General features: G+C 38.2%; 6 protein-coding genes across 12 annotated transcripts; 2 read left to right on the forward strand and 4 right to left on the reverse strand.

Annotated features, from left to right (window-relative positions):
* Nucleotides 1–17,624: 17,624 nt before the first annotated feature.
* On the reverse strand, nt 17,625–23,011 carry LOC116028690 (protein N-terminal asparagine amidohydrolase). Of its 5 annotated transcripts, XR_004100194.1 has the most exons (10): nt 22,850–23,011; nt 21,845–22,030; nt 21,275–21,339; nt 21,086–21,185; nt 20,938–20,976; nt 20,652–20,837; nt 20,399–20,577; nt 20,071–20,190; nt 19,453–19,743; nt 17,982–18,088 (listed from the first exon to the last, which is right to left on the reverse strand). XR_004100194.1 is itself a non-coding variant. In XM_031270480.1 (9 exons), exons 1-9 carry the CDS (start codon nt 22,907–22,909, stop codon nt 17,944–17,946), a joined length of 1,005 nt encoding a protein of 334 aa, XP_031126340.1. In that variant the 5' UTR covers nt 22,910–23,011; the 3' UTR covers nt 17,625–17,943. The 5 variants fall into 5 exon arrangements, 4 of the variants coding, with proteins under 4 accessions (XP_031126340.1, XP_031126339.1, XP_031126342.1 ...); XM_031270480.1 differs by lacking the exon at nt 19,453–19,743 and having other exon boundaries at nt 17,625–18,088; nt 21,920–22,030; XM_031270479.1 differs by lacking the exon at nt 19,453–19,743 and having other exon boundaries at nt 17,625–18,088.
* A 2,045-nt stretch (nt 23,012–25,056) lies between these two features.
* LOC116029591 lies at nt 25,057–27,261 on the reverse strand. The gene is made up of 4 exons (XM_031271641.1): nt 27,000–27,261; nt 26,793–26,954; nt 25,429–26,132; nt 25,057–25,338 (listed from the first exon to the last, which is right to left on the reverse strand). Exons 1-4 carry the CDS (start codon nt 27,259–27,261, stop codon nt 25,057–25,059), a joined length of 1,410 nt encoding a protein of 469 aa, XP_031127501.1.
* Nucleotides 27,262–30,127: 2,866 nt separating this feature from the next.
* Nucleotides 30,128–30,676, reverse strand: LOC116029592. The gene has a single exon (XM_031271642.1). The coding sequence runs from the start codon at nt 30,674–30,676 to the stop codon at nt 30,128–30,130; it is 549 nt and encodes a 182-aa protein (XP_031127502.1).
* Nucleotides 30,677–33,322: 2,646 nt separating this feature from the next.
* Nucleotides 33,323–34,003, forward strand: LOC116029593. The gene has a single exon (XM_031271643.1). The coding sequence runs from the start codon at nt 33,323–33,325 to the stop codon at nt 34,001–34,003; it is 681 nt and encodes a 226-aa protein (XP_031127503.1).
* A 1,012-nt stretch (nt 34,004–35,015) lies between these two features.
* Nucleotides 35,016–35,840, forward strand: LOC116029594 (uncharacterized mitochondrial protein AtMg00310-like). Its single transcript, XM_031271644.1, has one exon. The coding sequence runs from the start codon at nt 35,016–35,018 to the stop codon at nt 35,838–35,840; it is 825 nt and encodes a 274-aa protein (XP_031127504.1).
* Nucleotides 35,841–37,591: 1,751 nt separating this feature from the next.
* Nucleotides 37,592–40,328, reverse strand: LOC116030726. Of its 3 annotated transcripts, none has more exons than XM_031273043.1 (3): nt 40,136–40,328; nt 38,550–39,985; nt 37,592–37,866 (listed from the first exon to the last, which is right to left on the reverse strand). In XM_031273043.1, exon 2 carries the CDS (start codon nt 39,833–39,835, stop codon nt 38,573–38,575), a length of 1,263 nt encoding a protein of 420 aa, XP_031128903.1. In that variant the 5' UTR covers nt 39,836–39,985; nt 40,136–40,328; the 3' UTR covers nt 37,592–37,866; nt 38,550–38,572. The 3 variants fall into 3 exon arrangements, with proteins under 3 accessions (XP_031128903.1, XP_031128902.1, XP_031128901.1); XM_031273042.1 differs by lacking the exon at nt 37,592–37,866 and adding an exon at nt 38,194–38,472 and having other exon boundaries at nt 38,550–39,923; nt 40,136–40,327; XM_031273041.1 differs by lacking the exon at nt 37,592–37,866 and adding an exon at nt 38,194–38,472 and having other exon boundaries at nt 40,136–40,327.
* Nucleotides 40,329–60,765: the final 20,437 nt, after the last annotated feature.

The following is a 60,765-nucleotide window of genomic DNA, read 5'->3' on the forward strand; positions in this document are numbered from 1 at the left end:
AAAGGAGATCTAACGAAGGCAGAGATATGACTAATGTCTAGTGTTATAGTTGCAAGAATTTTGGTCACTTTGCCAATAATTGTACTAAAAATTCTGCAATTATTGTAAGAAAGCAGGGCATATCATCAAAGAGTGTTCCATTCGGCCTCCAAAGAAACATGAAACTGCCTACAATGTCTCGGTTGGTCCCTCTAGTGTCTCCAATGCTGGTCAGTCTACGATTACCCCTGAAATGGTCCAACAAATGATAGTTTATGCCCTATCAGCCTTTGGTCTTTCAGGTAACAATACTTCTGATTCTAAGCCTTGGTATTTTGATTCTAGTGCTTCCCATCACATGACCAATACTGCCTTGCCTTTAAAAAATGTTCAAAAGTATAGTGGAGATCTTCAGATTCATACAGTAGATGGAAATTCCTTACCTATCACAGCCGTTGGTGATATTTCAGCTTCTTTAAATAATGCTTTTGTGTCTCCTAAGCTGTCTACTAATCTTATATCTGTCAGACAATTAGTTGATAGTAACTGCACCGTTCAATTTTCAAAATCTGGCTGTTTTGTGCAGGATCAAGTGTCCGGGAAAATGATCGCGAAGGGGCCTAAAGTGGGACGTCTTTTTCCCTTGTTTTTGCCTCATCCTCCAGTGTCAAATTATGTTGCTTGTAATGCTGTCCAAAGTAATAATCAGGTGTGGCATAGACGTTTAGGACATCCTAATTCTCATGTACTTCGAATCTTGCTTAAATCTGATTTACTTGGGAATAAAAACTTTTCTTCTAATAATGATGTTGTTGATTGTGAATCCTGTAAACTTGGTAAAAGCAAAACTCTTCCTTTTCCATTGCATCAAACCCATACCACCAAACCTTTTGAACTCGTGCATACTGATGTATGGGGTATTGCACCTGTAATCTCTCATGAACATTACAAATACTTTGTTACATTTATTGATGATTTCACTCGTTTTACTTGGGTATATTTTCTTAGGACTAAGAGTGAGGTTTTCTCTGTGTTCAAGGTCTTTCTTGCTTTAATTGAAACACAGTTTTCTGCTAAAATCAGAATCTTGCGATCTGATTCGGGAGGGGAATATATGTCAAATGAGTTTCAATTATTTCTTCAAAGTCATGGGATCATTTCTCAACGTTCTTGTCCTTTCACTCCACAACAAAATGGTGTGGCTGAAAGAAAGAACCGTCATTTTCTTGATGTTGTTAGAATTCTTCTAATTGAGTCTTGTGTTCCTTCTAAATTTTGGTGTGAAGCTTTAGCTACTGTAGTTTATTTAATTAATAGATTACCATCTCCCAACTTGAACAATAATTCCCCTTATTTTTATTTATTTGGGCATGCACCAAATTATTCCAATCTGCATGTTTTTGGATGTGTTTGTTTTGTGCACCTTCCGACACATGAGAGGAATAAACTTACTGCTCAATCTGTTAAGTGTGCTTTCTTAGGTTATGCTAGAACCCAAAAAGGATTTCTTTGCTATGATCCTCATGCCCGTCGAACTCGTGTCTCTAGGAATGTCATTTTTTTTGAACACCAATTCTTTTTTAGCACCCAACAGACTTCAGAACTTCCTTCTCTATCTACATTACCGTATATCTCTGCATCACCAACACCTGTACATCGGTTTAAACCTGGTTGTGTTTATCATAGATGCACCCCTCCTGCTTCTGATCCTCCTACAGGTCTCACTATGGCTTCTTCGCATCAACCTGCGACAATTGATTCTGTTCCACCAAGTTCCAGTAATCCCACTCCTCTTCGTAGAAAGCTCTAGACCTCACAAACCAGTTGAAAGGTATGGTTTTTCAACCCCTGTGGCTATGTCTACTGTGTTATCTTCTATCTCTATCCCCACTTGTTATATGTCTACTGTGTTATCTTCTATCTCTATCCCCACTTGTTATAAAAAGGCAATGTTATCTTCTATCTCTATCCCCACTTGTTATAAAAAGGCAACGGAACATAAGTGTTGGCAACAAGCAATGGAAGAAGAACTTCAAGCACTTGAAGAAAATCATACTTGGGACATTGTTTCGTGTCCCCAAAATGTTAAGCCCATTGGTAGCAAGTGGGTTTATACTGTGAAACTCAAGTCTGATGGCTCCTTGGATAGATATAAAGCTCGATTGGTTGCTCTTGGGAATAAACAAGAATATGGTCTCGACTACGAAGAAACATTTGCACCAGTTGCTAAGATGACCACAGTGAGAACCATACTTGCTATTGCTTCCTCTCAATCTTGGGTTTTACATCAGATGGATGTAAAAAATGCCTTCTTAAATGGGGATCTTAAGGAAGAGATCTACATGAAGCTTCCACCTGGTATGCCAATGATAGCTCCACATGAGGTTTGCAAGTTAAGACGTTCCTTGTATGGTTTAAAACAGATGCCTAGGGCCTGGTTTGAGAAGTTTCGCGACACTCTTCTCACCTTTTCCTTCACACAGAGTCAATATGATTCCTCACTCTTCTTTCACAAGACAACCACTGGTATGGTTTTTCTCTTAGTATATGTTGATGATNCACTCTTCTTTCACAAGACAACCACTGGTATGGTTTTTCTCTTAGTATATGTTGATGATATTATCATCACTAGTAATGATAATGGGCTGATTACTAAGCTTCAAAATATGTTGTCCGATACATTTAAAATGAAAGATCTTGGGCATCTAACATATTTTTTAGGGCTGGAAGTTCACTATGAAGATCATGGTTTCCTCCTAAACCAACATAAATACCACTATGAAGATCATGGTTTCCTCCTAAACCAACATAAATACATTCAAGATCTCATTCGTTTCCTCCTAAACCAACATAAATACATTCAAGATCTCATTCAGATGGCTGGTTTACAGGATGCTACTGCTGTTGATACACCAATGGAGGTAAATGTGAAATACCGAAAAGATGAGGGCGAACCTTTGCCTAATCCTTTTTTGTATAGGCAACTTGTTGGTAGTCTTATCTACCTAACAATTACAAGGCCCGATATCTCCTATGCTGTTCATATCGTCAGTAAATTCATGCACTCACCTCGACATCTCCATCTTGCGGTAGTTCGTCGCATAGTTTGATATCTAATTGGGTCACCTACTCGTGGGTTGTTTTTTCCCAAACAATCAGCTCTTCATTTGACAGCATATAGTGATGCAGATTGGGCTGGCTGTCCAGATACTAGGAAATCTATCACAGGATGGTGCGTTTTTCTTGGGGATGCCTTGATTTCTTGGAAGTGTAAGAAGCAAAAGAGTGTCTTTAAATCCTCTACAAAGGCCGAGTATAGAGCTATGTCTGCTGCGTGTTCAGAAATTGTGTGGTTACTAGGTCTTCTTTCTGAACTTGGATTTCCTTCAAGTGATCTTACTCCACTTCATAGTGATAATACCAGTGCTATTCAAATTGCTGCAAATCTAGTGTATCATGAACGCACAAAGCACATTGAAGTCGACTGTCATTACATCCGGGAGGCGTTTACTCGAGGTGTTATCACTCTACCTCATCTTACTACTGATCTTCAAGTAGCTGATGTTTTTACAAAGGCTCTAACACGCCAAAGACACAAGTTTCTCAATAGAAAATTGATGTTGATAGACTTACCTTCATCAATTTGAGGGGGGATGTCAATGCAACAGCAAAATGTGTAGTATATTTCTGATTGTTGAGATTATTATAATTATTATGTGTTAGGCAGCAGTAAAATAAATAGTAGCAAAGTTAGGCAGCAGAAATGTTAGGTAGCAGAAATGTTAGGCAGCAGTAAATAGTGCAGAATTTCAGGAAACTTGTCTATTTTCTCATGTATATATAGATGTATCAGCTAGCTAATGAAGATATAACACAGATTTGTTATTTCAGAACTCAGAAACATCTGTTTTCCATCATTTTTCAGTTCTGGTCAGTAAATACTAGCCTCTAATTTTCTGTGTTAAACCTCTATTTTGTCGATGAGTCAAGGAGTTTAAATAGAATTGCAACTTCATCTCGGCAAATTCTCAATTATTATTGGTGAGGGACTAATAGACAATGCATACCAAGGTAATATTGATTGTCTTTGATAAATGATTTATTTAATCAAATGCCCTATTGTTACTGATTAAATAGATATTTAGCTCAAGAAAATATATGATAGCTCTATTGAAGTCAATCCATAAGACAACGTGCAAGGCTTCTCAATGAGTGGCATTATTCTTGCTTATTTTGAATTTCTAACACAATCATTATATTTTTGCTCAAATTGCTCATCTAATTCTTCCCAGGAAGAAGATCAACATCCCACTTTCCAGAAAACAGTTGTGAAAAAAAAAAACCTTATCTAGCTTCATTTCTTACATTGGCAAAGCCATTGCAACATCCAAAGTGCAAGATTCCAGAACTTGAAATCACTTGAAATAGGTGCTAAAATTTTTTCCTGCAAAAATACAATGGATAATAACTTATTCTGAACTAATTTTCTTTTGTCTTTCTATGACACGTGTAAGTGGTATTTAGAACGCAATTGCATGGGTGAAAGACAAAATTAGACGTACTACTCAACAACGGTGTTCTAGATTATTGTATTGGTTGTAATTGATACACTCTCATTTGTACCTATTTTACTTGTGTTTTTATGTAGGTTTTATAGTTAATTGTGTGATAAAATGTTGTGTCCAATGCTTATTTCCATGTTTTCATATTTAAAATGGTATAATGCTTGGTTTAAATGTTTTTGATGTGTTTAGAAGTGCATTAGAACCATTTGTGAACAAAAGCCAATCCAAAGGAGCCAAAGAGTTGTAATTCCCGCTACCATGGCGACATCTTGGTAATCGGACCATATCTCTTCCTATGAATATCCAAATGAGATGATTCTTGAGCCATTGGAAAGAAGACTTCAAGGGCTACAACTCTTTTGAAGACATCAAAGTGTAGATTGAAAGGGAAAATGGTCAAAAGATCAAAGAGTTGTAATTTCTGCTAAATATGGCGACACCGCGGTAATTGGACCATATCTCAGCCTAGAAATATCCAAATGAGGTGATTCTTAAACCATTGGAAATAAGACTTCAAGGGCTACAACTCTTATGAAGACATCAAAGTGTAATTCGAAAGGGAAAAGGGTAAAAATCAGGATGCAAGTCGGAACTGCGTCACAGGAATTTTCTACGCGTCGAACTCAACTTTCGACGCGTCGAAAATCCCAAAAATGAGGCAGAATGGCCTCGTTTCGGCGCTGTAAAGATTCGACGCGTCGAATGTTGGATTCGACGCGTCGAATGTCGCAGATCTGCGATTCTAAACTTCTAAAAATTGTCATTTTTGCCCTCCATTCTCCACCCACTATAAAAGCATCATTTTCTCTTCAAACCCTAAGCTTGGCTGCGGATTTTGACCAAAAAGGAGAGCAAGGAAGAAGATTTGAAGCCACAACAAGAGAGGAGAAGAGCTTGGAAGACACATTCGGGAGAATTTCTTTATCTCTTCTCTACTTTAAGCTTTGTTAAATCTTTCTTTGAATTGTTTGTTGTTGAAACTAAGATAGCCATGTTTGGCTAAGATTTCCTTTGGGATTTTTGGATTGATAAGTGTTTATGAACCTATGTGCCTAGTTCTTGAATTGCTTGAATGAAATATCTATTTGGGTTTATTACTTGTGTTGTAATTGTGGCTTAATTTCTTGATGCTTGTAGTTAAGGATCCTAATTACTTGTTTCATTGCTAAATTTGTCTATGAATTAGAGCACCCACAATTGCACTTGATTCTTGTACCTCGAGAGAGGACATGTTGATTAAGGGATTTATTGTGAATAGCTCACGAGAGTGAGTATTCCAATTGTGAATAGCCCACGAGAGTGGGTATTCCATTTATTGCTTGTTCTTGATTATATGTTGTGAATAGCTCACGAGAGTGAGTATTCCAATTACCATGTTTTGGGATTGAATTACGAGAGTAATCTTTCCCTTTTAGATTGCAATCATCCACACTTGTTGAACCCGAATGATTATTTCACTTTAGATTGGCACTAGGTGATTAAACACTTTGACACCCAAAAATCCCGCTCTTAATCTCTTGTATATAAAAGTCCGTTTGCCTTGCTTCATTTATTTTATTTTCATAATTTTAGATAAATACCCATTGTTAACGTAGGAATAGCTTCTCGTGAATTAATTAGTAACTAGTGCTTAATACCCCGCTTCCCTGTGGATCGATAACCCCGGAATACTCCGGGTATTTGCTTGTACCTAAAAAAGGCTACGACCAGTAATTATTGCAATAAGAAAGTAAATTCTATAGAAGGGTTACAACTCCATTGTATGTATTGTGGACAGACTGATAGCCTTGCTGTGAAAAGGTATACGAATGAAACAAAACTTTTTTCCTTTTTACGTTAAATTTCAAGTTTTGGGTGTTTTACAATGTTAATATGTTTGCTCATAGGTATATGTTGAATCTTGAAATATCATATGGTGTAGGAATTGTGGAGAGTACTCTGTTATGATAAGTGGTCTATACTTTTACCCCTTTACTTTGCCCATTTTGCGCATGAAATGGTCAAAAATTTGGGTAAATTAAGGCTTAATCGTGTGATTTTGTCTATAGGCACACCAGGTTACAAGAAGTAAGGAATTGAAGCATTTTGGGGCCAATTTCAGTCCAACTTGGAGCAAAAGAACCTATTCGAGAAACGTTAGGAACGCTTTGGAGTATCAGGGAAGGAGGTCGCACAGGCAATCCCACCCCTGTGGGACTACCCGTTTCTATGGACAGTTTGCTCCACGTCTGTGAGACCGCCGGTCGCCAGACATGGGCATGGACATGTTTGTGCTGTCACATGTGTTACAGATTTAAGTTCATTTTTTGTCCTTTTTTGAAGCGGTTCGAACCTAGACAATCTAAGCTTGTTTCCCTTCATTTCAAATACTTTAGCTTAGATTAGCATTACATTAGAGATTATTAATATTTCCTAAGGTTGTAATTGAAGATTTGAACATTAATTTTGGAGTTCTTCATCTACTTTCAATAGATAAGTTCATCTTTCATTTCATTGCTCTTATCTTATGTTTATGCTTTAATTTCCATCTGTGTTTTCATTTTATTCTTTCTAAATATGTGTGAGTAGTTCCATTTAGGACTTGTGTTAGGGTAGCTTAATCCATCTAAATGCTTTATTAGTAATTCTTGCGTAATGGGGAGGAAACCTAGTTATGGTTCTTAACATTTGTGAAGAAATTGTGCTTATATTTTGTTGGTGTGGTGCGCAACACTCATTAGCTTGCCCTTAGAGGAAATTCAATCACAATGAGAATTTGATTGAATTTATATCTTGTTGATGTGTAGTTCACAACACTCATTCGCTTGCCCTGGGATGAAATTCAATCACAATGAGAATTTGATTGAATTTCAAAGCTACTACTTGCATGAACTCTATTTCCTACTAGGGAAATAGGGGGATTTTAAATGCTTTGTGTTCTTGAAAGACATGGAATTGAGGCATCATGAGAGTGTGACAACCTAATTCAATCATGAGAATGACACCAATCTCTATCCATTGTAGCGGAACAATCCTTGATCTTGAGTCATGCAGTTAAAAAGAGGCGTGATTTTGATATTAGTGAAGACAAGTCAGCGAATAATAAAGGCAAGAGGGCGAAGGTTGAACGAAAAATGGGAAACATCGTCAATTGCAAATGCTGATCAAAATGAAAGTTAATTATGCGTTACCTTTTGCTATCCCAATTAACAAATAATGATGACCTTTTGTCTACTTGAAGAGAGCTAACCAGAACTCTCATGGCTCACTCTTCGTATATGAAACTATGTTTAGTAATTAAGGAGAAAATTCAAACATATATATATTTTTCTCTATTACAGTGCTAATATGAATATTAAAATGTCAAGCTTTGTTTTTGATTAAATGGGAAGGTAGATTTTTTTTGGGGGTTTTGTATCCCTACAAATTAAGTTTTTTTTTTTTTTTTTTTTTTTTTTTTTTTTATTTTAATTTTTTATGGACACATTAAGAATTTTGAAGAAATCTTGCATGAAATGCAATTCTTCGGCTGAGCGTAACTAAATGTTCTCCTATTTTTTTTTTAAACTTTTTTTTCTCTCTCTCATTTTCTCTCCAACTATCGAGCTTGTTCTAGGATTAATTAAATTAGACTTTAGAAATTAGAATTGACAACCTATCAAACTGTTATAGTTAATGTACACATTTATATAATTACAAGCAAACGTAAAATTCTAAACCACCAAGAAGTGATTGATTGAAGTGAATATAAATAAGTGCAAAAAATTCCTTTATTGTTGTAAAATTGGTGACCTAGCCACCACGTATACAAGGGACTAAAGGCCACAAAACTAAATTTGCTAGCACATATATAGCACCATTATGTTGATTTTATTTTGATTTTATACAATTATTATATTGTGAATATATGCCAATGATCCTATCAATATATTATTAATGACAACGTGCATGAAGAAATTAACTATACTAATTCAAATCAATTAATGTAATAATATTATTGAGGAATTAGAGTCCTGCTCTTTTAACATGATCATAAAATTAAAGTTTCATTTTTAAATTTGCATTTGTCCTGCGCATGCACTATGCAAATCGCGCGTGCACAACTAGTATTGGAATTATACCTCAATTTTTTGTCAGTGATGGATATATTGTAAATAGGATTCGGTGCGGATCAACCCGAAGAAAATTGGACCCATCCAACTGCGGGGCTCCAGAGCAGAGCCAAGCGATCGCGGCTGGGGCACAGCCGAGCCCAGCACTCAGTCGATGCGGTACACGTAGCGTGGGACGCGGTCCATTACGATTGTAACTTCCTGTCCCCTTTCTTGTGGGGTAGTTAGGAGTTACGGAGTATTTAGTATAAAAGCATTCCCTTTTGTCTTGTTAGGACATGACTTATCATTTTGTAATAGCTTGACACAATTCATTAATACAAGTTTTGTCTTTGTGACTAAACAAATCGTTGTCGTTTCCATTCCGTTACCTTTATATTTACCACTTATTATTTATCATTTTATTATTGGGTTATTTGATATGGACCACCCAGGTCAATACAATCCATCATTGGTGCTTTCATTGAAAGCTCGACAAACAAGTTCGAGCGTGCTACCTATAAGCTATGGCAAGGTTGAGATCCAACTCTTGCAATTCTCGTGATTCGTGCAACACCCATGTCTCCCTAAATGGAAACGACCTCAATGGGACTGCAAGTCGACAAACCCTCCTTGTGAGGTCAACGGGAGACCTAAGGCACCGAATCAACAATCGCAACGGTGGGTCAGCACCCTTTGCCCCACCTCCAACCCTTGGCTTTTAAGAGAGGAGGATGGGCGGCCCCGAGCTGAGCTGAGTCCACAGTGGAGTCCGAAGAGGTGGTTATCGACCTCAACCAACCCGATAGAGTGGTGAAGGTGGGGACCGGGCTCCCAACCGACCTTAAATCTTGGATTGTGGAGGTCACCAGAAGCTACAAGGAGATATTTGCATGGGTCCTGAGGATATGCCGAGCCTTAGTTGGGAGGCCATCACCCATAAATTGGCGATTGACCCCGCAACCAAGCCGGTCCTATAGCGCAAGAGGTACCTCTCGGCAGAAAGACGAGAGATCTTGAAAAAGGATGTCAACACCCTCCTTGAAATCAAGCACATAAGAGAGGTCATGTACCCCGCCGAGTGGCTCGCGAACGTGGTCCTTGCCCAAAAATTACCTACCTAGAGGATGTGTGTAGATCACACCAACCTCAAGCCATGCGCCTAAGTCAGTATGACATCCAGTTCAAGCTACAACCAATAATCAAGGGTTAGGCACTTGCGGACTTCATAGTCGAGTGACTCAAAGTTTTTCTGGGTGGTACACTCGACTATGAAGTCTGCAAGTGTCTAGCTCTTGATTGATGGTCGTGGCTTGAACTAGATGTCATACTGACATAGGTGCATGGACCACCTCACCAACGTGTTAGCCAACCCCAAGGCCCTTAATACTGTGTCCAGAGGTTGATTGGTGAGGACATGTACCCGGTGGGCTTGGAAATAGTGACTAAGTTTTTAGGCTGTGGTGTCCATCGGGAATATGACTTTCTATGTAGGTGAACATCTGAGCTTGGCACCTCGAAGGGCTTGACTCAAATAGTACACGGGATGTTGGGTGCCCTCATAATCACGAACCATCAAGGAACTAATCGCGACCTACGAGATGCCCAAGTACAAGTATAAAACCTCCCCTTTCTCAGGCTTAGCTAGTGGGGGTAATGACATTAGACCTGGCAATTATGGACATGACCCGTTAACACGACACGAAACTGGACACGAAAATAACGGGTTAGTGTTTAGCCTTAACGTGTCCCGAGTCGTCAACGGGTTGACTCGTTAAGGACCCGTTATGTTGCGTGTCTTAACAGGTCAACCCGCTAAACCTATTAAGAACCCGTTTAACCCGTTAATATTATCGTGTTAACCCGTTTACACGAACCTGTTTAGAACCCGCTAAGAATCATTGTCATGAATGAGATTACAAAAGATATCATGAGCGTGACTAAGATGAATTTACTACATTACGCCATGATCCTACACCAATTATTGATGTTCAACAATCTGAAATTTGAAGTTTTATTGTGTTTAATTTTATTCTAAAAACTATTATGAAGTTCTTTAATTATGATTTTTTGGATATTATGCTATCATTTTATGAATGTTATAAATTAAATTTTTTTTAGTTTGTTTGATGGATTGAATTGTAGGTTTTTTTTTTTAAATATATAACTTAACTTTAAATTTTAATTTTTTAATATATTAATAGGTTTAGCGGGTTTAAACAGGTTTCGTGTCATATTGTGTCGACACGACCCGAAACATGTTAACAAAACGTGTCTATCGTGTCAACCCGCTTAACCCGTTAACAAATCATGTTCGTGTTCGTGTTAAAAATTTGAATCCGTTAACCTTAACGTGTCGTGTTCGTGTTTAGCCTTATCGTGTTTGTGTCGTTATCGTGTCGACCCGTTATCGAACTCGTATACACGAATTGCCAGGTCTAAATGACATTAAGCAAATCTTGAGCTCCTCGAAAGCTTTTTGACATTCTGCGGACTACTCGAACCCTTTGCTATTCTTGAGGACCTCAAAGAAAGGTAATGACTTTTCGACTGACCTCAAGAGGAATCGACCAAGAGCAGCCAACCGGCTATTGAAGCACTGGACCTCGCGGAGGGACTTCGTAGGTTCCACTTCCAAAATGGCCTTGACTTTGCCAAGGTTTGGCTAAATGCCCATTTTGGAGACCATGTAACCCCAAAACTTACCCCCGTGTACCCCGAAGGTACACTTCTTAGGGTTTAAACGCAAATCAAAATGTTTCATTATGGAAAATACCTCAATCAGGTCATCCACGTAGGGGTCGACCTCGCTGCTCTTCACTATCATGTCGTCAAAGTATGCCTACATGTTACGGCCGAGGACCTAGTTAAAGACTTTGGCTACCATCCTTGTGTATGTGGCACCCGAGTTCTTGAGCCCGAAGCCATGACTCAGTAGTAGAAAACTCCTTCAAGGGCCGTGAATGCCGTTTTCTCCTCATTATCTTTGTGCATAAAGATCTGGTGGTACCCCCGGAAGGCGTCCAAGAAACTCATGAGTGCACACCCTACCGTTTCATCTACAAGCTTATCAATGTTGGGCATGGGAAAGGGGTCCATTGAGCATGCTTTGTTGAGGTTGGTGTAGTCTACACACATCCTCCATGAAGGTGGTTTTAGGGCAAGGACCACATTCGCGAGCCACTCAGGGTATATGACCTCTCTTATATGTAGGGGTGCTAGCAAAAAGAGCTTTAGACAAACTACTCGTGTTTATGTTCGGTAAGCGTTCGTTTATTAAGGTAAACAAATATTAACAAACAAAATTTAGAGCTCGGTTAATAAACGAACAGTGGTAAGCTGTTTGCTAAGAGATTGTGAACAAGCTCGTTTGTGTTCCTTTAATAATGTTCGCAAACAAACTCGGTTAGTGTTCGTTTACTAATGTTCGCAAACATATTTACAAGCTTGTGTTGCTTGTTTGGTTATTGTTCGTGAACGTAGATTATATTTTGTTCACGAACAAATTGTGATCATGAACATATGCAAGTGTTTGGTTATCAGTATTCATGAACGTGTTAGCGAATGTACATGAACATCTTCATAAACGTGATTGTTAACGAACATGTTCGTGAACATGTTTGTGAACGTGTTCGTTAACGTTAACGAACACGTTCATGAACATGTTCGCGAACGTTAACAAACACTAATGAACGCTTAACAAACGAACATGAACAAGATTTCCATAAACCTTAAGAAACGAACACGAACAACCTCCGTTCGTTTATGTTCGGTTCGTTAACCGCCCTACTTATATGCCCGATTTCGAGGAGGGTCCTGACCTTATTTTTCACGAACTCTCGACTCTCTGTCGAGAAGTACCTCTTGCGCTGCTGGACCTACTTGGCTACAGGGTCAACCGCCAATTTATGGGTGACGACCTCCCGATTGAGGCCTGGCATGTCCTTGGGGCCAATTTATGGGTGACGACCTCCCGATTGAGGCCTGGCATGTCCTCGGGACCCATGCAAGTATCTCCTTGTAGCTCCTGATGACCTCCACAATGCGAGCTCTGAGTTCAATTGGGAGCCCAGTCCCCACCTTCACCACTCTATTGGGTTAGCTGAGGTTGAGAACCACTTCACGGGCTCAGCTTGGGGCCGCCCATCATCCTCCTTCCGTAGTGTTTTCTCAGCTATAGTGTGAACTTGGAAGTCCCTTTTCCCAATCTAGCGACAAGCCTTCAAATAGCAGCTACGACTGATCTTCTGGTCTCCTCGAGCAAGACCAACTCCAGTTGGGGTAGGAAACTTGAGGCATAAATGCTCCACAGAAACTACGCACCTGAGGTCCTCCAAAGTGGGTCGGCCGAGGATAATGTTGTGACCATAGCTGATCTTCACCACCACAAACTCCACCTCTCATTTCTTGACATGGGGAGGGGTACCATCTCCACTTCGAGGTTGATTGGACCCTATGTCTCGATGGAGTCCCCCGTGAAGCCAGATAACGAGGTCTTTACTTATCCCAACGGCTTCCTTGACTGGCCTAACTGTGTGAAAGTATCATAGTACATGGCATTCGCCAAGCTACCCGTATCTACCAACACACGATGGATAATGATGTCGTTGATCTCCACCTTAATTACTAATGCATCGTAGTGGGGGAGAGGGCCGTATAGGAGTTCATCGTTACTGAACGTAATGGGCTCCCTCCTCGGCCTCTTCTCGTGTTTGGGTCGGACAACCTCACGTAGAGGCTCCGTGCCCACTTCTTTCGTTTTGCCGGTGTGTCTCCCCCTTCTGGTCCGCCGAAGATTACGTGGATTGCTTGCTTCTTCTAGGGATTGTCCAACTCCTTCTCTTCCTACTCCGTGAGCTGACCAAACTCTCTCTTGCGCGACCCGAGAAAATAATCCACGAGAGATCGATTGGAAAGAGTTTGAAGGCTAAGGAAGAAGAAAATAATCCACGAGAGGTGGATTGGAAAGAAGTTTGGAAGCCAAAGAAGAAGAAAATAATCAATGAGAGGTGGATTGGAAAGCCAAAATATCCACAATAAATGGATTGGTAAGCAGTCTGCGAGAAATCAAATTCGCGAGACATGCTACAATACTGCTACAGTAACGTGCTACAGTACTAGCAAGATAACATTTGGAAGACGAGGTTGCGAGAGGTAAGAAGAAATTTGACAAGCTAGTGATGATTATGTCATTAATGATCCAAGATTCAACCAAGGAATTATTTATACACTTTGCCATGGTGAAAGATGTCTCACATGACAAAAATGTTCAAATAAAATTCAAAGTGATCAGGAGAAAACAAAAGATGAAGAATGGGTCTTGAACATTTTATTCAAGAGTAATGGGCCCAAGAAAGTGGGTAAAATATTAAATCAATTATGAAGATTGGTTTATCATCACACAAGACACAATACGAGAATTATGAAATTGAAATATTTTATTGAAGACATCAAGTGAATTATTAGAGCAAGCTATCAAATTTTCGATTCTAACTCAAAGTGAGCTCGAATAGAATTAAGGAAATAAATTTCCTTGCAGCAAAAGTCTCAAGCTTGCATAAAATATGATTGTAGCATTTTGTAAATTGCGTGCTCGTATGAATAAGAGTTATGGGTTAGTAGCACAATAATACTAGTAATAATAATACCAATACAGAAAAGTGCAAGAGAGGAATTTAAGTGGTTCGACCAACTCAGCCTACGTCCACTGTTCTCCTTTTACTCCAAAGAGCAAATCCACTATGTATTTTCACCAATTCAAAGTCTGGACAAAAGCACTCTGCTTCTTCCCTTTTTGAAAATCCTTGGGATAGAAGATAGCAGCACCGTCTCTTATCCTTCACTGCTTGACAATCCTTGAGATAAAGGATGGCCGCACCGTCCTCCTATCCTTCATTGCCTTACCAAAGTTTCCCTTCGAAAGTTGGTGTTGTTGTTTTTGTGTTGGACTAAATAAAAGAATCAGAATGATTCTTTTATCTTTTAAGCTTAGAATTGCACACTAGAAATTCTCCTTCCCATTTGTGTATTTTACCTCTCGTGGCTATGCAATTTTCTCTTGTATGTCTCTCTCTTATCTGTTGTGCCTACATTTCTTCTTCTACGTTTTTGGGGTTTTTATATTTGAGAAGGAATATCCTCGTTGCTATTTTATCCGTTTGGCAGCAGTTCAGATCTGCCAAACATCTCCACATTAATTTTTGTCTCCATCATGTGCTTAGTGGAGTTGAAGTGCCTTCAAGAAAATATTTCTTTGTTCAGGTCTCCATGCTTTACCCATTGTAGCTCCACCGAAATGATTCTTGGTTCCACTTTAATTTGTATCCCACGTGCTAGCTTGATATGATAATCCACTTGATGTCTTCAATAAAATATTCCAACTCTATAATTCCCGTATTGTGTCTTGCCTGATGATAAACCAATTTGTCTTCATAATTGATTTCATATTCTACCCACTTTCTTGCCCATTACTCTTGAATAAAATATTCAAGACTCATTCTTCATCTTTTGCTTTCTCCTGATCACTTTGAATCTTATTTGAATTCTTTCAAATAAAATATTGTGACCTATGCCACCTTTTGGTCATGTGAGGCATCTTCCACCATGACAAAGTGTATAAATAATTCCTTGGTTGAATCTTGGATCATCAATGACATCTTCATCACTACCTTGTAGAATTTCTTTTTACCTCTCGCAACCTCTTCTTCCAAATGTTATCTTGCAGATATACTTCTCATTGAATCAATTTCATCTAAGTATATTTTCGTGATTACTGTAGCACTTGTACTATTCACATCAATGTAGCAATCCACTATAGCAGCACTGTAGCATCACGTTTTTATCTCTCACGGATTGATCTCTCGCAGATACTGTAGCAATACTGTAGCATGGTTACTGTAGCATGTCTCGCGAATTTGATGTCTCGTAGACTGCTTTCCAATCCACCTCTTGTGGATGTTTTGGCTTTCCAATCCACCCCTCGTGGATTATTTTCTTCTTTTTTGGCCTCCAAACTACTTTCCAATCTTTTCAAAAAAAAAAATTTCTTTCCAATCCACCTCTCATGGATTATTTTCTTCTTCCCTAGCCCCCAAACTTCTTTCCAATCCACCTCTCGTGGATTATTTTCTTTTCTTTTTCTTCTTCTTCATCTTCTTTTAGAGAAAACTTACTACAACTAATTCCTAACATATTAATATTCCCAACAATTTCTCTGCCAAAACCTATACTCTTTAACATTTTCAATAATTTTTCATAAAAATTTCAGCACATAATTTTGAGTTTGACAAAATTATCTATTACATAAAAGTAAATCCCTTACAACTTGTATTCCCTCTCACTAATTGCTCACTACTAGACTTTATAGCTTACTCGTCCAGGACCAACAATTACAACCATAATGGACCGCATCCCGCGCCACGCGTACCACACCGGCCGATGACCAAGCGCTTGACAGAGCGCAAGGCTCAGCCTGGGCAGCGAACACTGGGATCGGCTGTGCCTAGTCCGCAATCACTAGGCTCGGTTGTGCCCAGGTCAGCCAGCTCGGCCGAGACTGGGCTCGGCTCCAAAGCCCCACAGCTGGACGAGTTTGGTTTCATTCGGGTTAATATGCACCGAGTCCTATTTACAATATTTTCATCGGTGAGTAACAATAAGACTAGACTCAACTATCACCATCAATCGTGAGTACAAAAGGACTTAATTATTGCCCTTAATTATTTATATCATATTTTAATATATGCATTAAATTGAACAAAATTAAAGTTAAAAAAATTAAATTGAATAAAATATTATAATACAGGAACAAAGATACTTTGACGTACAAAATTTACAAATTAATATAATATATATATTTTTTCATTTTTGATCCTATGACTTTAGTACCTCCATCAATTTAGGTACACAACTTTAATTCCTGACATAAGTAGTGCTTGACTTTGATTTTTTTTTCTCACTTTTAATCCTTGACTTTGATTTTTTTTTTTCCACTTTTAGCCTTTTCGGTCATTTGAGTGAAAACTTTTAAGCGGAATCAACAAATTGTTGTACCATTAAGGGTAAAAGTGTATTTTGATAAAGCTCTAAATATATTTATAAATAAATTAGAGAAAAAATAGGAAAAAGAAATGTGATTAGCTTGTTCTGCTTCGTCTTTTAAACATAATCAACAAATTGTTGTGCCATTAAGGGTAAAAGTGTTTTTTGATAAAGCCCTAAATATAGAATTTATTACCGAAATAGTCCCTCAACTATTGCAAAATTACCAATTTGGTTCTCGACAATTTTTCTTGCCCAATTAAGTCCTCAAATTTGAAAATTTTAACTATTTTGGTCATTCGTTTATTTTACCGTTTGATATCCCTTAAATCAAGACCAAATTGGTAATTTCACTATAGTCAAGAAACCATTTCAATCAAAAATTAATTACTGAAATGGTCCATTGACTATAGCAAAATCACTAATTTAGTCCTGATTTAACGGATGTTTAACACCAAAATAAATAGAGGATCAAATTAGTTAAAATTTTCAAAATTAAGGACTTAATTTGGCAAGAAAAATTGTTGAGGGACCATTTCGGTAATAAACTCCCTAAATATATTTATAAATAAAATCAAAGAAAGAATAGGAAAAAGAAACGTTATTTGCTTGAAAGGCGAAGAAGACAAGCAAATAATGGTTTCTTTTTCCTTTTTTTTTCTCTAATTTTATTTATAAATGTATTTAGGGTTTTATCAAAAGACACTTTTACCCTTAATGACACAACAGTTTGTTGATTCCGATTAAAAGTTGTCACTCGGATGGCCGAAAGGACTTAAAGTGGAAAAAACTCAAAGTCAAGGGAAAAAAAATCAAAATCGAGTACTACTTATGTCAGGAATGAAAGTTGTGTACCTAAATTGACAGAGACACTAAAGTCATAGGACCAAAACCGGAAAAAACTCATAATATAATAAGTTAGATGATATGTCAACCTAAGATTATGCAAAACTATAGCGTCAACACCATGTACTAAATTAAACAACATTAAGGCAAAACAACTAAATTAAATACAATCTTACAGAGCAGAAATCTCACAGGTACTTTAATTTGATCTACAAAATTCAAAAAGCCAAGAGCAATCGTTATATGTTTTATTTCGGGTGATTTATAAGCTTTAGATGTCCAAGTGGCTTATACAGAATATATGACATTTTTATTTGTGGTCAAATACATCCCCTGGAAAAGCAACTGCAATTGTATAATATGAGCAAGTAAGCTAACCTGGGTGTGAAACCTGATAATTAGGTAATACATTTGTCTGCAACGGCATGAAATGAAATGAAAGCTTATTTGGCATACACAAATGTAGAGCCTCTGGGCCTCACAGGGTGCCTGACCCAACTCCCATCAACAGTCCTCTCAAATATTCGGGGCTGTTTGGAGGGAAATGTTTCTCTCCAGTCTGGGTGTTCCAATACATACTCCCATTGCCTGAGAGAGAGGATCAATTTAAAGCTCAGTCCTCAGTAAATTAAATGTTAAATGCTAACAGCAATGGTGAGTACAAAAGGACTAGACTCGACTATCACCAGAAAGAATAGCATTAACCATGATAGCAGTCCCTACAGTATTTAGTGGTCAGTAGATAAGAACAAGGTAAACAAATTTTCACTTTGAAAGTGAACCATAGTGAAAAACAAGATACCTATCCTACAATACTTTGTAGGCCTAACACCGATGTGCGGCCAATCGTTATATCGTGGACCAGGGTCGACAGTGCACTGTGAACCCTGGTCCAATACGCAGAATTTGACTTTATAAGGTGCAGAATTCATGTTCATAATACACACACATAAATACGATATAATGAACATGAATTCTGTGCATTATGAACATGAATGCTATGTATTATGTGTAAGTGTTTATGTGCTCTCAGCTATATAATTCTGTGCATTATGAACATGAATTCTGTACTTTATGAAATCAAATTCTGTATATTGAATCAGGGTCCATAGTGCTGTGGATCCCGATCCATGATATAAATTGTCATGTAGGGCACTTTGGGCCAACCCACATTTTGAGATTGACAAACCAGCCCAGCCCACTTAATTTATTAAAAATCTTTAAATTAATAATTTGTAAAAAAAATGTTTATAAATTATAATTTATACTTCAAAATTTTTAATTAAAATTATTACATAATTTATAATTGTTAAACTACATATTATTTGTACATTTATTTATAGTTTACTTACATAGGATCAACTTCCCTTGTATGAAAGTAAAAAGAATAGGCCTAGGTTGGCCCAGCCCAACAAATATGATTATTGCTAACCATTACTCCGTATAAAGGTCAGAGTCACTTAAAGATAATGACTCAATCAAGGATACTCAACAAATATGTAATCCCTTGATTTTAGCTCCCCAAAGTGTTGTAAGCCCATTCTTTGTGTTCTCACATTAGAGTCTCACAAGGATGCAATCATCAGAATCCTAAGGCACAAGCACTAGTTTGTTATACAAGGTTCATGGATTAAAGATTGTTGGCTATATAGAAATCGATTGGGTTGGATGCTCCTAGAATATTAGGTCAACATTAAGATATTGTGTTCTTTTTTGTGATAGCATGATTTCTTTCAAAAAAGGAGGATGTGGTTGCAAAATCAAGTGTAAATGTTGAGTATTGGCACTTGGAATGTGTGGTTGTGTGAACTAATATGGTTGAAGCATCTTCTTACCAAGTTAAAGCTTTGTAAGCTAGGATCTAAAACACTCATTGGTGACCTCAAGTGGTGTTAAATATTGCATCCAACCTGGTCTTTCATGAGACTACAAAACACATCAAAGTTGACTACCTTTTTTTCTGGATGACGAGGGAAACCCCGCCTTGTGATCCTAGCCGGCAAAGGACCCCAAGGAAGTAAACTAGCCTAGGTCACCCATAGCTAACCGGCTCAAACCAAGGGGGCAAGAATTCAAACTCGTGACCTTGTGGTTACAAGTGTGGATCTCTTGCCATCTTGGCTGGGATTACCCCCAATTTGACTGCATTTTTGTTGAAGAGAAGGTTGCTTCAAGAGAAACTCTTACATCATTTGTTGGCTCAAATGACCAGATGGCAGATATTCACCAAATTCTTGAAGGGCCTAGGATAATGATAAGTTTGTAACTGTCAGGGTGCTCATGATATATAATTATATATGCTCCAATTACAGAGGGACTGTTGACATGCTAAGGATGCGACAGCTACCATCTAACTATCAGCTTAATATTGTTCCCACCTAGCTAGATTGGGTAGCCTATAAGACTTTCATCTGTGTATATATATAAGTGCATTGTAGTCATATGTTGAGATATACCAATATGCACCTTTTTCCTTCCTTTTCTACAAGACTACAAATAAAATGATCTTGGGTGAATGGACCTGAAAACAGGTAATGCAGCAGTACTTGGCAAAATATAGACATGTTTACCTTCTTTGGTTATCCACAAAGTCAGGAGCCTCAGCAAAAGGTGAAGTGGAACACATACGAAGGATTTCTGGATCAGATAGGTTTTGATACGATAGAGCAATATGTACTTGAAGATTGGTCCTAATCAATGAAAAAATTAAAACATATACTGAGGAAAATAGCTAGCTGAGTAATGTTTCAGTAAAAGACGTCAAACTAAAGAGTAAAACAGAAATAGCAAGAGAAGTGAGCATCAACATCTATATGACTTTCTTCAGAAATAAGGGAATAACTAGGTTTAATTTCCTTATATTATTTGAAAAATCATAAGTTCAAGGTTGGAATTTACCAAGCACAAGGAGCAATTATGAATTTGTCAGACTGAGTGTCATATGTCTCCAGCAGTCTACCCCGCCAACTGGGATCCTCAAAAGAAGCAGTCACTCGGATTCTCCTAACGAGTTCATCAGGACATCTAGTAGTTCCATCAAAGCTTGCTGGAAAAATTGATCCAGTGGCAGTTTCCACCTAGCAAAAACAAATGAGCCATATTGAAGGAGTAAAACTAGCAGAGATCCACCATATCTACATGTCCAAATTACCAGGAAACCATTGAAGATTGGGTATGCATTTCCTTCTGAATCTTGTCTAGTGTTATGACCAAGAACATGTAGAGTTTGAATATTGAACTTGTTGATGCTCTTTCCCAGAATTTCAACTATCTTGGAACACAGGGGAAAGGAATATCCCTCTATTTTTTCATGACTTTTTGTAACACCATTTTCGTGCTGCACAAAAAGCCCAACAGATTCAACTTTACTATGTTGCCTCTAAGTGGGTAACTACATCTTGTAAAAATTAAAGACAACAGGAAAACTTGGCCCTGACTTGATGTGAGACATCATTGAAACCACCAATTAAATGCACCTGAACATCATATCCTTGCAAAGTTAGAATTTAGAAATTTATGAGAATGTTTCAAGAGCTTATTAAAAATAAAGCTTAATACAGCAACAAATTGAAGGGAGAAAAATACATCCAAAATGGTGTCACTGTTTTGATCAAGAACAGAAGATAACATCTGGGTTAGGCCAACTTCAACAATACTTGGAGAATCCATATGGGCAACAGAGATCCTGCAGCCAATACAGAAATATAGCATAGTTAGGGATGTACTTCAGACAGTTTCATGAAACCACAACCTATAGAGAATTTGGATCCTTACATTCCACTTTGTGGGTTTCGTATGATAAGACCTACACAGGTTGTTGCCTCATCAGTACCAACCAACTTTCATATTACAACAAGAAAGTATTAAACTGTCAGTGAGGAAAAAGAAAATGAACAGAAGTCTGACAAGGAATTCCAGAACTACATGAGTGAACATCAAATGCAAAATGGAAGAAAACACCTTGTAGCCTTTCATGAATATATGAGTTATAGAATTGAAAACAATCAAGTCCCCAGATCAGAGAATTAATATAAAGGTAAAATTTCTATAGCAAATGAAATAATATTAAAACGAAAATCAAATCACTCCACTGCAAGTTTACTTTTGACATATAAATAACATAAAACTTAGGCAATGTAAAAAGCTTTGGAGTAATATTTAGTGGATGCAACTAGGAAAAGGATGGTGAAAAGCAATACTAAACAATAAGAAGAAGCATACTAATATTTTGAACAATATAATTGATGGCATATTTTTTAATGATATCAACAAGCAGGATCAATAGTCGCTTAATCGCTCTGGTGAAAGTAGAGTTACTGAACAAAGAGAGAACTATTAACTTACATCAACAAGTGAAGGATCCACAGTTGCATATTCTCTTTGGAAAATATAGACCCATTTAATTTGTCTTGTTCTTACCAAATGAGAGTCATTGGAAAGAGAAAATTTCCTCTCCTGGATGGCACTAAATGAAGATGATGCAGATACCAAAGCAGGATGCTCCATTAAGGCCATCAATATATCTTTTCCCTGTTTAGAGAAAAAAAGGGGAAGGAAATATCTCTATAATTTAGTAGATTGTTAGAGCGGTAAATCTAAGAGTTCAAGTGAAGGTCCGACAAGTTAACTTTCCATTTGCCTTAACATTTTGTAAACCATAAATTAACTTTATACTTTCTTATTTACTTAATCCAAATTCATATTATCATAAAACAGTTTTCTTTAGTAGGCATCTCCGCTTTAATAGAGTCAAAACACTCCAGTAGAGCATCAGCCTTAAAAGATCACGCAACCATATTGATTTATTCAAACTAAACATCTTCATTTACAGCTTTTGTAGTTAGAGTTGCATCTATGTTTGGTCTCTTTACTAGTCTCCCAAGGGTTACGCTTCTACCGCCCACAAAGTCCAAGAAATATTTCTACCAATCCATTCTGAAGTAGGGAAGATAGTGAGGTACTGGGGCTAATGCAACACAAATAACAACAGAACCAGACGAAATACATTATTCAAAAGCAGGAGAGGTTTTTGTCAGAGCCAAAATGCGAACTCGTTGCAAATATATGGAAAAAATAAAATCAATTTTCGAGAAAATTGTACGTGCAAATTGCAAAACATATAAATATCACGAATATAAATTCAAAAGCACTCACAACTTCATTCACATTTCCTCAAGAACAATTCAGGTCAGAAAATTATACTTCGAGAATACACCATGCAGTGATTCATATCAGCACTCAAGCGATTGTATCGTTTACAGTTAAAGGATCCGATCTTTACTTAGAGATTCTGCCCGCATATTAACAATATCTTTTGAGAAGGTAAATATTAACTAAGTCTTAAAGTACCTGAGACGAAGATGAATCATCGGAACCAGTAGAGAATTGAACCCCGCCGACGTATATCATGCTGATGAGGATTGAGCGGAAGAAGTTTTGGGGAGGACGAGGAGTTTGTGAGAGATTCTTCCCAAACAGCTCTATTGGTCACAGTTTTCTCGGAGAGTCAGAGTTGACTGTAAACCTCGAGGTACATAATCTGATTTCAGAAACTCCATGGGAGTATTATGCAATTATTGGTATTAGATGGTAGGTCAGTGCAATTCCCTAGACAGAAAATCAAGTAATCAACACTTGAAACAAGAGTTAATTCTAGCAATGGTCCCCCGACTATGTTGATTTTCTAAAATTAGCCATCGTCTTTCAATTTGGACGAAATAAGGCCTAGACTATCAGATTTCTTCCACCAATGGTCCTTCCGTTAACATGGATGTTAGATAGACTTTAGTGTAGGGATAAAATGGTCATTTCCGCTCCTGGCTTTCTTCTTCCTTTATGCTGGTCGAGTATAAACCCTTCCTTTACGCACGCAGAACTCCATCTCCAACCAAACACAAAGCTCCATTGTTTATTCTTCCTTTTTGTCTCGTCTACCTTATTTTTCTCCAAAATAGACCAAAATATAGGGTGTTTCCTCTATTATTGAAATGTCTACAAGGTATACAACTAAAAGCTCATCTGATTGACGCTACAAATTTCTTGGACCAATGAGAATCCAGGTAGAAGGTATTGGGAGTGCTGATTCGATCATGTGAGTCTTAATTTTGTTGTTAGGATTTTTTTTCATAGTTGGACGAATCATAAATGTTTTTTTTTCTCAATTTTGTGATTTTTTGTGTAGGGAGGGCAAATGGGTAGTTTTGTTAAATGGTATGATCCCCCGATGTGTGCAAGATCAAGAAGAATTATTCCGGAACTATTAAGAAGGATAAATCGAGATGAAGAAGAAATAACAAGGCTTAAAATGAGGCTACATGCTATGGTTTATGAGCAAAGAAGCAATGGTAGACAGTGTAAGTGTACTAGGATAGTGACTGCATTGATTGTGATATGCATTTTATTGTTGGTAGTTATAGCAGTCAATGCACTTAGGAAAAATAAGGTTTTTGTGTTGGGCAATAGTAGTGGTTTTGTGTAATGAAAGCAGAATGTTAGTGTTGTTGAAAATAAACAAAGTGGTTATGTGTAATTTCCAGTAGCATTTCAATACATTTGCAGTAGCATTTCATAACCAAAATACATTACATTTGCAATACCATTAAACAATTGCAGTAGCATTTCATAACCAATAGCATTTCAGTACATTTGTAGTACCATTTCATAACAAAAAAAAAAACATTATGCTTGCAATGTCATCAAAATAGACCTAATACACCAATCTGTTGCATTGTTCTAATATTTAGCAGTTTGCAAAACAGAGCTAATACACAAATCTGCTGCCTTGTTCTAATATCCAGTAGTATTCAAAATAGACCTAATACACCAATCAACCAAGTTATAATATCCAAAAGTACAGCACATCCTATCCAAAAAACTTTGAACTAAACACTGAGTTAATCCAAATTGATTGGATCTTTGTCATTCCCAAAGAATATCGACATGAATCCCCCTGATCTTGTACCATACCTCTTGATAGGTAGTTTCTTCCTGCTTGGTTTATTTGGTGGCTTGGCTTGTTTCCCTCTAGTTGGTCCTTGAATTCCTCTAGCAATTTCTACACTTGGTGGCTTGACTTGTTGAGCAGGTCCTTGAACTGATCCTAGCCTAATTCTTGGACTGCAATTCTATTTGTGCTACTTAATGAAATTCCTACAAAACTTCCATTGGATTAGTTCTTGATAATTGAATTGGAGTAATAGTGCATGAACAACAAATTACCTCCTTCAATGTCCTCACTCTGAACTAATACTTGATGCCAATGAGCATCTAATATCTCATATGGAATCTCCCATTGGTTATCTTCCATCTCAGGTTGAGTAATTACATCAGGTTGGACTTCCTGTTGGACTTGGGCTTCTTGTTGGACTTGGGCTTCCTGCTGGACTGAAACTGCAATTGTTGGCTCTCCTCTTCTTTTGTGTTGTTTAGACATAAAGGTTAATTAATAAGCTCCAAATCCTAAATTCTTAATTAATAAACATAAGGAGAAAGTTTGTAACCTGATTTGGAGGTCTAACAATTGGATATTGTGGACACCTCCTACTTTTATGGTATACTTATTTGCATTTAGTGTAATGTAAAGTCACATGCTTCCTTGGCAAGTAAACAGATTGTCTACTAGACTCACCAGCTTTACTTGTCTCCCCTCCAGATCTCTTTCTCGGCTTTCTAGGTCTTCCAGGTTTAGCATTATACACTGGTAGAAAAGGAGGTTCCTTGTTTGTGGCAGGCCACTCCTCAAAACCTGCCATAGGCTTGATATAACCCTCATATGTTTTCAAATATGTGGAAATGTAGTAGGCAGGATCCACATAATGCCAAACTGACCCATTTCCATGCTTCATCCATATTGCACAAACTACATGGCTACAAGGGATTCCAGTTAGGTCCTATTTCCTACAACAACAAGACTTGCTTCCTAAATCTACACTGTACTGCCCAGAAACTGTCCCTATTATTTCAAAGAGCGTGGGACCACATTGATAGCCAATCAACCCTCCTGTTTGCTTCTCAATTTCATCTATCTTTTTCACAATTGTTGGACAAATGACCCCATTCCATTTTTTTGCCTTATTCTTGTTTTCAAATAACTTGATAGCTAATTTTTTCCTGATAAACTCCAAGCAATTAATGACAGGATTTTCCCTTGCTGCCATGATCATTGAATTGAAAGATTCTGAAATGTTGTTTACCAGGATGTCACAATGAGGTGTTCCAGTGAAGTGAGATCTAGACCACTTTGATGGGTGCTTATTAGCAAGCCAAGCAAATGCACCTTCATCAACATTTCTTAACTCTTGTAATGCTGCCTTAAAACTGTTCATTGTACATGCCCTAGCTGCCTTCCACAAGCTGTCTTTGACTGGATTTGATGTGAAACCAACAACCCTCATATTGGAGAGTAAGTGTCTAACACAAAATCTAGGTCTAACACCAGGCATCACACTGTCAAAGGCTGGTATGGGACCCTTTTGCTTATCTGACATCACTGTCAAGTCATTTTCTAAGATAGCATCAATCTCCAAATCTTTCTTTAGCAACTGTAGAAACCAAGTCCAAGAGTTTTTGTTCTCACCTTCTACAATTGCATAAGCAATTGGGAATATACTTTCATTTGCATCAATCCCAACTACTGTCAACAATTGCCCAATTGTTTTAGTCTTTAAGTGACAACCATCTAGTCCTATGATTTTTCTACAATACTTAAACCCTTCTCTAGTAGCTTCCCAGCAGATATACATCCTCATAAACCTCTTTTTTCATCCTCAAGCATGTCACTCAACTTCACAACATATGTAGTTTTAGGATTTGATCTTTCTATCTCCTTGCAATAGCTCCAAATCCTGTTGAAATAGTCCTCAGCCTCACACTTGATTTCACATTTAGCCTTTGTTAAAGCCCTCTAGGCTTGCTTCTTACTTATGGTGTAATTGTCATCAGTGCACACTTTAGATAAAAATCGGTTTGTTTTCCAATCCAAATGGTATTTAATATATTGTTTCCATCTTTTTGCAACAATGGTGGAATTCACCATTGATTTTTTTTTTGGTCCTAACACATCCATCATGCTTGTCCTTTAAAACAGTTATCCTCCAACACTTTTCATCTGTGGCAAATCTAAGGGTCATTGGCCATGGGCAGCTCTCATGGTTGCATTTAACCACACATCTCACTTTGTTATTTTTTACATATTTCATTTCCTTCCCTTCTTTGATTGCATAATTGGTAACAACTTCCCTAAACTCTCCCTTATCCCTAAAGGTCAATCCCAATGAAAATTTAGGACACTTACCTTCTATCACTTTCAAAAACTTTGGCAGTTTCTTTCCTTTTGTCTCACCATCACTGCCTACAATGCTTCCTTCATCAGAGTAGCTAATTTCATCACATGCTACTGCAGCCAAGCTAGCTTTTTCTTGGTGTTGGACCTCTACATCATGTAATCCTCTATACTCTACATTCACATCTATGTTATTATCAAACTACTTATCATCATTACCTAATGCATCTGAAATTAATTCCTCTTCACTACCATCATATTCCTCCCCACTATCATCACTACCATCAGATTCTTCATAGTTTTTTGCACTGCCACCACACCCCTCTCCATTACTATCATCACCAACCCCTCTTTTTATAATCCAGATTTCTATCACCTTGGGACTACCACACTGGTTTACTAAATTCCAAACTTCACAGTCTTCAACCAATTCTTGCAACCCATTTCCAGTGACAATGAAGTACCTTAATGGGTCATCCATGTTATACCCTATTTCAATTACCCTTTCTTTTAAACAAATTATCCCCCACTCGTCTTCTACCATTTTTTTAAATGAATTGACATTACCACCGATATACTTAGGTGGTAAACTTTGAACTAATCTTCCTCCATGTCTTAAAGTAAGGGTAAATAGTCTTGCTTTTAATAATAAAGACAATGCACTACTTAGGACAAACACTACACAAACAACAACACTACAATAAAGTTTACAGTGCATTTATTGCAAACACCTACTTTCTAGAACATGATATTCACTAAATAACAAGGCAGTAAACTTTACAGTATTATTTCATGCAAAAACAACTACTTTATAGTACAATGGTCCCCAACATAGAACATGTGCATACACTAATAAACAAGAAAAGTATTCAACACTAAACAAACAACAATGGACCCCAACAATAGTCTCCACCTCTACGAATTTCAATCTACAATATATATATATCTTATCAAACCAACATATAATAAACAACACAATACAAATCTCAAATTTGGTCCCCACTTCCATGCTTTATGTCTTCCTAAAGCTAGACAACAAGACAAATTTAAGTCAAATGAAGAACATACTTGCCGAATCCATCCCCACAGCATATGTTCTGCCTGTTTTTGCCCTCGTTTTTCTTCGTTGTTCTGCGCCTTGTACGAACGGATTAAGACCTTCAACTCCCACTTCATTCTCGCTATCTATCTTAGGGTTAAGGGAAATTTCTTACACAATTGGGGATTTTGGGTCTTAGATAGTCAACCGGTCGTATAGCAACTGAAAGTACTCTTTTACCCCTTATGTTAACGACAATTCACATCCATGTTAACAGAAGGACCATTGGTGGAATAAATCTGATAGTCTAGGTCTTATTTCGTCCAAATTGAAAGATGGGGGCTAATTTTGAAAAATCAACATAGTCGGGGGACCATTGCTGGAATTAACTCCTTGAAACAGTGACGCCATTAAACCAATTATAAAATATATTTTCTTCTTAATTTCGTAATTAATTTTTTACAATAATTCTAAAAGTTCTGATGGGACATAGCCTCAGGGACCCATTTTATTCGAAAATCGTGGCCAAGAGGGTGGTAAAAGAAAATGGTGATCCAAGAAGGAAATGAGTCTTGATGTGCTAGTGAGGAAGTCATGATAGCCCATGAAAAGGGAAGGAAGTGGACCGTTGTAGGGGGGACGGGTGTAACATTTTCTTTTAGTATTATTATTATTAGGATTATTATCATAAATAATAATATTAAGTATTTATGTGGTGCAAATTATTTAGACTAACTAAGTATTAGTATTTAGTCAACATTAGGTAATTGGTTACCTACATTAATGGGATGTAGGTATATAAATAGACTCCTAGTCCTCTCATTGCTCAATTCACGACTCATACACCATCTAGAGTACTGAGAGAAGTGAGAGAAACATCTACTTGTTTACTGTTAAACACAAAGGACACAAGCAATCAACAAGATAAAGCTATGGCTGGAGGTTAGTGGGTTTACATTTATTGCCACATATAACATGCTTAAATGTGGATTATGTGCCTACATTTGGTATTAGAGCCAATTTAATCTCTACCTAGTTTTTTTTTTTTTTTTTTTTTTTTTTNTTTTTTTTTTTTTTTTTTTTTTTTTTGTGATTGCATATTATAGTTTTACATATGTTATATACATTATTGTATAATTGAGAACATATATGAATGTTGTTTTTGCAGTTATATTTATCTAGGCTGCTGGAAATTTTTTTATTTTCTGCATTAGGAATAAAAAAACAAAAAAAAAAACAAAAAATTGTTTTGAATATTGGATGACGCCTACTGTTCATTACCGGATTTCGGTCGCTGGCACCCATTGTTAGAACCTCTATTTTCCGGTGATGGGCATAGATCAATGGCGACTGAAGCACGACCTTAAGGCAAGTCGTGTTCTGTAGACCGTCGGCTGGCAGAGATGTCGCGAACAGAGATGAATGACAATGGTGTTGGCGTTGTGACGAGGCTAGGTGGGGGCGCTGGATTTCCCAGCGGCGATACTGTTGTCTACTCTCCTTTCGGCGACACAGGTCATTTTAGCTGTTGTTCTGTCCTGTTCGCCGGGGCTGCTCTATGTTCTGGCTGTTACGCTTAGTTTATGAAGAAGATGATAAAGTTATAAGATATTGGGCCATTGGGCCAAACCTAGGCTCCTTAAAAAAAACAACAAAATTCTAGGCCTGTTTGGTTTTGGGCTTCCTAACGTTTTAATTTCTTCATCATATTTGGCTTCTTCTAATATTTTTATCCAATTGATTTTTTTTGCCTAAAGTTAATGTTAAATTATTATTCAATTTTTGAACAAATTATTAAGCTTTCAATTTGTTTGAATTTTAAATTTAATATTAAAATTTCAGTTTAAATTGTATTAAGTGTTACAATTCAATTGTAGAGTATGAGTTGTGGTATGTATACTCTGAGCATGTTCTTTTATGTTTATTGCATATTTGCATTAATTATTCTATTGTTATAATTATGCTCTTTAGAAAAGCATATTTTTTTTGAAAGCCAACCGGTATATTAAATGAAATCAAGAATAGAAGGAGGTGGAAAAACCTCCCAACTCAAACGAACAAGATGAGAACCCACCGCTTTAGCCAAAGCATGAGCGGCTCGGTTCGCTGGTCTAGGAATGTACTGAAATACACAACTTGAAAACGAGTTACTAATCGCCCTACAATCATAAACAATAGAGCCAAAGTAAGACCTAACGACCGATCCTCCTACCAACACCTGGACCAAATTTAGACAATCAGATTGGACAGAGACCTCCATCACGCCTCGCGATTTAATCCACTTTAAAGCTTCCTTGCAGGCCATAGCTTAGGCCAAGAGGGGATCAAGAATACAGTCCAAAGTACCATTAATAGCAGTTATAAAACCCTCTTCACTGATGGCCAAATAAGCTCCAAACAAGACTCTACCCATCGCAAAATCAATGCCTGCATCCACCCTACACACCAAGCTAGCAACGCTATTCACATGAGGCATACTACCAGCGTGAGACACACCACCAACCTCCACAGCATCACATGTCTGAGCCCAATGTTGTAGCGATGACACAGCTGCCCTCCACACGCCATGTGGCTTGGTTATCGCCCCATTCCATAGGGCTTTATTGCGCGCCTGCCACAAACCAACTAGAATAGCCGCCACCATATTAATCTGCTTAATCATAAACAGCATGAAAACATCATGAAGCCAAGCCACAAAGGAGGCATGACTAGCAGTGTGAACATTCAGACCAGAAACGCGCCAAACCTCATGCGCCATAGGGCAGTCCAAAAAAACATGAATAACATATTCATTCGCTCCTCCACAAACTGGGTACTCCGGAGAGACCTCAACTCGTCTATAAATCAAGTTCAACATGTTCTTTTAAGTATAAATTTAGAGCCTTTTAGGTATGAATTTTATGCCTATTATGCATGATATAGTGCCTTTTAGGTGAATTTAGTGCCTTGGATAGATTAAGCATATTATTGTACTCTTCCATTCTTACTCTACTCGTGCATTTTAAAGCACATTAAGGTATATTAAAAAGATATTTCACCCTCGTTTTAAAAAAAAAAAAAAAAAAGCCTAAACCATAGGTGAACTCTCCTCTTTTTTTTTCTTTTTTTTTTTTAGAATCAATCAAACAGTTTTACTTCAAATATGAGAACACGTGACTTAGGGAAGTTTCTTGGGGAGGAATACTAGTTTTATGGCCCTAGCTTGAACGCCTTGTTGCTACTAGTCCCCTTGCGACGCTACTTTGTTTAAGGAGTTGGTATTTAACTGAGCTTCGTCTCGACCAACTTTCCCTGGAGTATACCTAATGATTGGCTATCATATGTTGGTTTAATCAGTTTGCTAGGCTTTAAATTCCCCTTTGCCAAGTGATTACAATTTTGTAATTAAAGAATAGCCACAACATCTTTAATTGCTTAAATTGTCTTCAAATTAACTCACATAAAGAATTGGCAATAACCTTGTAATTAATTCTATGCGATATGGCAAAATTTAGCCCACATGAAATTTTGTTGTATTTGTAGGATTGATTAGGATGAAATACTGAACTATGTTCATAATTTACCCACAGGGATTATGAATCAGTATATAGTTTGATGGTTTTATCATTAAGGATAGAACATCCAAAAATCCAAATCGTGCCCTATTCTCAAGTTCTAACATTTGGCTTGATGGGTTCATTTTGCCTAAAAATTTAGCCCACATCTATCCAAAAATCCAAATTGTACCCTATTCTCAAGTTCTATCATTTGGCAAGATGGGTTCATTTTGCCTAAAAATTTAACCCACGGGCAATTTTTATAGCATTTGAATATATCTTTTGCATAAATTTACATTGGTAAAATAGGTACTTTAGTTCCTTAGTGCTCTAATTTTAACCAACTTAAAATTTGTTTTTTAGCAACTGTCCCAACTGTCATGAACATTGACATACCAACACTTACCTCAAACAATCATAAAGAATGGAAAGATGTCATTCTCCTCTATTTTGGTTGGCACGAGATGGACTATGCCCTCAACCATCCGAAACTTGCGGCTATCACCACGGAAAGCACTGCAGAAGACAGAGAGCTTTATTCTAGATGGGAATGATCCAATCGTCTATGCATTATGTTCATCAAGTCTTGGCTTCCCAGTGATATTCGTGGCACGGTTGACCACATTGTGAAGGTTCAAGAGCATATTAAGGCCACCAACGCCCAGTTTGTTGGTTCAAACAAAGCCTTGGCAAGTACCTTGATCATGAGATTCACCTCAACTCGTTTTTACCCCACCAAATGTGTGTGCAGTCACATAATGCAGGTGCGAGATATTGCGGCTCAAGTTGACAAGATGGAGATCAAACTCCCAGAATCACTCGTGGTGCACTTTGCACTAAATACTCTCCCTTCTGAGTATAACCCCTTTAAAATATCTTACAATGCACATGACCAGAAATGGTCCATTAATGATCTAATCACTATGTGTGGTGCAAGAGGAGAGGAAGCTACTTCAAGAGCAATAGGGGAGAGTGTCATACTTACAACCATGAAGCCTAAAGTTAAGTCTAGGAAGCATTCTACTTCGGCTAAAGGGAAAGGGAAAGTAACCCCTCAAGCCAACATTAAGAAGTTTAAAAAATGCTTCTTCTATAAGAAGGGACATATGAAGAAAGACTATTCAAAGTTTAAGAAGTGGATAGCTGAGAAAGGTATAATCTCCTCTTTTATTTGTTTTGAAGCCAATATGTCAGATGTTAATACTAACACTTGGTAGATTGATTCTGGTTCAACAATCCACATTGAAAATTCTTTACAGGATATGTGAAATCTGAGGCCACCCAAGGCAAATGAGCAGAACATCTTTTTCAGAAATAAGATGGGCTCGCCGGTTGAAGTTGTGGCTTTAGTTTAGAGACCTAAGAAAGGAATTGTGGCAAAGGAAGTCGCTACCAATCTCTATCTCTTCTACTTTGTTCATGAACTTGATATCCGGAAAGTCCTGACCGAATGCCCCTGGTCATTTGAACAAAGCATTCTCATTCTCAAACAGATCAACCCAGGCACTTCACCTCATGGCTTACAACTCACACATGTAGATTTCTGGGTTCAGGCATATAATATTCCCACGAGCATGCAAACCAAGAAAACTGCTTGGGAACCCTGCTACAGTTCAATTTCTCGTGGACTTGATCCACCTTAAGAAGCCAATAATCATATTTCTTATGGAAACTCTCTTAACTAATAGCAAAGTCCAGGCCCTAAAATCCAAATTAGGCCTTTCGAGTTCTTTTGTTGTGAACTGTGTGGGACACAGTGGAAGCCTTGCTCTCTTATGGGCAGATAATACCTCAGTTTCGATCCAAAGCTATTATCTCTACCATATTGTTGTCAATTTAACTCTTCCAAACATTCCTAATCAATGGAGATTCACCGTATTTTATGGCCATCCGGAGTGATCCAAGAGGCGCGATTCATGGCAGCTCCTCCGCGAACTCTCTAGGCAAGTAGCCTCTCCTGGGTCATCATGGGTGATTTTAACGACATCAGATGCCCTAGCGAGAAAATTGGCCATCATCCTCAACCTTGCTGGCTTATGGATGGTTTCAATTTTGCAATTACTAGTTCCGGCATATCCGACCTCGAGATTCAGGGCCATAAGTTCACCTGGGATAGAGGTAGAGGAACCCCTCACTGGGTTCAAGAATGCCTTGATCGTGTATTGGCCTCCCAGCCATGGCTTGATCTGTTTGGCGAAGTAGTGGCTGAATCTGCCATCACTCCAGTAAGTGACCATCTGCCCATCTTTATGCATCTGATTCCCACAGTCAAGGTCAGAAGAAAATCCAAATTCAAGTTCAAAAACCTTTGGATTAAAGAATCAGAATGTAGAGCTCTCGTAGCAAACACTTGGGTTGCTTCTCGAGGTGCAGATCTTATCTCCAGGCTTGGAACTTGTAGTAAAGCCCTCTGGGATTCGGGCAGGAATCTATCTAAGGATTTTCAACCTAATATCAACCAATGCCTCAAAGATATGGATGCCCTCAGACATCAATCAGACAACATTGGTTTGCTTGCTTTCTCTGCCACACAGAAGAAGTGTATTCACTTGCTCCATCAGCAGAACACCTATTGGAAGCAAAGGGCGAAAGCATTTTGGCACAAAAATGGATATATGAATTCCAATTTCTTCCACAAATCAGTCTAAAAAAGAAGAAGGCAAAATACCATCAGCAAGCTCATGAATTCCGCCGGAGTCTGGGTGGAGAAGGGTCCAATGCTTAATGAGGTAATTCTTGACTATTTCACTAATTTATTCACTTCAGCCTCAGGAGACCCTAGTCCTGTTCTCAATTGCATTCAGCCCAAAATCACAGCTTCTCAGAACCAATTCCTCCTAAGGCTTACTAATGGGGAGGAGGTTAAACGGGCAGTTTTTTCAATGCACCTCGACAAATCCCCGGGGCCGGATGGTTTTAATCCCGGCTTTTATCAAGCTGTTTGGGATATTCTTGGCAATGATATTACTTATCTGTGTAACGATTTCATTGCTAGTGGAAAGCTACCGCAAGGTCTTAACAGCACTCATATTGTCCTAATTCCAAAAAAATCCATTCCGGAAAGCATGGGAGATCTCCGCTCCATAGCCCTTTGCAACGTGGCATACAAAATTTTTTCAAAGGTTTTGGCAAACCGATTGAAAACCCTACTGGACATGATAATTGCTGAGAACCAGAGCGCATTTGTACCTGGAAGACTGATAACGGAAAACATTATGCTGGCCTTTGAAACTCACCAGTACTTTAAGCGCAAAAGAAAAGGAAAAGAAGGTTTCACTGCTCTCAAACTCGATATAAGTAAGGCATTTGACTGGGTGGAATGGCCTCTTCTTAAAGCTATGCTACGCAAATTTGGTTTTGATGATAAATGGATATCTCTCATTATGGAATGTGTTTGTACTATTAACTACCATGTTTCTCATGATGGTAATCTGATTGGCCCTATCTTACCAACCAGAGGTCTCAAGCAGGGAGACCCAATCTTCCCGTATTTATTCATTATCATTGCCGAAGGCCTAAGTGCTATGATCAAAGATGCTGAAACAAGAGGCCTTCTTCATGGTATTCAGGTTGCTCGAGGGTGCCCCTAAAGTCTCTCATCTCCTATTCATAGATGATAGCTTTCTGTTTTGTAAAGCTACTATCCTAGAAATCAACACTATGAAGAGTATTCTTGACAATATTGCAACAGCTTCTGGTCAGCTAGTCAACTTTAACAAATCTTCCCTATTCTTCAACCCAAATGTCACAAATACGTTGAGAACTTCCATCTGCGATATCTTACAGGTTGACGGTGTGGCAAATTCTGGAAATTACCTTGGGCTACCCTCCCTCATTGGCAGAAACAAATCAGAAATTCTTGGCTTTCTGAAGAACAGAGTCCTCAACAAGATTAACAGTTGGAATCATCAATTCCTTTCAAGAGCTGGTAAAGAAGTGCTCATTGAAAGTGTTATTCAGGTCCTCCCCTCATATGCTATGAGTGTTTTCCATATTCCAAATAACATTGTGAGGGATATCGAGTGTGCCATCAATGCTTTTTGGTGGGGAGCCGAGTATGGCAGTCGGAAAGGCATACGATGGAAGGCATGGTCTAACATGTGTGTACCTAAGGACTGGGGAGGTATTGGCTTTAGTAGATTTGACTTGTTTAATAATGCTCTTCTTTGTAAGCAGGCATGGAGACTCATTCAGCATCCCTCCTCTCTGGTTGCGAGAGTTTGTCAAGCAAAATATTATCCTGGATCCTCATTCTTAGAAGCAAGAGCAAGCAACAACCCTTCATTTATCAGGAATAGTCTTTTGACTGCTAAGGAAGTAATACGTAGCAACAGTCGTTGGAGGATAGGCAATGGTAACAGGGTCAAGATTTGGAAAGACAAATGGCTGCCAGACATTTCAAATCCATATATTTCCACACCACCTTATCCCTTTATGCATGATGCAACTATTTCTGCCCTTTTCGATAGCCAATCCAAATGTTAGGACATCGGGATAATTAAGGAGATCTTCAACCACCGCGATGTGTCCCTCATCTCCAACATTCCCTTACCCATCTCCAACAAGGATGATGAGCTGATTTAGATGGGTGAGGATCGGGACTATTTTTCTGTTAAAAGCTACTATCGAGGTCTTTTGGGTGTTCTACCAAATAACAGTAAAAAAGATTAGGCATCCTTATGGAAGTGTAGAGTTCCTCCTAAAGTGAAAACTTTCATGTGGCAAGCCTGTTCATTATGTCTCCCAATAGCAGACCTCCTTCGAGCAAAGAAAGTTATCTGCTTACCTCTCTGCAAATTGTGCTTAAATTCTGATGAAAACATCCTGCACCTTCTTGCGCACTGCCCTATAGCATCTCAATGTTGGAGCCTGTCCAATATCAATATTTCATCAACTTCAGCAGATTCCATTGGTGATTAGTTCTCTCACAATAGTAAGCTCCTTGATAAATATCAATGCAACTTGATGCTCATGATTTGTTGGTACATATGGTATGCAAGGAATGAATATGTTTGGAATAATGTCCTGCTTACTCCTAGTATCATTGTGGAGAAAGCCAAGGTTCACCTCATTGAATGGATATTAGTGCACGATAAAGATGATATCTCCCCTCCTCAGCATTCAGCCAACATTATCAGATGGAAGAAGCCAGCGCATGGTCAACTTAAACTGAACATGGATGTTGCTGTCAACATTTCCAGAGGCCGTATGGGTTATGGTTGGATCTTGCACGATGAACATGGTGACTTCAAGGCAGCCACTAGCTTACCATGGTGCGGCTTATACACTGTCAAGGAGGCTGAGGCAATGGCAGTACGTGAAGCCCTCAGTTGGCTAAAGGAGAATATTCTCACTGCCTTGTCGAAACCGATGCTCTGCAGGTTATTCAGAGTCTAAAATCATCCAACTTTGATTCTCAGTTTGACCTTATTCTCTCTAATGTAAACGATTTATTATCATCTCTTGTTGATGTTTCTTTATCTTTCGTTAAGTGATCAGCGAATCGGATTGCCCACTTACTAGCTCGGGAATCCCTTTCTATGTCTGACCGTAGGGTGTGGACTATTATTCCACCCTCTTTCATTGTTAACTCTTTATCTTCGTACCTTTCTTAATGATATGCTTTTATTTAAAAAAAAAAAAAAAAGAAAAAAGAAAAAGACTTTTACAAATGAAGTAGACAAAACACGCGTGAACAATCCCCTAGGTCGATTGATCGAATCCGGCTTTGCACATGCCATGCATTTTCCCTTCCTCCTCCGCATACATTTTCCCTATTTCAATTATTATTATTATTACAGAAAATTGGAGAAATTAAAAATTCCACACATAAAATGATAACTACAAACACATAAACAGTTAACCGCAAATACAAAATATGTTAACTGCAGACGCATTACATAAACCAACATTTGTTAAGATATTTTGTATGCTATATACTTTCAATTTGTTTACATGTACAACAATTATTAACTAAAGGTACAATTTTTGGATCATGTTCAGCTGTTCACAATGCAATATAAACCATAATCCATGGTATAACAATTGGTGCACGCTAGTCATGACAGACCCGCTGGGGCAAATGGAGTGTTGGCGACCACTACATTTTCTTTTTTAAAATTTCAATTTTTTACAAAAGACTCTCATCTAAGCTCATTGTTAGCAGTAACACATTGTTGGTTGAATTAATTGATAAATGAACAGCTTTATTGTCAAAGAACGAGTGCAATGATTGATTTAATGAAAATAAGGCTCAAATTCACTAAACTTTAACGTTGTTGCATACTTGAAAACATGATAAACATTCATTTCAAATTCAAAGTATCTGATCATTGATGCGTTGAAAGTTGAAAGTTGAAACTCACAATATAATGAATCTGATGTCCATGAGAATACCACCCCTGCTTGCAGGAAACAACAAATACACTTGATAAGGACAACATGTTGGCATTGTATACTGTAAGCAGCCATCCCATTCACCTTTGGATCCTTTCTTTCAGCAAGCAGAAGCCTGAGCTTTGCCATTTATCCAAACCAAATATATTAAATCACTTAAAAGAGTAGTAGGCAATAATAAAAGCAATCAAGAATGTGAACAAGAGGGTAACCCCAAGATGACAAGAGATCCACACTTGTAACCACAAGGTCACGCGTCCGTATCCTTGCCCCCTTAGTTTGAGCTGGTTAGCTACGGGTAACCTAGGCTGGTTTACTTCCTTGTAGTCCTTTGTCGGGTCACAAGGCAAGGTTTACCAACACCCAAAAAGGGTTGTGGGGTTTCCCTCGTCATCCAAGAAAAGAATGTTAAAGAGAGTAATTCGAAGTTTATGCAATGATGGAGGTGAGAATGAATCTTCATTTTAATGACAGTAGGAAAGTTGGAAGTAGCCTTGAAAAATTCATAACATTCATTGATCCCATCACATAAACATGTAAAGCCCAGCAACAGCTTTAAGCCAATAAAGATGCTTAACCGAAACCTACTTCCTAGTATACAACTGAGTTACACTCCATGTGGCTAACTCTAGTTGATGAAACTGTGTATCACAAGTTCCTCCATATTGGCCAATCGTCAAATCAGGCAGTAGCTGTATGTGTTCTGCCTACGCTTCTAAAGCTGAGAATATGTTAACTCGGTCAGACATTGATTAGCAAGGTAACATGAGTACAAGATGAAAAATGTAAAACTCTTACCTTTTATTAGTAGTTGGAAGTCATTAGTTCAATCTTCTTCTTCTAGTTTCACGGGAAACTTCATTATTAATGTCAGAAAACCTCAACAAACTAAATCTTCTCCTATAAGATGGAGTGCGTGGCAAAGGCTGATCCCTTTCACCACTTGTAGTGGGTATCAGGTTTCCCAATTGTACAACAGCATCAGAATCTTCATTTCCTCGAGAAGATGAAGCAACAGATGCAGGAGAACTTATCTCGGTGGCTGTATCCAGAATTGGATGCTCCAGTCGTGCAACATTTTCATCTCTTCCAAAAGAATCTTCGGCTCGCATTGCATCAGCAGCAGTTGAACCTTGAGCGCTGTTTCTTTGCAATATGCGATCAGTAATTGATGCAGCAAGGTCCTCAAATATCCGCTGAGCATTATCTAGCTCTGATGACAGAGAAGCAGTGCTTTCAGAAAACACCCTTGAAAACACACGGGAGCGTACTCGATGGCTGCCATCTGCATTTTGCAACTCCTGAGAAGTTGTAGGAACATTTGCATTAATGCCAATAGGCTCTGGTCGATTTGGGGGATCCCCCATTCCAATACTTGCCCTAATCCGCCTAAGTGCTTCTGCAACCGGAATATGAGATAAACCCCGGGTCAGATGCTGCTGTCTAACACTTTCTACACGATGAGCTTTTGGCCTTGGCGGTATCTTCACACCAGACACCAATTCCGTCTCACAATGACTGTTTCCATTACAATAAATAGGAATAACATGGCCATCAGCAACCTCTCCCTTGCAAACGGGACACTCCTTGACCATAGAATCAACATATGGCAACTGATAAAAGCACGCCCAACAATACAAGTGACCGCAACAAGTCAAAACAGGCTCCTGTGCCATGTCCAAGCATATATTACAATCAAAAAAGGTTCCACCATCCTTAGCAACCTTCTTCACCTCAGAATCTATTGCCAATGCCTTCGCCACTAAATGACTGCTATCCCTTTTGCACCCTCTCCCACTACCAGAACTCACACCCGCTGCATCCTCATCACCCTCCGCATTCACATTCTGTCCAACCAAAATATTGGCTTCCACAGAACTTCGAGCACGGCGCCACCTATGGCGTTCCCAAACTCGGGCAGTGACAGCTTCGAGATGTCGGATTCTCTCCTCTATCCTACTCTGTGCACTCTCTAAATCATTCAAGAAAGACCTAAATCCTAAAACTGACTCAGTTGGCAGGTCTGAGGGTTCTTGGTTCAAATCAAGGTCCATTATCATATCATCCAATACATTGTCACCCATTACATACAACCCTTCTTCAGCTCAATATTCGAAATGCACTGCTAAACCCCTCGTCTAAATTCCCAAATACAACACTTCTCAAGTCCAACTGAAGAAAAAGAATAGTTCTTATAATCGCAGAAGTAAGGTTTAAGAAACCAAACCAAATGACTAACAAAAAACAGGAAAATTAAAAAAGAATCAATTTTTAAGCATAAACTTACAATTCCATATAACCAAAAATTAAAGACATATAATCAACGTTTTATAAATATAAATATATGTATCAAGTAATCAAGATTGCGAAAATTTGTTAATAACCTGCGCCAGAAAGGGGATCTTTGGCTATTGAACGCCGAAAATCAAAGGCCCCATAGCTCCTGGAGCTTTCTAACAAATATGGTATTAGGGTTTCTCTAGACAGAGAAAAAGCCGTCGATTATATCAGCGATTTTGAGAGAAAGATAGAAAAGAGAGGGCCATGCTTTTGCAGATTTGGCGCAATTATGGACCAGGGGATCCTAGGGAAGCAGCCAACTAAAGGGTGAAAAACTGTGTCGTTTTGTTCAGAGTCAAAACTCGCTAAGCTAATCGGCTGAAACAGGGTGCAGCCCACCTGTCAGCTCGGCAAATACTCCGTATATTAAACTTAGAAACTCGATTTCTTCTTTTGTTGGCAAATGAATTTTAGGAATTTTTCTATGTATTCTAGTCAGATTAGATGTATGTATCCTAGTCTTGCTGTAATTCTTATATAGTATTTATTATGTAGTATTATGTGAATATGTGATTAATCCAGAATATTCAGTTTTCATATGGTATCAGTTAGTTATGTTTTCTTTTTTTCATGGTTGATCGTACATATGCTAATGATGGATCTATTGGTTCTTCTTGATGGGTAAATATGCACATGTACTAGTCAGTTCGTAAATCACCTGTCCGTCGGTCACCCAACCTGTCCGTCAACGGTCACCCAACCGGTCCGTCGACGGTCACCCGGTCCGTCAGCCGCATGATCGGAAGCAACACACCTTGTGGATTGGAGGCTCACGAGCGCAACAGTTGCTTGATGTGACGACCGACAACTTTTCGGGAACAAGGGATCCGTGTTTTCATCACCTCGAGTAACTCAACCACTTCGAGCAAACCGATGCGCATTTTGCGGAGTGACAGCCCATATGCCCTCCACTTGCATATCAGACACCATGTGCATAGTGAATCCATTTTGTATAAATAGGGGTCATTCCCCTCACTGGAAAGGAGAGAACTCATTAGTACTACACTAATACACTTGCGATTTGCCGATTGTCTTTCTCCTGCTTACTCTTTATCACTGTTCGTCACCCGTAGAGCGATATAGCTTCGAACCGCTCAGTCGTTGACCGGTAGACCGACCGTCTGACCGGCCGAACGACATTCCTCACCACCCGTAACACACGTATCCGTAGCGTAATCGTAGACCCCGTTTACATTTACGCTATCACTTCTAAACGGACTTTTCAGATGTTACTGCGTCTTCTTTGCCCGTAGCTATGAATTCTTTATTCACTGCTCATCACTTTGTCAGTTTAAAATTAACCACTCAAAATTTTTTATTCTGGAGAACGTAGTTGGTACCGTTTCTCCGTGGTCAAAATCTCATGGGTTTTATTGATGGAACCCACCCTAGTCTGCCGTCCACTGTCGTCTCCTTGCCCATTGTCGGTGATGCTTCCTCTCTAGTCACTCTTCCCAATCCAGCTTATGGCGTCTGGATGCAGCAGTGCCAGGCACTGATGTCTATGATAATTTCATCTCTCTCCGAAGAAGTCATGCACAATGTCTTCGCCAGCCGCAGGTCAAAGGAAGTCTGGGATTCAGTGGAGCATGCTTTGGCTTCCTCTCCTTGCGCCCGTACCTTACATCTTCTCGGACAGCTTCAGGCATTGAGATACAGTGATTCTTCAGTGGCAGACTACATCAGTAGGGCACAGGTTCTCATCGAAGATCTTGCACTTGATAGTCGGTCGGTGTCGCTTAATGAATAAAACCTTTATGTGTTCAAGGGACTTCAGCAAGAATTTCGATCTCTAACATCCTTGTTTGTCCACGGCTAGCCGGTTACATTGCAAGACCTAGCAAATTTTCTTGGAGCTCAGGAGTATATCGCAAACGATGATTTTCTTGGTGCCGGCCATTTTGGTGATATGTAGGCGCCGGCAGCTCTGGCTGTACATTGTGGAGGAGGACAACGACGTCTTGGTGGTAGTCGGGGCGGTGGCGGGAATAGAGGTGGTAGCCATAATGGCTTCGGTGGTGGCAGTGCTTTGGAATTGTGGTAGCGGTGGCCAACAGCAACAAAGAGGAAGAGGCAATCGCAGTAATGGCCGTGGATCCGCCCCTCGCTACCAAATATGTAATGGGGTTGGTCACACATCTATTAATTGCTATAGTCGTTATTCGTATTCGGGGCTCCACATTTATCCCAAAAATAGTTGCACTTTCTATCTTGGAGGAGTAAACTAGTAATGACATGTAACCCCTCGGTTTTTTCGACAAAGTTAAGGTTCGAGAATATTGATGTAAAATTTTTTAAGCTATGACGTTTAAGAGAAGACTGTTCGGTGCTCGAAATAATTTTTTAGGATTAGTTATCGATAAGCTGCGAACTACGTACCGGTCACGAACCGAGAAAATTTTAAGGATATAGATTCAGTTCGAATTTTCTAGAATTTGGATTTTTAAGTATTATACGATTAAGCCTGAATTTCTAGTTAGTTCAAGAAAAATTTCAAATGGACTGTAAGGGATAAGTTGTTACGGACTCTGTACCTATATTTAGCGGAATACCGGAAAATTCCCAAAATTGGTGAGTTACGACGGGAATATTTTTAGGATAATTTTGGTATTAGAATTTTCCCGAATTAAGTTATAATCCTCCGAACATTCATCTGATTTAAGCATAAACTGGCCAATTAGATTTGAGATCTTGTAAGGACTCCATGGGGTGTTGACATGTGGCAAGTAAATCTAAGCTTGGATTGAGCAATTAATGAAGCATTAATGAAGGTATGGCCTAGTTGCACTTGTTACTTGATCTTCAAGAACAATATCACACAAGATCACATGATCATCTCTCTCTCTCTCATTTTCGTGAGACACACTTAGGGGAAGAAGAAGAGAATTATTTTAGCTTAGTCTTCCATTGTGATCCAAGAACACCTTAGGCATTTCTTCAATTCCAAGAGCTCAACTCTAGGTAAGAACTTCGGTTTTGTTCGGATCAATCCCTTCTAAGACTTAAGCTTGAACTTAAGATTTATGGAAACATTATATTATGGTGTTTTACTAGGATCTTTGGTGAAGGAACCCAAGGAAGGCACCATCAACTAAGTACGGTTTAAAGGTTTCTACAAAGGTAAGGAATTCCTTTAAGTTGGAATTAGTCACTTGAATTTGGATAATTGATTTTTGGTTGAAATATGGTGTTTTTGAGCTTTGGAAATATTTTTTTATACATGTTCATAGCTTGGATATGCATGTATATGTTATATTTATGTCCATATAGGCTTATACTTGTGAAAATAGTGAAAAGAAATAAGGATAGTCTCTGGCAGTAACTTCCGTGATTTATTGGGAAAAATCGGTAAGGTATTTTGATCCCATTTTTTTTTGACATGTAGATCTATAAGTGTAGAACCTGCATATAAAATTTCATAATGATCGGAGTAGTATAAGTATGGTTTTCGCATATTTTTCTAAAACTGGTCCAGAGAGAAAAACAGCACACTGCCAAGGGCAAAAATGTAATTTTCTGTGTTTATTCGTGGATCAAAATGACCAAAAATTTTTATGGACATCAAGTACTATAAGTTGGGGTTCTACCATAAAAATTTCAAGTGAAAAAGAGTTCGGGAACTATTTTTACCGGCTCAATCTTTCGGACTGCGCCAAGCTGAAATTTTCTGAAAAAGAATGGTTAGAAACAATTTTGACAAATATTATTTTTGTGCATTATATTAACGTGGAAAATAATTATGTTTTGAACATTATTGTGACTCCTGTACTTGAATTTCTGTGATATGACTAACACTAACCTAAGTGTGTGGGTTGGGGAAATATACTTGAGGAAGTATAATGGTTATGGAGTCGTGTAATAATACTTAATGAATGTGAGGGAGTCTGTATGATTAATCGGTACTGCAGAGCGAAGTTTCTTCGCTGAGTGAAATGGTGAGGGGTCTGTACGATTAATCCATACTGCAGAGCGAAGTCTATTCGCTGAGTGAACATGTGAGGTTTTGTATGATTGATTCATACTGCAGAGCGAAGTCTATTCGCTGAGTGATGTGGGAGATTTTGTATGATTGATTCATACTGCAGAGCGAAGTCTATTCGCTGAGTGATGTGTGAGATTTTGTATGATTGATTCATACTGCAGAGCGAAGTCTATTCGCTGAGTGATGTGTGAGATTTTGTATGATTGATTCATACTGCAGAGCGAAGTCTATTCGTTGAGTGAAGTTGTGAGAACTAACTGTCGGGTGTCTCGAACAGTAGTGTGGGTGTTGTGTTTCTCACGTGTGAATTAATGGCTATGTTATGTGCCGGAATTACTTATATAATGTGGTATTGCTTGTTGTTAGAATGATTGCAGGTAGACTGCGACTGTTGGGTAACGTTTATCTTACCCTATTTATTATTAATTGTTGTTTTTGAAAACCTTTGTTTACTTTCGAGTGACAATGGATTTCCTTACTTAGCCGTCGCGCTAACTACACTTCATTGTGTCCTTTATTAGATGCAGTCTAGCGTGGGCCCCTGTGGCCGATGAGCTCTAAATAGGATGGGAGTCGAGCGTGGGCCCCTGTGGCCGATGAGCTCTAAATAGGATGGGAGTCGAGGTTGAAGATTACTCTATCCTAGAATAGACACCCTGGAGGGGTTATTTCCATATGTACATATCTGGATATTGATATGGTCCAGGGTTATTTCCATATGTACATATCTGGATATTGATATGGTTATTTGAGGTTGTAAGTTTAGCCTTAGCGTTTAAGTGTTTTCTGCTGGTTAGACGCTTCCGCAATGTATTATATTTTAAGGATTTTGTAATAAATCCAAGTGGTGAAAATTGGGGTGTTACATGACATTGTGATACCCCGATATTAATTTCTATGAGGATAAAGTTTATGTTTAAGATAAAACATAATTACATGGAGATTTGAACTCTACTTCTTCCTCTTCAATTTTAAGATCTTCACCATCAAGCTATTTCAAGTTTCATGTTTGTATTGTTGTTCAATGTTAATTAATTAGTATATTGATAAGCAATTTTATGGTATAATTATTTAATATTATGTTTATACTTAAATTCTTTGGGAAAGTCTTATGAAGATTTTGTTATTATATATATATATATATATATATATATATATATATATATATATATTGTAAGTGTACATTTGTTACACATTAAAACTCTTTATGTTATAGGTGAATTGTTTGGACCATCTCCTATCAAGGTTTATTCTCAGCAAAGTGAACGCATCTCATGGACGAGTTTGGTCTGGCAGTCTTCGTACTCATGTGATAAAGCTAAATATTAAAGAAATTGTTACTGTTTGTGGATGAGGTAAAGCTAAATAATGAAGGAATTATTTTAATGGATTACAATTGGTGGAAGAAATTTGTTTGTATGCATGCATGCGAAGTCAGCTAAGAATAAGGGAATAGTTTAATTATTATGGTTGATGTGCATTTTGAAAAATGGATAGCAAGAATTAAGGGTATGTTTGTTGAAGGGCTATTACTATAAAAAGGCTAGCTACTATTCTTTGGTGGATACAGAAATTACGAAGCATATATACGGTGATTAGCCTATTAATTCTATGAAGACAATTTGACTACTTTTGTGTGTTGGCAAGAAGGATTAAGTGAAGTGGTTGTTCAGTTACATCAACATTTGAAGTTCAATTCGACATGCACATACCAATTCTAAGTAGATTGTTGTGAAGGTTGTGATGTGTTGTAGTGGCATGTAGCTTTGTGTATAACTCCTTGTGTAATCTTGGTGAACATCTAATGGATTGGGCAGACGTGGGTAGCTCCGCAGACGTAGGAGGCTTTGCTCCGAACTGCGTGATCAATTCTTGTGTAATTGGTTATATTTTCTTTCTCTATTTCGTTATTTATTTCTTCGAAATTGATTAATTATATTGGTAAGATAATTGCTTGTTTAAAACTAAGTAGACAATTAAGTTGTTTCTTGTATTCAAGATTCATGGCCCCTTTTTCATATATTATATGAATATTATTAAGTAGATCGAATATATGTATATTTAATGAAATATATTATGTATGTACGTTATATATGGATGAGCTTTGGATAATTGTCAATTGTGATATATGTATATATTATTTATTATGAAATTAGTATGAATGTGGATTTAAAGGAATCTAGGTACGTTGTAACATGTGGTCAAATGTTAGGATATACTCCACAAAATCATCCTATCCTAAAATTTCTAATTGTTATGATTTATCAATTAGTCTTATTAGTTGTAATTATGATTGGCTAGGAATTTATTGACTAAATATTTTTTCTCCCTTCCTCTCATTTTGACGGAGATTATCAAAGAAAAAAATATTCTCCTCTCTCCTTCTCCTCCTCTCATTTGGCCAAATCATTTAAAAAAAATGTTTTAAAAAAATGTTTTGAAAAAAATATTTTGGAGCAAATTATATTTTGAAGAATATATATATATATATATATATATATATATATATATATATATATATATATATATTGTGTGGAGAAAAATAAAATATTTTGGAATATTTTAGAGAAAATGTATTTCGGAGGAAATTATGTATTTTCTTGGAGAAAATTGTATTTTTGTGGGGAAAGTATTTATTATGGTGAAATGATGTGATTTTAGAGAACCCATTATATTATGAGTGTTCAGTAAAGGGAATTACTGTTCACTTGGGCTAATTACTACTCATTGGGCTTGGAATCCCATGAGGGTGTATCACATTGGTTATGATCCAGTTTCCAATTATTGTTAAGAGTAGCCGGTGCTACTTGGATCATATACTACCCGTGCACATAGGTTTTAGTCCAGATTCGATCATATACTATCCGTGCACATAGGTTTTAGTCCAGATTCTAAGTGGATTTCGATAAGGTTTGTTAATTCTCCATTTATAAATATTAATTCTCCATGTGCATGTACGAAAATTGTTTATTTTGAAGAGTGTATCTCCACATATATTTGACAAGTATAGTATTTTGTAAGGTTACAAAATAATCTCTTTTGAGAAAACTACTATATTTTTTGTATGTACATTTATACATACGACTTTTGAAAAGAGTATATGAGTTTTTGAAAATATATTTATTAAAAAAAAACTTATTTTACAGGTTGGGGTAAACCTTTTTTATTTTTTTTTATTTTTTTTTTATGATAGTTGGAGTAAACCTTACTTAGCAATGTTTTGCTAACCCCGTTTGTTTTGTATGTTTTTATAAAATGTGATTTATTCAGGAAATTGAGAATGTGGCTGTTGAAGATAGCATGACTATTAAATTGAGCAGATGTTTTAGATTATTGTCAAGGATAAAGTTTGAAATTGTAATAAATTATTTAGACTTCTTTGAATTTGGTACATTTGTGGTTTAAGGGATAATGTTTTCCCTAAAAATTTAGATTTGGGATTGAGGTTTAATTTATTATTTTAATTTGGATCAGCCTTAGCACTTAGGTCTGTCAGTTTCCTAAGTGTAGCGGTGATACCCTCATTTAAGTTTTGTATGCTTCCGCAATGATATTAGTGAATTATTAAGAAAAAAGATTAAGCAAAATTTGGTCTTGAAAAATGGGGGTGTTACAGACACACTTCACGTTGGTGATGATATGAGCCTGTCTATTAGTCGTGTTGGTCATGCTTCATTTACTACCCTATCTAGGTCTTTTAAGTTGTCTAATATTTTGCATGTTCCTAGTTTGTCAAATTCTCTACTTTATGTTCAGCGTTTTGCTTCAGATAATCCAAGTGTTTTATGAGTTTCAGCCCTCTTTCTTTGTTGTGAAGGATATCGTCACCAAGGTAGTGCTACTTCGAGGCAGTAATATTGTAGTGGTCTCTACACATTACCTGTTTCTTGCTCGTCTCTTACTGCGTTTCTTTCTACTCGTGATTCTGCGTTAGTTTAGCACAATCGTCTAGGTCATCCACATCAGTGTGTCCTTAGTCTGGTAAAGTTGTTTTAAACAACTCCAAATCCTATCCTCTCTGAACTGTGATGCAGAATGTAAAGCTCACTACTACTGCTACTCAACAATCACTCTTAATATGAAAGCTCAAACATTATTTATTAATTATATTATTCTTTTAATTAGTAATTGAAAAGATTTGGTTCAAGTACTCCATTGCCTATTTACACTATTATTAAATGTTCTGCCATCAAATGAGAAAATGCCTTAAGGTAAAATGCAGCGAAACACGTACCAGAGCAGCGGTGACCGGTGGAGGGCGGTGGGCAGTACGCTGAGTAAGCAGGTGGGCGGTCGGCGCTTGTCCTACAGCTTTTAGCGTAGAAATCGGCAGTCGTGTAACAGGAGGTCAGCGGTGGCGGTGGAGGTAGTCCACAGCAGCGATGGTGGTGGAGGCAATTTGAGCGCAGAAGGAGGATACAATGTTTTATTTAGGGCTAAGACATTGAATATGTTATAAGTCTCGCGACGGATCCATAAATCTGTTACTAGACTTAACAAACGCGAGATCTGCGATTTAATCATAGCAGACGGATTTAAATATCCGTATCTAGATTTTTTTTTTTCTTAAAGTAGTAGTTTAGTGATGGAGGTCATAATCCGTCACTAGAATCATTAAAAAATTGTTTGTAAATATAGTGACGAAAGACAAATCCATCGCTAGAATGTTATTAAAAAATATCATTGTATAAATGTAGCGACGGAATTGAGAATCCGTCGCTAAGATTTAAACACAAACATATCGCGATTGAAAATATAGCGACGAATTAATAAAAATCCGTCGCTAATCTGTAGCAACTAAAATCCCCTCAAAAATTCTGTCGCAAATTTGTCTTTAATTTTTGCGCAAAAAGTAGCTACGTTTTTAATGACGGAAAAAATCCGTCGTAAATCCATCATTAGATGCCTATTTAACAAAAATTAAAATTTGTCACTAATTTGTCGCTAATCCGTCACAAAATTAGAAACGGAAACGATCCGTTGCTAAATCCGTCGTTATTTTCATTTTTTTTGTAGTGATATTTGTGGATGACTATTCTCATTATACATGGTTCTTTCCAATGAGTTTAAAGTCTTATTTGTATGGCGTTTTTTAGCGTTTACGTGCTATGGTTGAATGTTCTTTTTCTCGTAAAATAAAATCCGTACAATCTATTTTAGGTATTGAGTATAAGAAATTGCATTCTTTGTTTATGCATTTGGGTATTAACCATAGACAATCTTGTGTTTATACTTATGAACAGAATGATCGTGTTGGACGGAGACACGATATATTGTTGAGACTGGGCTAACCGTTATACTCATGCCTCCGTTCCGTCTCCTCTTTGGGATTTTACTTGAGTCTGCTGTTTATCTCATCAATAAAATGTCATCTAGTGTCTTGCATAACAACAGTCCTCATTATATGTTGCGTCTGAACGTTCTTATTCCTTTCTACATGTCTTAGGGTGTCTGTGTTATCCTCATTTAAGGATGTACAATCGTCATAAAATGAGTCATAGGTCTTCTCCTTATGTCTTTTTAGGTTATTCAGAGTCTTTCAGGGGATATAGGTGCATAGACTTACACACTAATAAGATTTATATTTGCAGACATATCCGCTTTGATGTGGCAGTTTTCCCCTTTTCTGCTAAGACTGTTTTGTAGGCACCATCTATTCTCCCACCTCATCCTTGGGTTGTGTCTACATTGCAATCTTACTCTGTTCCATCTTCTACAGTGATGCATGTCTCGTCCTTTTCTAAGCAGCCAGCTCCACCAACTCTCTTAATTATGTCATCATGAGCTCATGTTCCACAACCAAAGACATTGACACATACCATGGTCACTAGAAGCATGTCTCGTGTTGCTCATGCGATTCTGACTGCTCAAGTTTGTTCATCTGAGCCTACTTGTTACACACATGTTGTCAAATATCCTAAGTGGCATGTGGCCGTGGATGAGGAATTCAATGCTCTTCTCCAGAATCAGACGTGGTCCTTAGTTCCTATTCGTCCTGATATGAATGTCATTGATTGTAAGTGGGTGTTTTGCATCAAAAGGAAGGAAGATGGTTTAATTGAGCGCCACAAGGCTCGTCTAGTGGCTAAGAGGTTTAATCAGGTTCTTGGTCAGGACTTCTTTGACACATTCAGTCTAGTGGTTAAACCTACAATTGTCAGGTTACTTATTTCCTTAACTTTATCTTCTAGTTGGGTAAATAGATAGCTAACTGTACACAATGCTTTTTCTATATAGCAAACTTGGCTGAAACTGTTTATATGCGCTAACCACAAGGATATACTGATAAACAGTTTCCTAATCACGTTTGCTTGCTGAAACGTTCTTTGTATGGTCTGGAACAAGTTCCACGAGCCTGGTTTCATCATTTGCATGCTTTTATGTTGTTAGTGGGTTTTAAGGCGTCGAAGACAGATGCCTTGGTGTTTTATTACTCACAAGATTTTGCTTATGTTTATTTATTGGTTTATATTGATGATATACTTGTGATGGGTAGTGATCAAAATCTTGTACATATGTTACTGTCTAAACTGTCTGCAACTTTTAAGATTACGGATCGTGGTGAACCTGGTTTTTTCCTTGGTATTGAGATTGTTAAGCAAGATGGTGGTTTGTTACTATCTCAACAGAGATATATGACTGTTATTTTAAATGTGTTGGTATGTCAAACTGCAAACCCCTTACCACTCCTATTTTTATTTCAAAGTGTACACCTTCTTGCACATACTTGGATGATTATCCCGCTCAGTACAGGAGCTTAGCTGGAGCACTACATTATCTGACTTTCACACGACCATATATGTCCTTTGCCCTGAATCAGCTCTGTTAGCACATGCACTCTCCCACAGTTTCACATTGGGCTCAACTGAAGCATGTTCTGAGGTATGTCAAGGGTACTATTACTTATGGTCTACGTATACGTAAATCTATAATAAATGATCTGCATGCTTTCTCTAGTTCTGATTGGATTGGTTGTCTTAAGGATCATAAGTCAACTAGTGGATATTCAGTTTTCCTTGGGCCCAATCTGGTTTCTTGGGTTTGTAAGAAACAATGGATTGTGGCTAGATCTTCTATTGAGGTTGAATACAAAGCTCTAGCCGATGTTTGTGCTGAGGTAATTTGGATTGTTTCATTGCTGCGTAAGATTGGTGTTACTAGTTCCTATCTCTAAACTGTGGTGTGACAATCTTAGTGCTACTTATATGTGTGCAAATTGCATCTTTCATGCTCGAACCAAACATGTGGAGATTGATTTTCATTTTGTTAGAGACAGAGTTATTACTAATGATATATATACAAGTTAACTTTATTTCAACCAAAGATCAACTTGCAGATATATTTACTAAAGCTCTTCCTGGTCCTAGATTTTCGTTTCTTAGAGACAAGCTACATGTCACTAGTTTGCCTTGTGTTTGAAGGATAGTATTAGGACTCTAAGTTTCTAGTCAGATTAGGTATGTGTATCCTAGTCTTATTGTAATTCTTGTATTGTATTTATTTTGTTGTATTCTATGAGTTTGTGATTAATCCAAAATATTCAGTTTAATCCAAAATATTCAATTCTCATATGGTCCATCAATTATTATTTATTAATGACATTATTACAAAATTTATTTAGTGTTTGATTCAAAGAATAAAAATAAAGAGAATAGAATATCGTTCTAACGGGAATATAATAGGAATACTGTTGGTTCACAATAGCAATAAACATGGATTATAGAAAATATCATATTCCCGTGTTTGGTCGGATAATAAAAGAAATATCATTTAAATAACCAAAATATCCCTATTTAAAAAAAAACACATACAAATATATCTCACCCACCATAAAATATGAAGAATGATATCTTGGCTCGGTTTTACATTTAATCTAGCTTCTATTTCAAGTGAATTTTCATGTTTTTGGGGTATGAAGTGATCTTAATTGAACGTATTTTTAATTGTAGGATAGGATGAATGGGGTAGCATGAGAACGGGCAACGAAATAACACTTTGTTAAGGTGAAAAGGAGTCATGACGACACAAGATGAAGTCATAAATGCACAGTGCAATTTGAGGGGCTGAAAAGAGCAAATGAGAAAAAGAGGGGCACTCATGGTCAAACTCATAACCATGAGTGTCGTCATGAGCAAGCTGGATAGCTCGATGAACCTAGACCTCACGTTGACACTCACGAGCATGAGTATTAGCGTGACGCCGAGGTTTAGAGAGTTGATTTTAGCCCTCATGATGGACCTCACGGATAATGGCCGACAATTCGAGAGCTAGTCTTTCTGAAATTTCTTGGCAACAATCAGAACGATGTTTGTTTGGACTTCCGTAGCTTACCCTCAAGGAAATGGGCAGGTAGAAAACCCCAACCGGGCAATTTTAATCGGTTTGAAGAAAAAGTTGTATTCTGCTGGGTGTAGCTGGGCAGATGAGTTACCATTCATTTTATGGGCATACCGAACAACACCCCGGGAAGCCACCAAAGAGACCCCTTTTGCCTTGGTTTATGGCGCGAAGGCTTGGCTTCCAATTGAGCTATGGGTTCAAACCTCTCGGTAGAAGAATTATGACGAGGAGGAGAATGATAGGATGATGGTGGTTGACTTGGATTACGTTGAAGAGAATAGAGAGTTAATAGCTCGGAGGATAATTGAGTACCAGAAAAAAGCCAAGTTGTATCATGATGTTAGGGTCCGACCTCGATATTTTTAGGTAAGGGACTACGTGCTTAGAAAGCGGGAAGCTACCCGACCGTTAGAAGGGGCAAACTCGCCCAGAATTGGGAGGGTTCTTATGTGATCGTAGTTGTTATTTGACCGAGCACGTATAAGCTACAAACGAAGACATGAAGATTGGTCAACTGGATTTAGAACTCCGAGCACCTGATCCTTTTTACCACTAGTCGTTGTTCTTGTAATAGGGTGTCGGTGTAATTCATGTAGTAGGGCGCTAGTGTAACTCGTGTAATAGAGTGCCATTTCAGCGGAATGACCTCCTCAACGTCCGATTATGTGGCCTTCTCCTTAACCCTCTTGCTGTAAGCTTGTGTAATTTGCAAGTCAGAGCCCGAGCTCACAGTCTGTGTGTTATGGAGAGGCAGAGCGGTCGGGGCTACTACTTGCCTGGCGGAACTAGTCACGGTAGCACCAATCTTCTTTCCCTCGAGGGCAACCGTAGCTTGGGACTAGCGGGAGCAGTGGTGAACCCTCTATCAAAACCCATACCTGCAAAACAAGTGTCCAAAGTTTAGAAACTAACAACCCGACTGAGGAGGATAAGTCTAGATCTTTTTCACTACTGCAAAACCTTCGTTACTCGTATTCAGGGTGGGAGCTAGGACCGTGCTATGGAATATTCCTCGAGGGACTGAAAGATGTGATAATCATAGAATTCCAAAGAAATTTTCGATGCGGCATTATTGAGAGCTCAAGTTTTTGCGGGTTAAACGTGGTTAGTGAAGTGGGTCGACCAAACTCGAGGGATGGGTAGCTTCTAAATGTATTTGATCGAAAGGATCCAATCTTTCCACCCCTTATTATTGTTCGGGATGTTCGTGATACTGCAATAGTGCCCCCGGGACTGTATTATGAGGTACCCTCCGCCATGTTTAGCCGACAAGGTTAGGACTGAAAAAAGGTAGTTGAAAAGCTCGATGGTGCATTGGATGCCATGCCGAGCGCAAATCTATAGGAAGCAGGCAAAAATACGTTGGTAGTTCTGGCTGATTTGTCCAGTGGGACCTCGTAATGTTTGAGATAGGCTAGGAGAAATGGTGAGAATGGGAATCTCATTAGAGCCTTTAGGGAATCGAGGTGAATCCCGAGCTAGTCGTCTTTGGTTCGGTTTATGAGTTCCCAAGAGACAGGAGGGTCTTGAAGAGAATGTTGGTCCCAAGGGGATGGGGTACAAGTCTAGAGGGGGGGGTGAATAGACTTGTATAAGATTTTGCAAATCTTTTCGACCTCTCGTGTGTATTGAACTTAGGATGTTTAAGTTCGATACCTCACGAGGTGAAGACAAAGTTTTATGCGCAGCGGAAATGTTATCCCCTTTTAGTTAGCACGAGTANGAAAGCTCGTTCGGCCTGTTGATCAAAGTCAGAAGAAGAAGGAGAAGAAGGTTGAGTGGTACCTCTAGTCGGAGGGGACTTGGGTGCTTCCAGATTTCCACCCATGACTTGCATTCGTGATTCCACCTCTCGACTGATTTTCTGAGGTTCAGCAGGAACACTAGGATCAGAGCTCGAAGGTAGCTCCATATCAGGTGCTTCCCGGTTTCCACCTGAGGGATGGATCACTTCTTGCTCTTCACCTCTCGAACCTGGAGCCTCAGCTTCAGCTGCTGGTAAGGTAGGATTGGCCAAGGTGGGAGTCTCTGCATCAGATGCTTCCCGGTTTCCATCTGATTGAGGTTCCCCCTCAACACTACCTCTCGAACCAGGGCTGGGAACGTNTTTTTTTTTTTTGTGTCTTTACGTCCTTATATATGAGAGTAGAAGAATAGTTCCGTTGGAGGGAAAACTATTCCGTTTGAAATTGGTCTCCCACGCCGAACATGGGTCTTTGCACAATTTCAGCATTTTTCATGGAGTAGTGGTCTTGTAACTTGAGCCTTTTGTTTTGTAGTGAATATTCCATATTCCACTTTCTTGAGTTCATGCTTCACTTGCTTCTTTTGGATAAAGTTACTCTTTTTATGTTCCCATCATTCCTTGTTTGGGGAATCTGACCACTTCAGGATTGGTGCACTTCTTGACCGTTTGTGGTGAAGGTCTGACGTGTCATCCACTTCCGTCCATTTGAAACCTCCCGCTCAGCACCTCTTCAATATTTTATCTCCATGATATTCTTCTTCTCCAAACTTAGAGTATTTTATCTGCACATGTTGACTAACATTCAGCCTCTTGGAGAAGTGCCGGTTTATCGAGACCATAAAAGATGTCTCGACCACTTGATGTTTCAATCCCATGTATCGAGAGGTCTATCTCTCGAATATTCTTTACGTCTCGAACTTGATAGGTATATCGAGAGGTCCTTACCTCTCGAACTTGGCTTGTGTCTCGAGACTTAGTTGATGTCTCGTAGACCCTTATTCCTCCAGAGTTGTCTCGTGCCTGCTTCTGATCTATCTGTTTGCTTACAACACGAAAACTTCTAAGTTGTTCAAACAAGTTTACCTTAAGCTTAAATATTTCCCGAGTTGAGCTCAAATTACCCGGTTGTATTTTCGCTCTTAGTTTACTTATCGAACTTACATTGTTTTGCCTATGTATCGAGACTTGGGGATTCTTACTTAACAGTTGGTATCATCAAAACCTATTACATGATGTTCCTAACAGAGAACACTAATAGAGAGGAGGGAAGAAATCTCCTCGATCTAAGTATGGGTAAGGAGGCAGGTATGTTGCTGCACGACCTCATTGTTTAGAAACACCAACTTCCAGCTTGAAGTAGTGAAAGCTAGGGGAAGAGAGGCGTGTTTGGCACTCGGAGCTTGGTTAGGAGTGGTCGAAGAGCTTGGATTGACCGGAATGGTCAAAATGAATTGAGCAAGGGAGGTAGGAGAGAGAGAAGGGTATAGATAATAAATTACAACCTGGGGTGATTTTCTTCGCTTGGAAGGCCCAGCCTCTTCATTAGTCGGATGGGCGCGAGCCGACCGTAAAACCAGCCGCCCGGGATGACTTAGGCAGATTTCTTGGAAATGCATCGATATCCCAAAAAGTTGAGTCATATGTCGAGGCTGTGAAAGAGCCGACCTTGACCTCGTTGTCATAGTCTTAGCCCGAAATGTTTTGGCTGTCGGATCCCGACATGTCTTTTCCCTAGAGATTTAAGGGAGATAATTTAGTGCAATGGCCCGAGGTCAAGGTCGAGGGGTAAAGATACGAGAGAGAAATTTTTGTATTATTAGAGTAATTACCAAAAGAGTTAATTACCGATTTGGTCCCTCGACTATTGGGATTTCACCACTTTGGTCCTCGACAATTTTTCTTGCTCAATTAAGTCCTCGACTTTGAAAAAATTAACCAATTTGGTCCTCCGTTTATTTTGGTGTTAAACAGCCGTTAAATCAGGACCAAATTGGTAATTTTGCTATAGTCAAGGGACCATTTCGGTAATTAATGTTGACTGAAATGGTCCCTTGACTATAGTGAAAATGACCAATTTGGTCCCGATTTAACGGATATCAAATGGTAAAATAAACGGAGGACCAAATTGGTTAATTTTTTCAAAGTCGATGACTTAATTGGGCAAGAAAAATTGTCGAGGACCAAAGTGGTGAAATCCCAATAGTCAAGGGACCAAATCGGTAATTAACTCTTACCAAAATAAGAAATTCTTACCAGTCTGATCTCAAAAGTTAGGTAAAAGTGTAAGCGGCAGACTTTTTCATTTTTAGTAGGTTTGCTTGGGAAGCTCCAATCTCAGGGTAGTAGTGAGCATGAGATAGGGCCCTTGAGAGCGTCTTATTTATAAGGGGAGGCTGGAAGGAAAAAGGAGGTGAATTTTCGAATTCGCAACTCGGATCCTGAGGAAGAGCATGCAGCTGATACGTGTCCCCTTGCGTAAGTGAACAGTGATTGACATCCCCCCGTGCATCTACGTAGAACTTGATCCGTACTTGGTCCCAACCTTGCGTGGTAGCCCGAACCTTTCCTCCCAACTTGTCGTCATGCTCTGGGCTAGGGGGCTACTTGATGGGGATTATCCCCCCCAGGAACTGTGCCCATACGAAGGTTGGAACCGAACCCATAGCATGACTCGCATTCGTACTGACCTGAACCGACCGGTGGGGGTCCTTTCCCGACCTTCCGAACTACCTAATCCTACACGTATGGTGGTCCTTTTTTCGTCCCTACCGTCCCGACCTATTTAGAACGGGACGGTCTTACCGACCTTTCCTAGGTAGTTGGATCCCGTCGTCTTCAAGGCACATGTGGCACATGTACAGCCCTTATCGCACCCCGGTCACGACATGTGCATGGGCTCCACATGCGTGACATGCCGAAAGGCTGGGATTTGCCCCATTTCCTCAGCTATAAATACCTCATTTTTTACGAAGAGAAGGACTTTTGGATGGACTTTACCTACTACCTTTATAGCTCGGGAACGTCCACCTTGAACTCATTTTTCCCACTCAAACTCTTAAACTAACAAGCAGACTAGTGAAGGACCCTAAACTGGTATAGTCCGTTGTATATCCGCATTTTACCGTATATCCGAGAGTATTCCCGACATCACTATCCTTGACAGTCCTTGTGTGTTTATGAGATTTTATGTTTTCTTTGGAGCTTTATAGTTAAGATTTTTAGAAGGGTGTAGGAAAGTGATTGGGTTGGATGGGTGTTTTCTGAAAGTAATGTTAAAAGGTGAAATCTTAAGTCTAGTTGGTAATGGTTTTAATAACCAAATGTACGCTATAGCTTGGGCAATTTTAGAGATCGAGAACACATATTCTTGACGTTGGTTTCTAGGGTATTAAAGGCAAGTTTCGGCATCACAAATATGTTTCCATGGACAATAATTAGTGACCAATAAAAGGTAAAAACAAAAATAATAGATTTCAGCATTTTACCTAAATAATTATCAAATATATTATGTTTGATATGTTTTGTAGGGTTTAACACATGTGGTTCAAGAATGGTTTCCTGACTTCGAGCATCGTCGATGTGCTCGACATGTGCATGCCAATTGGAGTAAGCTACACAGAGGGAAAGTATTGAAGAAACACTTTTGGATGTGTGACAAGGCTACGACTGAAGCTCAATTCCATGAACAACTAAAATGTTTAGAAAAGATGGACAACACAGCAAAAACTGATTTAGAAAGGTAAGCAATTACATATTTATGATTCATACAGGTTTTGTGCAATAATTTAAAGTATACGGGTTGTGGCGCAAGGCTTTCTTTAGGATAACTATTAAGTGTGACATTGTAGATAACAATTTTTGTGAGGCTTTTAATGGCACTTTTGTGAAAGCAAGAGTGAAGCCCATTATCCCTATGTTGGAAGGCATACGAGTAGGGTTGATGAAGAGGATTATTGCAAAAAAAAAAAAAAAAACTGTTGAAAGGTAGACAAAAAATTATGGACCACTAGTAATGAAGAAGCTTACTCCAAAGGTGAAAGTATGGACTGGGAGGTAATTATATTTCTCATTGAAATCAGATTCTGCAGTGATTATTTGCTGGATTTTAATTTACTCATCATATTTATGCAATTTAAGTTGTTATGTTTTAAATTACTCATCATATTATGCAATTTAAGCTGTTGGATCTTACAGTGTTAAATATGCACTTAGATTATATAACTGCACAATTCTCAATTGTTGTCTTGATTAATATCTCATGATAGGTTGATTTCAATGGAGATGATGGTTATGAAATTAAGAAAGGGAGACAACAATTCAAAGTGAAACTTGCAGGTAGAAGCTGCTAATGCAGGTTATGGGATCTTTATGGTATACCATGTCTACATGCAATCTGTGCCATCTTTGATACTGGAAGGGATCCAAAGGAGTACATTGACTCTTGTTATTCAAATGAAGTGTACCTAAAGACCTATGCACATGCGCTTCAGCCAATGAATGGAGAGTTATTTTGGTCAAAGACACAATCTGAGGAGATACTTGCTCTCCGCCTCGCCGCAACTAATCCACTTCCACTACTAGTACCATCGCCAGTGCTAAGAAAAGGGTATCCAAAAAGGGAAAAGAGATGTATTGTTCTCTGTGTAAGAATCCGGGCCATTATAAAACAATATGCCCTTAAAGGAGTGGTCAACATGTTGCTACGTGAGTATAAGGTCCAACTTCTGCCCTCATTTTATTTAAGATAGTTATTAAATGAATTGGTAATAATGATCGTTGTTGTAGGCTAGCGAATCAGGGGAAGGAGTCATTCACCAAGCACCAATGAACTAACATAGCACACTACTGCATTTAGAAAGTAGAATTTTGTAGTCGGTTTTTGGTAGTCTTTGCCAATAGATAGTTTCTGGAACATAATTGCCATTGTAAACTACTTTTTGGTATAGTTTGGCAGTTGACTTATGTTGTATGTATGTAGATGTTGAATTATGTCTTTGGCAAAGGTGTACATTAACTCGTGTTTTGGCAAGCATGTGAATGAAAATGTATGGCGTCTTTATTAGTGTTTTGCAATCTTGTGTTTTATGTGCTATATTTGTTAGAATAATATATTTATGAGTTAAAATAATGTACTTTGTGTTTTTGGATTGTGATCCACACAGCTGTGTGATTCACAATCCACGCAATAATGATTGGTCAAAATCCAAGTGGTCTATTTGGAATAGAGTATATGGCGCCTAGAGATATAATTGTCAAGAGAAATTATTATGTAGATATTATGAAGAATTTTTTTAATTTCATGAGTGGTCAAATTGATAAGTACCAAAGACACTCATATCTTATGGTCTTTATGGGGTCATTTTATGCTCAAATGCTATCCTTTGTAGTTGATTTATGGTCATAATTGCTTAGATTTACTAATGTGTTGCAAAGTTCTATCATGTTTTGCACTTTAGTGGTCTTGAAGGGTTTTGAGATTAAGGAAAGGCGTAGGGACATAACCGGAAGCATTTCATGGAAGAAACACATGTTGGAAGTAGTCCACGAGCTGTCCACGCTCGTGGTCCCAACGTGGATGCAGAACAGAAGGTTCTACGGCCAGGACCACGATTCGTAGACTAGACGTGGTTGGAGTAAGTGGCGCGATCCATGAGCGCTCCACGCTCGTGGATCGGGTGGTGGACAGAGCTCAGCGAGGATATTTGAAAGAAAGTGCTTGGAGGGAAAGCTATATAAGCTAGATTTAGATATTTTTAGAGGGGGATTCACTTTAGATTCAGTTTAGATCCACTTTACTTTCTCTCTGTAACTTTCATCTTGTACTTTTGAAGATTTTCTTAGAGAAGGGAGCTTGGCACCTTCCTATTCCTATAATTCACTTTGTAGCTTTGAATCTACTTTCAAGCAATCAGGTACTTTACTTTCTTGCTTTAATTCTTGCTTTACTTGCTTTCGATTTGATGAATTTAGATATGATGTTGAATTCAATAGTTAGCATGTGTGGCTAGGTTTGTATGATGCTAGTGTGAATTGTATTTCCGATTAGGTTTGTGCATTGCAATTGATTGATGAAAGTTTATGTTATCTATGATGATTGTGAGAATGGCCAACTCTAAAGATTGTTCTATGGCAATGAATCTAGGCAATGTTTTGCTAGATTCATTGTAGCTCCTAATCATAGGTATTTTCATGCTTTAAGTTCCAAAATGCTGAGGTGAAGACAACATGTTTGATAAAATGTCTCTTAGGTTAATGGTCACCTAAAAAGTGATACATGCCAAGAGAATGCTTAGTAAGGTTTCCATCCCTAAGCTTCTTCATTATTGTCTTTGAATACCTACTTTATTCTCGTGTTACTACAACATGCTCAATTCCAAACTTGCACCTAGTGACCTTGTACATGACATGTGTGATCTCTATTCCCTAGTGTAAAAGTTTAGTAACATTTCTAAATTTGTCATCCACGAGAGAACGATAAACTCGGGAATAATCTCAATTCTTTGACACTTAAAAAACAAAATGTTTGTCACAAATTAAAAATATTACGGAGTAATAATTGTCTTTTTATACAAAGGGTTATGGTCCCAATTCCAGACATATAACAT

Source organism: Ipomoea triloba, chromosome 9, assembly GCF_003576645.1.
Source record: "Ipomoea triloba cultivar NCNSP0323 chromosome 9, ASM357664v1".
In the NCBI taxonomy this organism is placed as follows: domain Eukaryota; kingdom Viridiplantae; phylum Streptophyta; class Magnoliopsida; order Solanales; family Convolvulaceae; genus Ipomoea; species Ipomoea triloba.

Bases quoted from the DNA above. Each gene is read 5' to 3' on its own strand.
- LOC116030726 (XM_031273043.1), bottom strand. From the start codon at position 39,835: ATGGGTGACAATGTATTGGATGATATGATAATGGACCTTGATTTGAAC.
- LOC116029594 (XM_031271644.1), top strand. From the start codon at position 35,016: ATGAAGAGTATTCTTGACAATATTGCAACAGCTTCTGGTCAGCTAGTC.
- LOC116028690 (XM_031270479.1), bottom strand. From the start codon at position 22,909: ATGATATACGTCGGCGGGGTTCAATTCTCTACTGGTTCCGATGATTCA. The intron at 21,340-21,844 runs GTAAGTTAATAG...GTAATATGAAAG, and splicing joins TGGATCCTTCACTTGTTGAT to TTGGTTGGTACTGATGAGGC. The intron at 20,191-20,398 runs GTAAATTCCAAC...TTCATTGATTAG, and splicing joins ATAATTGCTCCTTGTGCTTG to GACCAATCTTCAAGTACATA.
- LOC116029593 (XM_031271643.1), top strand. From the start codon at position 33,323: ATGGGTGATTTTAACGACATCAGATGCCCTAGCGAGAAAATTGGCCAT.
- LOC116029592 (XM_031271642.1), bottom strand. From the start codon at position 30,676: ATGTTGAACTTGATTTATAGACGAGTTGAGGTCTCTCCGGAGTACCCA.
- LOC116029591 (XM_031271641.1), bottom strand. From the start codon at position 27,261: ATGGATGACCCATTAAGGTACTTCATTGTCACTGGAAATGGGTTGCAA. The intron at 26,133-26,792 runs GTAAGTGTCCTA...AATTGTTGACAG, and splicing joins GTTTTTGAAAGTGATAGAAG to TAGTTGGGATTGATGCAAAT. The intron at 25,339-25,428 runs GTAGATTTAGGA...ATATGGATGAAG, and splicing joins CAGTTTCTGGGCAGTACAGT to CATGGAAATGGGTCAGTTTG.